This window comes from Condylostylus longicornis, unplaced genomic scaffold (genome assembly GCF_029603195.1).
Source record: "Condylostylus longicornis isolate FDR11 unplaced genomic scaffold, ASM2960319v2 ptg000044l, whole genome shotgun sequence".
In the NCBI taxonomy this organism is placed as follows: domain Eukaryota; kingdom Metazoa; phylum Arthropoda; class Insecta; order Diptera; family Dolichopodidae; genus Condylostylus; species Condylostylus longicornis.
Genome location: NW_026578013.1, coordinates 8,569,704 through 8,641,792, shown reverse-complemented (window position 1 = coordinate 8,641,792; position 72,089 = coordinate 8,569,704). Strand labels below are relative to the sequence as shown.

Sequence of the window (72,089 nt, the reverse complement as noted above, 5' to 3'; positions counted from 1 at the left end):
TTCTAAAAAATGATCTAAATTGTATATAAGAAGAGAAACAATCGGAAAATTTGATATTATTGACAGCTTAATTATGACATAATCTAATAATATTTGTAATAGAGTCATAAATTAGTTTGACACATCATTTTTTTTTAAAGTACACAAATAATTAATTAGATTTATAATGTACCTATCCATAGTATTATCAAAAAAATGTTATATTTTTATAAAATATTCTTTGTTTTAGGAACATGCATGTAATGATATAGATGAAGAGTTAAGAATAATAGCAAATTAATATAGAAATCATGAATTGTAATCAAATGGAATATTTTGAAAGGTTGAAGGTCTTTATGTTTTTGAAAATTACAATTTTAATTATTCTCATGTACAAAATTTTAATTAATAGTTAAATAATGCCTATATACTTGTTATATCGAATTGCACTTCACTTATTTGCAATTTTAATGATATTTTTTGATTTTGTATATATAAATATTGGTATATCTGCTAATCTATTACCAATTTGAATACAGTATAGATATTGTTACGTTAATTTCTGTAGTAAAATTACTATCAATCTGTTTTTATCTTAAAATTTTATTTCACATAAAATTAAGATATCAGGGCCGGTTATAGGTTATGATAAACGCTGTATTGTCTGGAGGAACAATTAACCTGTCAAACGATTTTAGAGAAAATATACTTTATATAAATAAATTGAAGTTTTTAATGAATCTCCGGAACACTATGTGGGTTAATATAGAAAGATAAATTTTGAAATGGGAGTTTTTATGACAGAAACGTAATATCTAAAATAAAAAGAGCCGCAGCACAGAAATATAATTTTTGGCTAAAATCTCAAACTCCTTTCATTTGTTCAACCTTTCAAATATAAGTGGTTTGTTATTTCTTTATTTCATTTCCGAAGAAGACAAAGGACTTCCACATCATTTCTCGATCGTATTCTATGCTTTGGGTCATTGTTTTGTTATAATTGTTCTCAACCAAGTTTGTCTGTCTCTAACTACTTTTTTCCTGCCTTGTATATAATCTTCCTGAGTACATTGGTGACTATACTTCCAATAATTGCAAAACTTATTGAGCTCGTTTTCATAATCTGCAATTTACTAAATGATTGATTTCTGCAGTATCTACAGTCATAATTCTCGTTTCTTACTAATTTTAACCTGAATATCAGGCATATTATTTTTAATCATTTATTTGTCAATATATAGCAAGTTTTAAGTCTAAATTATAAATGAAAATTATTTCTTTTTACGAAAAAGAAATCTTTTTGATTTTTAACATATATTAAAAGTGAATAAAAAAGAATTTTTAGAATTTGAACCCTTTGTATAAATTATTAAGGTTGGCAACAAAAATATCGAATTTTTTGCCTGTACCAACTAAATCACTTCGTCTTTTCAAATATGTATACATTATTTTTAACTTACAATTTTTCAGCTTTTAGCTACATTCAATACCGTTGGCAATAATTTACTCAAAATGTCAAATTTTTCTCACATTATTCTCATTAACTAATAAAAATTTATAATCCATTAAATATACATTTTATTGTCATATTTCATACAAAAAAATATTCAAAGATTCTTTTCTAAATCACACATAATATTAAAAATGTAACTTATATAGTCATAGATGACCTTTAATTAATAAGTAAATAAAAAGCAAAATACCCAAAAAAAATATTTATAACCTTCTTCATAGCTGAGAATTCACAATACTAGTTGTTATTAGGTATTATTCTTACTATAAATTTTATTTTTTTATTACCATATCGTAAGGTAACAGCAACCAATGTTTTCAAAATAGAACGAACAGAGCACAGCAGTAGCCATTTAATATTCTATACATACTAGAATTTCACAGATAATTTTGTTTTTTTCTTAGTTAATTTTAATATTTTTATTTATGAATTTTTTTAAAAAAGATTTTTGGTTATTTTGAAAAAATATGAAATTTTTCACAGAATTATTATATTACTAAAATATTATATTGTTATTATACTATTATTATCATATAATTAAGTATTTATTATATTACTCTAACACAATTTTGAATTAATTAGAAATCATTGAAACATCTGCAAAAATACTTAAATATTTTCATTATGGAAGGTCAGTATAATTATTATATTGCAAAATTAAGTATATTTATGTGCATGTATGTGTATGAAATTAAGTAAATTATTATAATTATTATATATTATTATATATATTTTTGTATTATATACAAAAATATATAAAAATACAGGAAGCGTTTAAATAAATTAAATTTTTCTTTTAGGTTAATTAATGTAATAATGAAAAATTTAAATTTTGAAAAGTACAATAATTACCTATTTTAAGTAATTAGAATTACTTTTTAATTTTATTTGACATCTGTCAAAAATTTATAATACATATTTCATTTTACTTTAATTCAAGTTCATTATCATAAAATTATAATGAAATTTGCGGTTTTATTAAAATAAAATTAATTTTAAAAAATTCGCTAAGAATTTTATTAGAAAGGCATATTTAAAATTTAAGGCAAAAAAAAAATCGCAATTAAAACTCGTTAACAAACAATTAAATTTCAATTAAGATATTATGTTCAACTTGTTTATTTTTTATTAAGAAGTAGGATATACAAGTAAGGGTATATATTGCCAAAAATTTTATACACATATGAACAATATCAAAATGTATTTGAATTAAAATGTCAAAATATCTTAATTTATTTATTTTTTTATATGTTATCAAATTTATTTGAAATTAGGTTAAAACATGTATATGTATATATATATATATATATATATGCTTTTAAATCGTAATTAAAATTTTGTTATAAAGAATGCGGAACTATAATATTCACTAAATTATTTTATATAAAAATTATTCTATGTATATAGAATACGAAATTAATCCAATTTTCTAATTATTATTCTTAAGGCTGATATTACATATAATGTATAATTAAAATTTTAGTTGTACTCATACATGATTTTGTGATAAATGAAAATAGATTAAAATACTATAATTAGAATTTAGAGGATTATATAACAGAAAATAAAGTTACTCATATATCTTGTATACTTAGATAATAAATAAGTACTTACATATACATTTTAAAATATAATCAAAATTTTAGATATACTTAATAATGATTTTGTCCTTTCATTTACGAATTAAAAAATAAACGTAAATTAAATAAACATAAGTGTCAGTTCCATCATAAAACAATATTGACAAAGGGTGCCAAATATTTGAGTAATTCAAGCAATTCATCAGTTGCCTAAATTAAGTTTGCTATTTAATAATAAACTGTTTTCTCTATCACAATAAAAGCAAGAAACCTACTTGACCAAACTAAAAGGATTTCCAACTATAATCCGTCCAAATATGAAGATGTATAAAGAAGAAATATGAAGTTCCGTATGTGTATAAGAAATTTTGAATGCTAATAATTGGATGGCTTTTTCGAAACAAGGAATATTTTCCAAAAAGTTCATCCAAAATTACCAAAGAAACAAAAAGGAAATGAGCGTGCATAAAATACAATTAATTTAAAGCAATTATGAATTCCGGCGTCTTATTTGTTTTAATTTTGAATATAAATATTAATTTTTATTATAAATTTACTTTAAACTTGTTTTTTTTTCTCTCATTCGAAAACAAGTGTTTTTTCGCGAATTTTTTGATTATTACAATATCCAAACAATATTTTGTGTTCCGTTAAAAGATTAAGTAAAAGTCGTATTGAAAAATATTAAGGAAAATATGAATATTACAGATGGTGATGTTATTGAATCTTTTATATCTTTTATTGCATATATAAATTCTGATAATTTCATCACCGGAAATAATATTGCCATGTAATTTAATACATTCACATATTATATGAAATGCATTATATTGAGTTGATAATATAATTGAATATTAAATGCATTAAATTAATTTATTAAAAATTATTAAAAAAAGCTAAACCTATAATGGCAATTTTCAGATATTCACTACAAAATATTAAATTTATATAACAGACAAATTTTAGTTAAACAAAGAATAACAAAAAGATAGGGTGTATATCTTTTAGATAGGGTGTATATTGTGCATCTCACTCGTAGAATACTATGAATTCCAATCTCAAATCGTAGACTTTTGAGTAATTATAAAACTCACTCGTAGAGATCTGCAATGGCAACATTATTTTTCAGAGTGTCAAAATTATCATTTCATTCCAGTTGTCAAGTGACAACATTTAGATTTTTCAAATTTCATAATACGAGTATAGATATTTCGAAAAATAATAGACATTTCAAATGAAACAAATAATGAAAATAAACAATCAAAAAAAGTTTAATTAAAATGAACTCGTTTGCCTTTAAGAAAATCTTCAAGAAAATTTTAATATAATATATGTATGTAAATAAATTCTACTAAAATTTAACAAATAAATAAAAACCTTAAAAAGATTAACCTACCACTTTTGAATTACTACCACTCATTAGTTGAATTTTGACATTTATTTTCATTACAAGTGTGATTCATAATTACTCTATAACGAATTTCGTAATGCATTGCCACTACTTCGGGATTCACAATATTAAATTTGTAATTTACCCGAATTTCACGACTACGAGTAAGATTTACAATGAAAGTGATAGGTTTTTTAATATTAATAAAATAAAAAATTTAATTATTTTTAAAATTATGTTCTCATTTGAAAATGATCCTTCTTTAGAAAATATATTTTAAAGTATTTTTCCTGAAATTTACCTATTAAGTAATAAAATTATAGTGCAATAGGAAAATGACCTTCGAATAACATCAAACTATTCCGAAAATGACAAACTGACTAATATAACAGAAAAAATTTACCCAAATTTTTTGAATTACGAATTTTGCAATTTAAAAATTCTTTAAAACATTAATAAATTTTTTAATTAAAAAATCCCCTAGTTAATTTCACAAATTTTGTCATTATTATTATTACTCATCGAAAAAATGAGTAAAATTCCCAATTTTTTACTTCATTGGTTCGCCGTTGCTATACTTTATATATTAACCAAGTTATTACACAATTACCTGTAATAAATATTTTTCATTTTATACGAATAATCCAAATGAAATTTAAAATAAATAAAAAACAAAAAACACCTCATTATTATTATACTTAACTATAAAATTCAATTATTTATTGGAAAAATTAACTTTTCTCTCCATTATTTCAAATTGATTTGTACATTAAATATTTCAACATATTGTTATTTACTTACCTTAAATATTTGTATGTATGTAATCACTATAAATAGAAAATAGTAAATTTTTTCACTAATAACAAGTATATATATATCTTAAATTTCTTCCTTATTACCAGCTCAATGTTTATACGTATGTATATGTATAAGTTCAATCCCAATTGATTCGTAATTTGTTAGACAAAATATAAAATTTGTTAAAATCTTATACGAATTATAAAATATAATTTAGATGTATGTAGATAAATGTTTTTATATAGTGTAAATTTCAAAAATATCCAAATTTGTTTACTGTTTGAGTAAATGTTATATAACACTATTCCTTTTATAATATTATTATAACAAGAGAAATCATTCCAAAAAAAAATTTTTTTTCCAATAACGTAACACTTTTAAAATTATGAAAAATTTTTCTTTCTTAATTTTTAATTCAATTACAAAAGCTTGCACTTTTTCCGAATTAAATTATACATTCATATACAAATTAAGTGAATTGTGTGTGCTACGAACATATAGGTACATACTTGTATACACAATATTATTTAGTACATAATTAAATTAAAATGAATTGAATTTTTTTTTCATAATTATAAATTTTCCAATATATTAAGATTAAAATTGAAATTAATTCATTTTATTTGATTATTCCTTTCACAAAACATTATACACAAGCAAACTGTAATACGTGCTTAACAATACGTGTAAGTACTTAATTGTAAAAAATAGTTTTTAATAAAAAATCATTTCTTTCATATTTCATTTTTTAATGAAATTTTCGTTACTTTATTTAAAATAACAACAACAACAAAAAAAGAAAAACTTAATACCGTTATATTTATATTTCGTTATAATTTTATCACACCTATAATGGTAAATTTTTTTTTTTAATTTTTTTTTTAATTTTTGTATAAGCGTGCACACTCCAATGAGGCTGTGCTAAAACTAACTGGATTTAATTTCATATATGTTAATAAGAAATTAAAATCAAAAAAAAAAAATAACAATAAAAACATTAAAATAACACAAATGAAAACGAAAACCCAAAACAGTTACCAAAAACTCAAAAACATACTGAAAAAAATACCTTAAGAAAAAAAAAGACAAAAAACATAACGAAAATATTAAACATACAAAACAAACCAGTAATCATCATGCAAGAAGCATTGTGTGTACACACAATCAAATAGTACAAAGTTTTGGAGCATTTTTATTTGCAAATATGCAAGCGACATCTAGTAGATCGCAATATACTTTAAAAGAGTTTATCTCAAATAAACAGAAAATGAAAATTATTGTACCCACATAAAATTTTGTTGTTGTTTTTGTTTTCATGTGATCAAAAATGTACACGATCATTGTGTATTATTCTCTTATATTTTATATTTACCAGTACTAAATGAGCATAAGAAAAAGTAAATTTGAGAAAATAGACAAAAAATAGTAAAATAACAACAAAAAAGCTTTTTGTTTATAATTTTTTTTTGTTTCTTGGTTTATCTCGAGCTTGTTGTGTATCATTTTGGAATATGCCGTTAGGTGTTTGATAAGAGTTTTGGTTATTTTGAAAAGGAGAAGAATAATCAAACAACTTAAAGAAAATGAGAGATTCCAAAAATTTTTGAAAGAGGGAAGTATTGTGACAATTCCTAAATGTTATAAGGAATGAGAATTATGAAAACAATTTCAGTTATTCAGTTACATCAGAAAGAGAGAAACCTTTCTTTTTTAGATATTTGAAATTTTTGAGTTCAACTGCAAATCGGTAATAAGCTGCGGGAATAAATCTTCAACTTTAATATACCGTACATGGTGTGTACTGATTTTATTTTCAATAAAAATCGTTTTAGATTAATCAACAATAAAAATCATATAATTAATTTATTAAAATATTGTTTCCAATAAAATTAACAAAAAATTTCAATTTTATTGGAAATTGGGCCTGTTTAGAAAGCTTTTACGCCTTTTAAGATAGAAGGCTGAAATTTTAATCAACAGATTTTTGGGAGAAAACCCATTCTGTTAAAAGAATTACTATACCACTCCTCTGTTAAAGTTGACCGCCTTAAAATTTTAAAAATTTATTTTTTTGCAAATTTGCACAGAAAACACAAACATTTTCAAAAAAAAACCCCTTAGTGGCGTACTGCTTCTATATAGCGAAAACCAACATCAATAGCAGAACCCAACATTACAATGACAAAATGGCTGTGGTTATTAAACGCTATCTTAAACTTATTTTTTACCTATCCAAATTATCGCCTCTTACAGATCGCAAAATTTCAATGTTCGGCTTCTTTTTCCGAAACTGTAATAAAATTTTTCTTCAAAAAATACAGATATCTTTTCATCAAAGAATTATAATTATTTTTGTCGTATAGAGCAAAGTATTTTCACTTCTGATAGACTTTCTGTTAGAATATTTTTACATCTTCAAGGAAAAAGTGGTACTCACTTCACAAAACAATTGGTTTGATACAAATTGGAATTCATATACAATAAATATAAAAAAGCAAAAAATCTCTTTTACATGAACGAAATTTTACTTAAACCATGAAAATATTAAGACGGATTAAATCACCCACAATTTTGATCTTTTTTTTTATTAAGGCAGTAGCAAAATAAAAGCTTTATTATTTAAATAAATATTGAAACGATAGGTTGCAATTAATTTTGAAAATACAAAAAAAAATTAATCTACTTAAAATTGGCTTACCTTGATTTTTACTTATATTTTTTTTTAATGAACATAATTGAGATATTTTAAAAAATCAGTTGGCAACAAGTAAAATTTTTCAACCAATGCAATCATTACTTAGAATATATCTGTATACCAGCTGTTATACATTCTTCTACCCTCTTCTTCCAATAATAAGAATATCATAAGCATTTTATTAAAATTTTTGAAAAAAATATTTAAAGCCTGTCAATATCATAAAAATATCTATGGGCGACTATTGAACAGGGTCTTGACAACTCCAGTAAATGTTCTTGGAGAATAAAGAATGGAGGTTTCATAAAAAAGATAATTGTAGTAATTATGTATCTAACGATTACATGTTCACAAAAAATTTACCGAACTCGAAATTTAAGGACTACGAAAGGAATAGGAATTAATTAAAAACAGTAAATTTAATATTTTATTTGAACTTACAATTATATTATAAGTATTATACCCATAATAATAATAGTAATAATCGTCAACTAAAAAATTTTGCATTTCCTCAAAAAATAGTTTAAGTGAAACTTTTAAATCTTGCCGCCCTTTTAATGAAAACAAATACGGAAAAAATAAAATTCATTCTTTTCCCCATTAATTTGATAACTTTGAATTGATTTCTCTGAAACATATTGATTGTATTACTAAATATGTGTTAAACTACGTACATTTACTATATACGATATACATCTGCAAATATCTATATATCGGATAATATTTACAAGCGAATCTTATTAAAAAGAAAAAAATTTTGCAAAATAAACACCTCTGAAAAAATTATCTAGAATTTTATTAATATACGGGCTTAAATATTTTTTCATAATATATTTTAAATATCAACTACATTACTTTGTATTTAAAAACAATTTTAATTAAAATGTTGTATTCTATATGCGGTTTACGATTAAATATCTAAATTACGATCTATAAGTAAATAAAAGCATTGTGTACTAGTGTACATAATATATTTTATTTTATATGACCTGAAATAAATACTAATATATTTTAAATAATTAAATTAATTAAAGAAAAAAAAAAGAACAATATATGAAAATAAATTTCATTATTTAATTGAATTCAATAAAAATAAGAATTAAAATACGGGTAAGGAAAATCATAAAACAATAAGAACAAGATTCTTCTTAATTCAATTATTGGTGGAAGAATCGCAAAGTATAAAGAATTTTTTAAAAAGCCTATAAAACACAATTAATATTTTTTTGCTATTTTTTTTATTGAAAAACTTGTTTATTTTCTGCCCATTATGAGATGAATGAACTATAGTCATTTTTTTTTAGCGTTGCATTGTTTATTTAAAAGTAACTAGATATAATAACATAGATACTATTTAAGTGAAACAAGATTCTAAAAATATTTTATAATATTCAGACGCCACAAAAATGAATGAAAGAGAAACTTTAATTAATTTTTATTTGTTAATTTTAAAATTAAAATTGCATTAAGATTAAATCAAATCAGTTCAATCGAAATTCTATAAAAGCTAAAAATTCTATATCTAGGTGCCTTAACTAAGTTCATTATAATACAGATTAGTTTTTGTACTAGCATAAGTTTTTAGAAAACTATGACTTTAAAGTTTCACCTAAATGTATGCAAACCTTCTGACAATATACATTATCACAATATACCCTTAATTAACACCTTTAAATTATCTCAACCTAAATTGTTAAACCCTTAATATCAAACCCTTCGCTCAATCCTAAAAGAAGCATAGTTCTGGGACATGGTTATTATAGATAGCCATGTCCCAGTTTCATTACGTCAAGGTTCATTGCGTCATAGATATTTTAACTAGGTAGGTACTAGCCTGCCACAGTTTTTTTCTTTATATTAAATATTTAAGGTTATTGATGTTTATTTTTCGAGTATTATGGATATTTGAAAATATTATTGTATATTAATTTTTAATATTTTATATATACTGTATATTAAGCTATAATAATATTGAATATAATTTTATAGTGACTGTACGGGGTTCAGCCCGAGACCCTTTAGTTATAGGACCGGTGCCATAACAAGTGCACCAATGGTCAAATTCGTTTAGTACAATAACTCGGTTAAATTCACAAAATTTTTGGTAAGAAAAATCTCCATATATACTTTTACACATATTCGAACTCACTTAATAGAAACTCTTTTAAAACCACGTAATTCTCGACATCGAAATGAAATCACAAATTCTTAGACAATTTTCTATATGATATTAAGCGTGTTCAACTGTATGTACACTTTTCTAACATAAACTTAAACTAAAGTAATTTCCATATGAACTTCTTTACATAATTTCTTAAATTAAAGGTCTTAAACATATTTGTTCCAGCCTATGTAGCTGTTAAAATGTTTTATATTTCAATTCATCATTTCTAATATTAATTCTAATTCTAAACGTAAAATTTTCACCCACTCTTAAATCTACTATGAATGGAATAAGTAGCTGTTTTAAAGAAGCACGTTTAATTTAAAATTTCTTAAAAACCCATAGGCTAAAGAATTAATATACGTAAGTATAAAAAATTTGATTGTAATATATTATAGTATTAAAAGACTACTTAAATGGTAGCTCATAAAAATTTTCAAACAAAGAACAATAATTTTCTTCTTTTTTATTTTTTGTTTTTTGCAAAAATTCCATTCACAATTAATAAAATTCAATCATAAATAATAAAATCGATTGGCGCATAACGATCACAATTATCTCTATTCATTTATGTATATACCTCTGGCTCTATAGGTATATATTGGTAGTATAGAGAGTAGAATTTATTAAAATATACGCACAAGAAACTTGTTACGATCATTTTTTGCTTTTAATTTTTTATTGTTTTTCTTTTTAATTTTAATATATTTTAACTGATATTTATTAATCTAATAAATTTTTGGTGCTTAAATTACATTCTAGCAAAACCAGCTATTTAACTTATACGCTCTTTATACTTTGTTTGGTATAATCATTCTTAAATATACATAAACATCTATACATATGTACATAAATAAATTCACATAGGATCATATTAAGTGACAGAAGTTATCTCACAACTGATAAATTTAATAAAACTATTATATTAAGCAATTTAAGAAGTAAATTCTTTTGGCGACAAACCTCTGACGTCGATGTTAATATTGCCTAGGCAATAAAGCAATAAATGAATTAGTTTATGCTACCATATAATTGAAGTTTTTCATAGTACAGTATACAAACTTAGTATACAAACAACATAAGCAAAAATGATAAAACAGTGCATCGAATTTTTACTGAATAATAAATAACGCATAAAGACAAAAAAAAACGTTTTACACGGTGTATAACTTGACCCCCAAAATATGAAGACAATAAAAAAAAAAAAACAAATTCATCGCGAATTACAATGTGGTTCGTCGTAGTTATTTGTTATTTTTTTTTTCTTTTTGTGTTTTACTACTGAGGTCATCAACTTTTGGGTGTTATAATGGTTATAATTTTCGCGACTCTGATGAATTCTTAAAATTTTTTTGATTTTGTTGCGAATACTTTTGTGTTTTGTTTTTTTTTTTTTTTTTTGTATTTTAAGATTAATGAGAACCCCAACTACGTATCGTATTTTACACATTCTGTAGTGAATTAACAATTAAAAATTATTATTATTTTTTTTCAATTTTAAGCTTCTGATTCTTTAATACATGGTTGGCGGTCAAAATATTTTGTGAATGGTTTAACATAAATTTCAAAATATAATTAAAGAAACTCTAAGCTCTTTTAATATGTGGATTAATAATATGTATTATTAATATACTGTAGAAATCGAACGTACAGATAAGATGAATTTTGTACACTTCAATATTTAATTTTTATAGAGAGTGCAATTAACAGACATGATTTACAATTAAAACACATAAAAATATGTGGCTACATTTTTTAGATAATGAGCTATGAAAAGACCGCCATATGATGCGGTAAGCTTTTAGGTAATTATGGCTATAACTATTATGCCAGTTCAGAGATTATCTCAAATCCATATTCAGCCTGAATAACGAGAATACTTGCATAATTCGTCTAATATACTTTCTCAGGAATTTCGGAACATCGATACACATGTAAATGAAGTCACTGGACAACAATTTATACGGAGCAGCAGATTTATTTAACTTATACGGAGCAGCAGATTTTAGATATAATCAATCAACTGCCAAAAGAGATTCGATTATGGGTGGAGGACACGTCTCGACTAATCACTCTATGGGAAAAATGCTTAATATATCTAGGTTCGAATTATTATAATTGAATTCTCAAAATCTTTAACTGTATCAAATGAAAACGTCATAAAATCATAATACCTTTAATTTTTATAGTACATACATAAATTTATAATTCTCCAAATACAATATTAAAGAAAAAACCAAAAACTATACAATCGTAGTTACTATACGCTCATACACAAGTATGTATCTTAAAATTACAAGAACAATTACGATTACTTATGCATGTCCAGTTAGAAATCGCGTAATTTTTCAAGGTTACTGTACAAAAATAATAATATTCAAATTATTATTATCATTAGTAGTTTTCGGTTTTGCTTTTGCTTTTACTACTATAACCTATTAACTTTATGTTGTATGCCGAATACCTCCATGTGTATTGATGTGTAGACGTTTATTATAATGAAAATCATGTTGTTGTCGACAACTTAAGAAATAGAAAAGACCTATAAATTTTTTTGTTTTTGTCGTGTACAAAAAACTTACATATTATTATTTAATAATGGTAATCATCCAAAAAAAAAAATAGAAAAATAAAAGAAACAAAAAGTGGAATGTCAAATTATGTGTGATAAATTTTTTTTATAGAAATGTATACAATAAAAATTTTCGATCATTTGATATGAAATAACCGCAATTCCTATAACGAAAACATCGTGTTATTAAACTTCACAATTATTAGGCAATAGATTTACCGGGTATAAATGTAATTTGAATGGAAAAATTTTGTTTTTTCTTTCACTCTCAAGGTCATTAATGGAAATATGAAAAAATTTTATATGTACATCTTCAGTAGAGCGCATTACCTTTGCTATAAATGCTTGTATGTAAAAACCTCTATAAGATATTCAAATATTTTATAAATTTGTCTGTTAGTTACAAAGATGTCGCTCAGAAAAGAAAATTTAGATCAAATATTGTTGTTAAAATTGTTTGTAATTCTATTATTACACAAATATACATATAGTACTATAATAAGTAAAACATAGTAGTAGCAAAAAAGAGAGCCCCGCTTGGCCGCTCACGCGAAGTCCATGCACTAAGCCAACAAGGAGGCCCATCAAATCAACACCCCGCACCCCACAGCTGCTTAGTAATAAGATCCGAAAAATCAACTATGTGAACCAATTAACCTCTTTTGTCTAATATCAAAAGTCGCAATAAAGATTCTCCGGACTATTATAACAGAAAGATGCGCTTCCTCTTCCACATCAAAGATGAACAGGCGTAAAGAGCATATTCTTAAATCCTCCACCTCCGTAATATCCATCATGACAGACATCTGTCGAAGTGACTCCAAGTCTCTTGACAACTTTCTCTAAGAGAAAGTTGACACCGTCCCCATAAGTATACTCTGGCCACAGTCTACCTCTCCTCTTAGGCTCCCTATATGTGATGCCAAGAAACTTTTCCAGCGGCAGACACACCGACCCATCTATAAGGTCAGCATCTTCGCACGTCCCAACCCTTAGGAGGCAACTAACCATCTCATTTCCCTATACCCCACTGTGACCGGGAACCCAGCAATAATAATTGTATAACAGACACCAATAACATATACGTTATATTGAATTTAAATTACAAAAGCTTTATTTTTAGATAATACTATAATTTTAAGAGTAGGCAAAATAGTATTATGAGTATATTCCTCTACAAGTTGTTGTCTCTAAATGTAGATTGTTGAGTTTACTGTATAAATATTACAGTATAAAATTATTGTTAATTTTTTTTTTAGCAATTAAGTCGCATTGTTGCATTTTTATATTGATCGCATAATATTCCAAAGAAAATTCTTTAATTTTGATTATCGAACTTTTATTTCAAATTTTTAATTCTAAAAGCCACATTACATTAAAATTCAAAGGTTGTTTTATTAACATTAGTAAAAGAATTTAAAAAATTTTATTTAACAAATTTTAAATACGACATAATTTGCAATTTGTATTACGCTTTCAATATTCCCTATATGCATTTTATTTTTATCTTTTAATATGTGTAAGTTATAAATTATTTTACTCAAGAAATAATTAAGATAGGTGGGTGGATGAATCAATATATAATATTTTGAGTATCTATATATACATATAAATGTAATATTATGGCGATATGAAAACTGAATAAAATGAATAATATTATTATCGAATGAATGATTATTATGTGTTTAATAGAGACACATAAATATATGCGTGCACACGTATATGTAGAGAGATTTCATTAGTATAAAAACATACATGCATACATTGGTGGTTAAAATAATATAATTTCGTGTAAGAAATTTAATAATAATAATAAATGAGTAAATAATGAAAATATGTAGACAAAAATATTTTTAACCAACATAGCTCATAATTATCATTATTACTTTACTCATGATGTACTGTACACTTTACCATATACATACATATATAATGTGAGTTGTGTCGTCATTCTTCAATTGAAATGACCGTGATCATTTTTTATGTATTTGTATGTATAATATGTCACAAATTAATGATAATAATTAAAATTAATAGAAAAATTTTTGTGAAATTTATTTGAATGTACCTATGATCATTAAAATATAATTTCATACAAGTTTATGTACGAGTATATAAGTTTATTTGACTGATTAATAACATTTTTGAAATTTTTTCAAATTTTTCTCAAAAAAAAATTGCTCAATCAAATTTATTAATTTTTCTCTTTTAGAAGCGATAAAAAATTAAAATTTGATTCCTTTAAAAAATTTCATCAAAAAATTATTTTAAAAAAAAATTTTTTTTTAATTTAAAAATTTGAGGTCAAGGTTCTATACGTGATCTGAGTTTACAACTCTAGACATTATACGTATTTAAAATGAATAATTAAATTTTAAAATTTTTGTTGAGGTCGGACATCAAAATTTTAATCGACAAAAATATGTCTAATATGAAAAATATTTAAATTTTTCTTAAACTACAATTTAGACAGAAGCAATAATCGTAACAATTTATTTCCGAGAACAATTCATAAAATTAATATAAAGAAAAAATATAAAATTATAACAGTTTTATATTTGACAAGCAACCAATTAATAAATTATTTATAACTTTGATATTTAAAATTGTTATTATTTAAATATATTCAAGTATTTTAATAAAAAAAAATATTCTGAACTTAATAAACAATAAGAAAAGATGTTAAACAAGTATATATAGAACAAATGAGAATAACAAAATGGTCATCTTCCAAAAATTTGAAATATTTTTATTAATTTTATTCTTATTTTTATTAAATTGTTTGTTTTTTTTTTTTATTATTACTTATAAGAATTTTTGAATCAAATTTTAGAATATTGAAATTTGAAACCGATTCTCTCTAATAATGATTTATTTTAGAATTAATTTTTTTTTAACTACCAATCCATCAAAATTTATAAATAAATTTATGTTGTATTTCCATTTTAGTTTGCTTTTGTGTTACATTTTTGTTATTTAATAAAAAACTAATTTGGTTTACTTTCTTAAGTAAGTTCTCTTTTAGTTTTATTGCTAAAACAAGAATAGATAGAGTTGCTTCTGTGATTACGAAAATGAACGAAAGATTATTAAAAAGTTACTTGAGAGCGGCCATATTATTATTTAATACAACTTCGGCAATTGAATAGTGTATATAATTGAAACGCGTTATGCCTATACAATATGTCAAATTTGACCACCATACTTTGGATATTTCCTGGCATTTGATCAAAATATGATTTTATATGACAGCTATTATACAGAAATACAAAAAAATTTCAACTATTTTTATACCCGAACTAACGAATACTAAATTTGCCTTACCGCTAAGAAATAATGGTCTGAGATATAGACTAGAGTATATGTTTTTGACCAGTGTCGAATTCTGAGTCGATTTAATCATGTCTGTCCGTCCGTCCGTCCCAACGATAACTGAAAAACTAATTGAGCCAAGTTCACCTAATTGTCACCGACCAATATCTAAGCTTAAAAGTATTCTTAAATAATACCAAAACAAGATATCTTCATGATAAATTATTTGTTACTGCTAAATTTTGTATCTTTAAAAGTCAATATCTCTAAAACAATAATTATACGACTTATCTAATTGTAGCATTAATCTCACGATATATAAATGGTATTTTAGCCTGAATAGTTATTGAGATATATGATAAAATTATTTTTGATACAATTTATTGAAATTCAATGGAGTAAGCTCAGTAACTTGTTGAGTTATCACTAAGGCAGCGAGATAGACAGATAATCGGCTCTATGTTGATCAACTCAGAATTTGATGTTTAAGATACCTATTTTTTAGCGTTACAAACGTATAGTGGTAAACTTATATACACTATAAATACAATTCGTATAGGGTGGTAAGTTGATTCACATTTTTCCTTTTTTTCATATTGGTTTTGTATTGTGTGCCGATACAATAATTAATATAAGAACATTTGCATATATATTAAAGTGCAATGAATTTTTTAAATTGATTCGAGAGGTTTAACTTGCAATAAAGACACGGATTAACTATATATATATTTTGATTTGTACACATATTTATGTTATTTTCTTATTAATTGTTACGAATTATTAATATTATTTTCTTTCAAATATTAATATGCACGGTAGAGTACTAATAAAATATATGGAGTATTGAAGCCCCTAACTATATTAATTAATTAACATTCACAATCCACTAAAAACTAAATGCTACTAGATAAGAAAATATTTCTTCGATTACTAATAAAATTAGAAAGTTAAAAGACCTTTAGAACGTTTTTCCTTTCATTTCTAATAAAACATATAATATTTTGGAAATACAAAAAAAAATCCATATCCAAAATAGCCAAAGTTCTATTATTCTAAAACAAATTATGACGTCAAAGAATAACCGGTTTTCAAACTATTATCTTTGTTATATAATAGAATACCGTGAAATATTATATTTTTATTATTATATAATTAAATAAATAATAAAACTTTTTGTTTTTTTTGGAATTTATCTATTTATAAGAACAAAGCTTTTATTAGACATCCGGCAGACAATTTTTTAATGTACAATTTTCAATTTTCTTATAATATTAAAGTTAAAAATATAAAAGTTAAAATGATTAATTTCAACAAAATATTTTCAATAATCTCTTTATAGCCATGTTTAGTTTATACAAAGAATAATTTTAATTAATAATAATTTTTAAAAAATAATATTTTTTAATTATGAATTCAATGAAAATCTATAAAAACGTAATTATTTTTAATATATTATATTGAATTTTCAATTTGGCAATTATTATAATCGCAAAAAACAAAAAAACGAATATTTCACACTATAGATTTTTTTTTTAGTTTTTTCATTTTTAATCAATGGTTTATTCACATTACTTATTAAAAATAAGAATCGCATATAATTTTTATATTTTTTTATATTTTTATTAGAAAATTAAATTTTCTAAATTAAATTAATTTTTATATGTCCGACTATTAATATGTAAGGTGTAACAATATTTAATGGGTTTACCGGTTTTGTTATACTTACTTAAACAATAATACTATAATTTAAAAGTCACATTATTTCATAGATTTACACTATTCACCGTGTTGAAAGCTTTTTAATTGAAAGCTAATATAAACCGGCAGGGTAATGTATTAATGGAGATTTTTGAATTTAATATACAGTAAGACACTCTTGGGTCGAATGGGCAAAATTAATTCGCCAGCTAAAGTTATTTTATCAGTTGCCTGTTTTATCGAATTTAGTTTGAAAATTGCTTAATAAATTACCCAAAAAATAATAGCAAACTTATATAACAATAATTATATTATTTTAATTTAAAAAATTTTAAATTTGCTTTGAACACAGTAATTAACATTTAAGAGCACATTCAGCCTAGTTTTGATGAAGATTAAATAACTGACATTAAAATGCTAGAATTCTTTGTTATAAGAAAATATTTTTTCACCTCCATCACCTCTGAAATTATCGTCTCTCGAATTTCGTAAAATTTGAAATTTTTGGCACTTTATATTTCCGAAATTGCAACGTTTTCTAAATTTCTATAAATGCAAAAAGCTAACGGTAAATACCATGCCATTAAAAAATATAATTATTTTTCTAAATTCACGCAATTAACCCTTAAATTCCAGCATTATGTTAATGCTTTTCTCAATTTTTTCATTTTACTTATCCTTAATGTATGCAATCTTTAAAATACTTGGGTGTTCGAACGAAAATAATTTTAATAATGTAGTACATAAGCTAAATTGTTTTTATAAGCAGTATTTTCATTAGTTGGAGGGAAAAATGCTTCTTGAAAAATTTTGTAATGACATACAGCTTTTAACTTATGACATTTATGAGTAAATTGAAATAGCAGTGTGGACCTATCTGAACGAATTTATACATTGTATATGAAGTTTATATAAGCATGTATGTTGTGTTATACATTATTTGTGTTAGTTGTTACTGTGCTGTAAATTGTAATTAAACATTTTTTTTTGCATCGAAAACTTAAACTATTAAAGTATAAGATTTAAAAAATATTCGTGCACTTAACGAATGAAATTCAATTAAACACGTGCCATTTATTATATTGCACATTATAGTTTTTAAGTACTTAGGTAGCATTTGGAAAAATATAAAATTAATTTAATTATTTTATAATATTTTAAACATAGTTTTAGAGATATCATGAATTTAACTAAACAAATAGCTTTCCTAAAAATATATATATAGGACCCATTTTTACAACAGTGTGTTAACCGGCGCTCATTTATGTTTGTTTATGTATAAATTTTAAATATAAACATAAAACATTGACCAACAAAAATTATATTTTCATGTTATGGCATACCCCAAAAAACCCAATATCTTTATTTTTTCTTCATAAAAACACAAATATCTGTCACAACCATTGAAATTCCAAAATTGTTTTTTATATCTTTTGGTTTTTTGTCTAACAAATTTTGATATAATATTTCAAAATTATTATAGTATTCTCTATATATAGCTATCATTTGTATTTTAATCTCAAAAATATTTTAAAATTTACCAAAAGATTTTAGTATTTTGTAAAAAAAAGCATCATAAATTTATTAACCAGTTTTTTTTCCATTTAACACTCATAGCTTAAACAAATTAAATACAATTTTTAAACTTTGATTTTGTTTACATAATAAAGAATAAAATTTATTAGCCACTTAGTTTCGTAGTACAATAAAAGTCAAATTTAAAATTGATTAATTATTTTATAATTCATAAAGAACAAAATAATTGGTATATGATATTTTTAGGAATAGCTGATTTTTAATAACTCTATTAAAAAATTCATTTATATTTTATAGAATTTATAAACGAAATTTGCAAGACGTACAATAATTCCCAGGTTGAAAAGAAAGAACTTTATATACGTAATAAGAGGGAAAAAATTTTTTTATCATTTAAGTTAAAAATTTCATTAATTTTGCTTCTATATCAGTTGTGAAGAAATCTATGGTGTTAGGAATGGTGTTATAAAAATATAAAATATTTTTTATAAAAATTTAGAACAAATTATGGATTAAATTTTATCAAATTTAAAAATTAAAAATTTTTGATACTATTTTAATGATTCGAGTAAAAACCTGTCTCCCACTATAACTATGTATACACTAATAATCTAAGTAATTCGCTCTGTTCATTTAAATAATAAAGTTTTATAGTATTTACTGACAAAACTATGAGAGATAGAGGAAAATGTTATATGGAATAAATTTTAGATCTCATTGTAACAGATCGAGAAAACCAACAAAAAAAATATTATAACAAAAAGTTTCAAGAAATTTTAGTTTTTTAAAAAAAATTCAAAAAACAAAAATTCTGACTTTGACGAGCTCTATCCCGAAAACTATGGCTCAGATCAAATTGATAGTAAGACCAGAAATAAAGAACAATTAATTTCTTGTAAAGCAATGTTCCCCGATGATAACTCTATGTCAAGTGGTTCCGAAGTTATACTCGTTTATTTATATGCAGGCAAAATTTGATATATTTTTTTTTTCAACAAGCTGTAACTCGAAAACGAGTAAATCTGCACCCTTCCTCCTCACCCATACCATTTCTTGCTGGATATTGCTCAAAGAATTATTCCTGAAATTTATATGCCACCTTATGCGAAACACCTGTTTAAGTAATATTTTAAAATTTCAATTTGTTTTGCACTTTTCAAATCTATTCTTTTAATATCGTACCACATTTTAATTTAATATAAAATCAAATTTTATAAAGAATAAATTTTCAAAAAGTTTTCCCTTACTTTTACATAATAATAGCAAATTATGAATTTCTTATGGAATCAACTTTAATTAATTTTTTTTTATAATTCATAAATAATTAATTTACTATACATAAATAATATTATCATAATGCAATATAATTTTAATTGATTAAGTAAATATTACCATTAATAATTAAGGTATTACGATAATAAATTTAAAATCCATGTGCCATTTAAGTAGCTAACAAATCTAAATCTATTGCATATACGTGTATAAAATATTTAAGTGTTCTAGTACTAACATGTATTACATAATGTATGCAATATAAAATTATTAAATCCATGTGCACCTGTTTATAATTAATTCAATAATAATTGTATTCTAATTATATTTGAATACTTTCCCACGTCCTCAAACTTTCATGTAAGCAAGTGTTACCATATAAATGGTAATATAAGAGAATATATGAGAGAAAAATCATACAATTTTTTTGCATACATACATGAAATTAATTATTCTCTTACATTATTATTTTATTGCATATGGTTGAGCCCACCACACTCATTAAATTGGGTAGTTTATAAGTCTTCCCTCTAAATTAACTCATATAAATCATACTTTTAATAGAGCAATTTAAATTATAAATCGAAACAAATATTTTAATTAAAATTTTGAATTAAATTACATACATTATTTGGCTTTTTTTTTAGTAAACTTGCATTTCAACATTTAACTTTTTATTACATATTTACAAGAGAGATAATTAAATATTATATTGTATAGTGTATACTTATATTCACCTATAATACAAAATGAATTAATGTTTTTGTAATTTGAATTAATTGATTACTTAATTCTCTAGGCAACATTGTTAGTAATTAAAGAAAGATTAGACTATCATTATTGAGAAGTGAAAAGACACCTGGTTGAAAAAATCATTATTAATTGTTATAAATTATATCAGAAAACTTTTATTTTCTAGTCTTAAATTAAATATCGGATTTAAAATATAAATTTAATATTAAATTCTAAGTATATATGTTAATTGATATATGTATAACATTAAGTGCTTGTAAATAAAAGTTCATTACAAATTAAAAATTATTAATAACTCTGTATATAAAATAAACTCAAAAATAAAGTTGTGTAAAAACTATAGTTTAGAAAGTAGCGTTTTCCCTTCAACAAGTGAAAACAGAGCTTCCAAAAACAATCTACGTATGTACTACATTATTTAAATTACTTTCATTCTAATACCCAAATATATTAAAGATTGCATAGATTTAGGATGAGAGAAAAAAAATTTAAAAAAGCATTAGCATAATACTAAAATTTAAGGGCTGATTGCATGGTTTAAGAAAAATAATTATATTTTTTGATGTTATTATTTTACTGTTAGCTTTCTGCATTTATTGAAATTTAGAAAAAGCTTGCAGTTTCGGAAACAAGGTTCCAAAAATTCAAATTTTACAAGTTTCGGGAGACGGCAACTTTATCATTTTCTTCCAACGAAATAAATGATGTATTAGTATCCAAAATTGCTAAAATTTCAAACTCGTACAACTTAAAAAGAAAAGCGACATCAAAAAGTCTGAAAGAAAAAGAATGTCAAAAATTTGAATAGAACGTATTTTAGATAGTGGTTAATCTTAGCCGCCATTTTTCCTCTTTAATACTTATTTGTACTGTGCCGCGGTAGAAGAACCCAGTCATTACTTTCCAACGCTTGCAAAATTTCAATAATATTCATGTTTTCTTTAAAATAAATAGTGAAAAAATTGTTTTTTTTTAGGATTTTGGGTGCAACTTTAGATGGGGGAGATAGGTAAAAGTTTTCTTCTACGGAAATGAGTTTTTAGTAAAGATCCAGAAATAAACGGGTACAAGAACGGACGGATAGACAGATTGAAACTAAAAAGCACCTTTTTTTTCAAAAATTGCTTGGAAAGTGCTAAAAAACGAAATGAAATGTAATTTAAAATTTTTTTAAAAGATATTTAAAAGAATAGTAATTTTTTTCTAATAAATAAAATCGAAATATGCAACAAAGATGACAAATCGTTCTATTTGTTATTATAATTATGATGACAGAGATTGTCACCAAGATCATTTAAGTATACGTGATTTATAATTTTATATAATATGTAAGATAGCTTGTTAGAACATTTAATTACTTGCACAAGCAAATAGAGAGGGCAGTGGCTCTAAAATATTTGAATTATTTCTTTCGTTTTCAATTTTTTTATATTAAATTTTTAAATATAGAAAAAAGTAACAACTTTTTCAGCTATCAAAGTACGTTTTTTTGATATTGACTTACATACATATGTCAAAATCAATATATTTTTGTCATTATATCGAACTTTACATTTAGCAGTGTACACACATGTAAGTATTAAATAATTGAATAGAATAGGGCTAAATAATTGAATATCCGGCTACTGAGTGAACACTTTTATTTGGGATGAAAAATATTATTTTAAATAGCTACATACATACATACGTTTATTTTTTTTTTAATTTTTGAATTACATACAAATGTGCAATGCTTACATGGTAAATTTTTTATCCTAATTTCGAAAACAATGCGTAGAATATAAAATTAACAATATGTGTTTGTAAGCTAAACTTCATAAGGTATTTGGACATAAATTATATTTTAGACTGCAATAACATACTTGAAATTTTAACAAAAATTTAGTGACTTAATGTGACAGTACAAAATGCAATTATTCTGTACTTAGGTATTTTAAAAGTTTGAGAATGATTGGTACAGAAACACAATATAATAATGAACATTTTGTTAAAAATACTTTAATATTTCACGATTCTTAAATTAAAATTAGTTCATAACAATAAGAAGATATTGTTATATGAATTTTAATGACAAAATTTGCCGTGATTATTTAATATAAAGGTGGATTATTAAACACTTTAATACGAGTAGTAAAAGAACATGTTAAAACATGTGATCTTTACAAAAAAAAAACAAACAATTATAAAATTCAAATTCATCAATAAAAGGTTTTAAATTAACACATTCCTTAATTAATATTTGTATTGATAGTGTTAATGCAAATTATTATCAAACACTATAAAGTTAATAACCACTTATGAAAATTATCTAATCAAAGATTTTAATATTATAGTCACCCCCACGCTCACGTACCGTGGGGTTGACATGAAAGAACTATAATACAAATCACCCAAAATTTAAACTGGCTTTTCAAAGAACACATTTACATAGACTACAATCATACAATATTAATGAACGCCCTATAACGTCTGCATAGTTTGAACACGTTTGTATAATTTATAGTTGCTTCAGTACTAGACTATTATTCAGTACCTTGGCTTGGGTGTAGTTTATTAAAAAAATGTACGTATGTTTTATAACATTTTTATTTTCATTAATTATTTAATTATGCATTTTGGTAAAGACAAGCTTTTATTATTTAATTACATAGTTTTTAATTATTACTTTTATAACTTCGGAAGGAATTTTAAGAATCTGTTCTTTTGATTTTCAGATATAAAACTTGTCGGAATGTATTGCAATATTATGTACTTATATATTATACATACATTAGTCAACCAAAGGAAATAAGAACAAGTATAACGTGGAGAAATTGGTGATTATTTACTAACATAAATTAAAAAATGTTATTTTTGCATTTCACAAGTAAATTTTTAAATTATTAAACATTCGGCAAGAACAATTTTCAATATAAGGTGTGTGACACCTTAGATTAGAACTTCTATATGTTGTAGGTACACACTCAATCAAAATCAATAAGTTTCAATTTGAATTGTAGCTTAGGTTTTATTTATGAAAAGAGCTCTTTTACTCCCCAAATTTTTACTACTAAACCAGGAAAGGCATTTTGGTTTAATTTACGCAAAATGTACTTAAAAATACAAAGTATTTAAATTTGATTTAATTTACAGAGTTTTATGGAGAAAGAAAGCAACACTATAAATTGGTTTTTGTTTAATAAAAATTCTAGTGCTCAATTGATCCTGAATAAGAAACTATAAAGAAAATTTTGACTTTTAGCAAGGCGGCGAGATTTTAGAAATGAAACATTAAACATTTCTGAAACATTTTTAGATAATTTCCATTGAATGCAATCGGATGTAAAATTCTCTTGTCAGAATCTACTAATTAGAACAGCATAATGAAAACAATTGTCTCTTGTCCTTTAATAATCTGTTAACTATCTCTATTGCTATATAAGTACACGCATGTTAATTTAGTATGAATATAGTTAATTTCTAATAATTTTTATTTAAAAAACGATACAACCGTTTTGAACTCAATATTTACTTTAAATATTTGCAAAAATACTAACTAATATAATAATCATATTGCTATTTGAATACTTCACAGTGTAGTTGTTTATTTTATAATTTTTTATCATGTTCATTTGATTTTTAATTCTGAATACTTTCGTTTGTCGAAAAGTGTTTGTTAATGACATTAACAGTTTTTGCAATAACAGTTACTTTATTATTTATTATCATTGTAATGAAATGTAAGGACGGTGTAAATTTTTTTGGCAAATTTTTTATGTTTGCACATTATTCACAAATGCTAACAAAACTGATTTTTTGAATTATGATGATGAAAATCAAAATTATTTTATCAATAAAACCAAAACAATTTCTATTTATTTTTGGTTTTCAAATAGCTAAATAAAATAAAGCGTGCCTTTTAACATGTCAACAATTTATAGTAGCTCAACTTCTCAAATGTCTATTATTATGTCATTATAACAGTAATTATTTTGATTAGGTACTGTTTAAACATTCGACAAAATTTTGGTGCTATTTAGGTATACGATAAAATCGAGAATTTAATCTGGGCTTAATGAAAGTCGTAAATGTCAACAATGTTCGACAAGACAACATACTCTGCCTGACGATAAATTAGATATACTCCTAGTGTCTGTAGAAGCCGTTAAATTTTGACGTTAAGTCTGCAGAGCTCTATTGTAGATTTCATCTTAGATTTTGTAAAAAATATCTAATTTCGAAATTTGATTTCAGATTATTCCGATTCTATTTTCTTCATCCAATTAAGTCAGATGGAAAAAATAAAAAACTAAGCAGTTTAATCACTTCTCATTACATGATTTTTGCTATAGTGTGAAAAGGGTTTTAGACAAAAGAGTAAAATACTATGTCAATTGAAAATATTATCAATAACAACAAATATTAAAAAGTTATAAGTCTAAATATTTTACTTTTAAAGTGTACTACATTAAAAATTATGTTTTATTCTGCAAATATTCAATTCGAAATGAGTAAATAAAAATTATGCTAATTTAATTTGATTTTATTTGTATTTTTTAGAGGTCATAAACCTGTATAAAAAATAATAAGATAATGTTTTGAGTTTTCTTTTTCAATTATCGTAATTCATAATTTATTTAATGCCCGCAAAATATGTGTCACCTACATTATAATATCGAACAAAATTTTTTAAATATTCAAAGCGCGTATATCTCGCAGTATTAAGGACAAATTAAATTTGAAGTTGAATGTACCTATAATAGAATTTAATACACCAATCAAAATAAAATATGCATTGATTTAAATTACCATTCAAAGTAATGACAATTTACTTTTTGTGCTTAATTAAACGCGGAATGTGTTAAAATTATATACATATTTACATTGCTATAAATACAAAGTACTTCTGTTGGTTGGTTGACGTGGTAAGTGCAGCAGGTCCATAGTACCTCAATTAACACAAATGTTTCGTTTTACTACCATAACCACGTGATCACCAGGGCATCATTGAGCATACGATTACAAATGGCCTACCTAAGTCACCCGATTCTCTTGAGGATCTAAAGTCCGAATAGTAATTTTCAATATCTCGTTCAGGCCTGCCACACAAGCTCTGCCGCACGTAATCAATTTGGCTCCGCACAGAGCCGGACACTCTCAGGGATAGTGAAAAATGGTCTCCTTCTTGTCCATTTCCCAGCAATTGCGACATGTATTGAAGGGCAATCCCAGCCTAGCTGGATACTCTCCCAACGGCCAGTGTCTCTTGTTGTTGTTCATGTTTAATTAATATCGTAAACTATTCCGTGAAAGAAATACATTTGATTTCTGACTTTAAACTTAGAACATTATTTTAATGTACATATTCTCTAAGCATATTTCGATCTCATATTTAATTACCATTCTAATATTATATGTATATATACATATATAAATTCGATTCGATTAATCAATGTACGATTATCACATATGTGAATCTTACAATGATTAATCTTGTAAATAATCTATTTTTTCTTTATTACTTTAAGGAAGTGATATTATATTTTTTTTTTAATTTCTTTTTATAGAATATCACGATATTCTTTAAAAATCCATTTTGGAACATAAGAAATAAACTTAAGAATATTACTCAGAGTACCTAGGTAACTACCCAAAATTATAATATTATGCCCGCACAAAACATTGGAAAACATGACAACATGTGAAAAAAAATACTAATTAAATTACTAATTACTATTAAGATTAAATGATCAAATATTTTTATAATGATTAAATTAAAATGCCAACATAAATGTGTACTCATAAAAAAAAAGCAAATAATAGTTAGAACATTACTAATTTTATGCTAATGTACAAAAAATTACTAAAAAATTTATAAATATATAGGAGATTCAAAATTTGATGAAAAGTTATACGAGTAGGTACTAATGGGGTCTAATTCTTTTAGATTCTCGTACTTTTATAATAATAGATAGAATTCTCGTACTTTTATAATAAGAGTAACTATAAATGTACCAAATATAATAATTTTTTATACATATTTCATATAGATGATTTTTCCACATCCGCTCAATTTTTATGGTTATACTTGTACTTCATAGTCATGATTCAACTATTTATATAAAAACGAAAATGATAAAACTTAAGAATTTAATATAAGAAGTTCCATATAAGTACATAAAGATGATGCAAGGTTATTAAATTGGGAAGTGATTTTGTAAAATTGATTTACAAAAACTACACACTTTTAATTTATGGTATTTCATATTTTCTGACACCTATATAATGACCGGAAATAATGCATTTAAAGTTTATAATTTAATTTTATTACATGTTAATAAGAATCTATTAATAAGAATTTAATTTATTAACATTAAGTAATTGATTTCCTATTTGGACGTTCCTCTTGAGTAGTTCTACGTTAATAGAACCAAAACATAAGAATCCCTTTAGAGTTCCTATATTAATACTGAATTACTATTAACTCGTTCCTTTGATTACGTCATGCACCAGTTCTGCAGTTTTATGAAGAAATTTCGATTGAGTTAATATTCCTATATTAAATAATTTCTCCAAATTTAAGAAATTTTACTGTGGAGTTAGAGTTCCATTTTAACTCCAATTCCAGCAATCAAAATTCAATTCTCATTCAAAATTATTAAGTACAAATCAGATTTTACTAAATTATGGAACAAAGCTTCATCTTGAAGTGATTTTAATTTTTTCTCTGTTTTTTTTAGTGGTTTTTGGATTAAACCAATTCTAAATTATGATTAATTTTGAAACTACTTGAAATTCAAACCGTCTGTATGGGAATTTACATCTTCTTGTTTATTCTGTACGTAATGTATGTATTTGGTATAGAATCATATAATATGTACATTCTAATTATTAATTCATATTGCTAATTACTTCGGCTCAAAATATGCAATATCAGAATGCAAAATCCCAAGGTTCAAGCAAAGTTTTTATTAAGAGAAAGAATTTGTCAGGCGATGATTGTATGATAATAATTAATGCGAAAACTTTATTGAGCGGATATCAAAATCAAATAATTTTTTTTTTAAATTTATTCCTATATTATTTATTTTATTACAAAAAAAAGGAATTTCAGTGACAAATTCAAGTATTTGACAATAAATGAACCATCTGTATTTTATTGACATCATAATAACTGTGATTTATTGACACAAAATCAAATGAATAACGGCATATTTTAAAATCATCTTGTATTTATACTATTGTTAAAGAAATCAATAAATAATAATTAATATGTTCATGTACATACATATATACATACATGCATCACATAATTATTGTGGAATTTTAAGTGAATATTTGAGAAAAATATTTGTTATCTAATAATATATGTACATAAATATGTACATATGTACATACTTATCTTATTTGAAAGTGTGTTTGCAGATCATATAATATTATTTTTGTATTGAAATTGATGATAGATGAAATGAAAATTATTCAATAATGTGCAATTTGCTACACTCTGTACATTCTCTTAAAATTATTATTGGTGTATGTATGTATACAGATCCGGGCTAAAATCAATTATATTTTGAATTGCTGGCATAAATTTATTTTATTTAATTTACTTTCTATATTAATTATCTAATGCATAATTGTAATTAATTGAATTTGTTTTAAATAACTCTATAGAATGAATTTTAATTGTGATTATAAAAATTATTATTAAAGGAAATACCACTTACATGACTAAGATATAGTTTTACAAATGAATTAATAAATTGTGAGATTATCACCCTTGCCACAGCAATCACATTTCCTCATTTATGAACAAAAGAATTTTTAAATTTTTTTTTATTCTAAGGAGTTTTTTTTATAAACATTTAACAAACACACATATATTAACATATTCGAACAATTATATTTGGTTTGTTCCTTAATTTTCATACAGTAAGAAGAAATTAAGTGAAATGAGTTTCATATATTTATACAGCATAATTCTAAAGTGAAATCAATGTTTTTCGTATTAAGTATTTCGCTTTTTATGCCCCTCCACCTTCGTGAAGGGTATATTAACTTTGGTTTATACCCACTTAAAGGAGTCGACTGCGGTATGATCTTGTATCCTGATATATCCCTACATAACGTAAACTTCAACGTTGGTTTAGACATGTCTGTCCCATCGTCCGTCCGTTCGTTCGTACGATAAATCGAAAACGAGTAACGCAAATACAACCAAATATTTACAAATTATTATTTTCTGCCAGGGACGGATCCTATTGTGACAGGTTTGGCTAGCTGCCATACAGCTCAAAACGATTTTTTAAATATTTCAAAAACTAAAGAAGATATTTACATGAAATCTTATAAACATGTGTCTAATTAAATTTTATATACAATCTGAAAATTTTAATAAAATGGCACTGGCTCGGATAGCTGCCACACAACTCAAAAAACTAATTTTAATTATTTGGAAAAATAATAAAGTTAAATTCATGAGTCTTGGCAGTCAGTTTGATTTATTTTGTATCTCACTATGTATGTGTCTAGAAATTTAAAAAAAAAAATCATTAAAGTAAAGATAAAGTAGATTATAAATGGTAGATTTTAAAGGAATCGAACAGAGAAAGAGGATATCTCCTCCGGTTCATTGTAACCTACACGCGCTCACGCCTATAATATCTCTGTAATCACCTATACTGTAATCCAAGTACAGATAAAGTAGTTCTACAAAGTAAAAAATGTTCATAGAAATTTGCCGAAATCGATACCGAAAAAACTTAAACCCAATATAATAGAAATTTGTGTTGTTTCAAAACCAGGTTCCATAAAAACACTCACTGTTCTCAAAACTATTATTTAAATTTTTTCAAATATGTATACGAGTATGTAAAGTATTTAGCTAAACTGAAAAATTAAAATTTAATTCAAACACAAATATAGAAAATTTAAATTATGTTGTAAGAAAAAGTAAAATTTTTATCGACTTACAAGTTAGTTTTCATTTTCGGTATCCATATTTTTTTCAAAAAGCGAAACAAATTCAAAACTTTGTATAATTTTCCATATAAATAAATTGTAAGCTCGTCCCTTTAATTTGGAAAAAATACTCATCTTTTTAATTATCTTCGCACGGCTTGTAAAGCACAGTGGGCAGGTTTTTTAGTTATGTGCGAAAATTTGTGATGGAGGAAATCGTGGTTAGGAGTCCAGTTAAATTCCACTAAAACTTCTTTTTTGATTTCCCTGCATTAATTCGATTTTCGAGCCGTCAAATGAGTTTTAAATTTAATGCTAACATCTTGTACTTGGATTTGATTATAAGTATACATAAATTTTACAATAAATCGCCCCTTAATGAAAAAATCAAGTTTATTCCTAAAAGAATTTTTTAATCCTTTCACATCTGTTCGCATTTCAGTTCCAGATTGGAAATTAATTTCTTCTATTAAAACAGCTTTTGAAACCAAAACAAAACATTTTATAATTCAAATTTCTTCCATAAAATAATGTTTTCTGTTAATTCACAAAATTTTTAATTTTTAAATATTTTTTCTTTTTAAAAATTTTGACAATATTTCAAATTCATAGCATGCTTTAATATTTTAAATTTTTTTGTTAAATTTGTATAAGTTTTGTTGTAATATGTATAGGTTAAGTTTAATGTTAAAATAAGTGTTAAGTTTTTACATAGGTAGATTAAGGGATAGAAGTAGAATATCTAAAAATTTCTTGAGTTTTTCGTTTGTGTTTCGGAAAGCTTTCGCAGGATTAATTACCATGTTTCTACTATAGCTGCTTTTATAAAATTTGCCTAAATTGTGTTAATTAAGCATGAATTATTATGGGAATAAATAATGAAAATTCCTTCATATAACTGCAGAAGAGGTGCAATATTCTCTTCTAAAATATTGCGAAATGATCGAAATGCGGATTTTTGTTTACAATATTGGATTGAAGTTGTCGGAAAGCACTTGAAAAGGAGCTTATTGCGAGCTTATAGCTTGTTTCAAGAAACAGAATCTTCGCGTTTGGGAAAACTAATATGATGGGTTAGAAGGTAGGTTCGAGAAGGATACCAGTAATTATTATAGATAGGTATACGGTTTCGACAAATAGTTATAATTTAACATGCAGTAACAAGAAAGGAATCCGTGGGCTAATGGACCTGAAACAAAACAATTTTGATAATTAAAACGTTCTGTAAATCAGTCAACCATGAATTCATGTGAATTTCTTTTAATATTTTATATATTTAATTGCATTTCAATTAAGTTTTCAAAGTTTTTGATCTAACCTTAAAAATAAATATTTTTATCTGGTTCGTTTTCACAAGTACTCTTTAAAAGTTCAACGTTATTATAAAATTAAAGTTCAAATTTCTTCACAAATTAAATTTATGCATTATTTGGATTGAATTCTTGTGTTTTCATTTAAAAAAAAAAAATTGACATTGTTTTTTAGATAAATTGATAAAAAAAAAGAAGTCGAAATTTTTTTATCATTGATTTGATCACAAACAATTTTTTTGTATTAGAAACTAATTCAGAAATTTGTAAGAAAAAAATATTGAAAGTGTAAACAATTATAATTTTTGAAAGTCAATTAAATTTTATATTCGCTCATGATTTTGTTATAATCCGCTCTACATATGTACATACATATACCTACATACAAATATTTTGTGTACTTCTTAAAAAGTTATTTGACAAAATGAACGAGTTCAAGGCTAACAAAAGATTGTCTCGAGGTCTCATATGGTTACATATATAAATGAACAAAAATGAACCGATAATATTACAAATTTTTAGATAGCCATATAAAGGTATATGTGTGTGTAGATATAGGTTACCATAATATGTAATAATATAATGTGCAAGTGTTTTGCTGTACACAGATTTTTGATTCAAATATCAAAGTCAATCAAAAATATTTTTACTGTCTCAATATTATTTTTCCATTTTAATTTAAGATCCTGTCCAAAGATTAAAATTCTAATACCGGATGTTATTAAATATGTATATAAATTTCATTATAATGAAAATTTGAAACGTAGAAGCGCTCTCTTTAATCCCAATTAATTATTGGTAATAAAAATATAATTTTTAATCACCTTTAATTTACACTTATTCGATTTATTGTGTTAATTGGTTCTATATAGAAAAAAAAAGCTAATCATAAAAAAATCATTTACGAAACAAATTAAATCTGTACATGTAGTCAAATTATTCGGAATTTACATACCTATACATAGTCATAACATTTGAACTTAAAAAAAATATTCATATTTTTTACAGGTTAAAGCCCTTTTTTTAAGAATTTCAATATGCGCAATAGATTTTTTATTTTGACTGTATTAAAACATCTTTCTTAGTTTTTACAGCAAATGCTAGAGAATTTTAATTCTTCAAAATTATGAAGAACCCAATTAAAATACACAGACATACCTATTTTTATTTTCTGCAAATTCTATACTGTTGTCCTACGTCCTTATCACAGATTTTCAAGCGATTCCGATCATATCAGAGAGTTAAGCCTTTCGACTCGGTTTTCGAATTGTTTAATGGTTTATTAGTACATATGCCTACCAACCGGGGCAAAAGGTTTAAGATGATATCTATGTCGATTTAAAATCAGTTCAGAATCAGAGGTTGAGAAATACTTGTCATATTACTTATATGTTGATATGGTAAACCAAATTTGATGATTTGAATCTCTGATTACTTGAAGAATTTACTTTAGAATTTACTGTAATTCTTTGTACATACTCTATTATATTATGTAAAATTAATTGAAGTTTTACAAAGAAATATGACGGGCAAAAATATTTGTCGCAAAAACATTTGCGTCATTAAATAAGTATTCTTCATCATATTCATGCATTGTATTCAGACATGTAAGTATTTAAATTTAAGATCATAGTAATTAAAATACTTAAAATGTTTAGAAGTAAAGATTAACAAGAAAATCTTTCGCTAAAATACGTGCCTAATAAATTAAATGAAATTCTTACTCAAGTATTTTAAGAACTATGTATATTATATGCTCTTCTAAGAAAAGAATTCATTTATACCTTTCTGTAATTTGATCATATCTAAAACTATTGCACTACCGTACATTGTATGTAACGTAAAGGTTTATTTGGATATTTAGAAAATTTCTGAAGAATTTTTTCTTCATCACTCAAATTTCAAGAATTTTTTGTAACTTAATTTATTTGACTTTGGGTAAGTGAAATAAAAAAAATTAATAATAAAGACGTAAAGATCTTAGATATAGAAACCTAAAGATCTCAGATATAAGAAGAATCAAAATTGTATATACGGTTAATACAGTCCAAAGATTTACAAAAAAAAGGGGTTTTACCATAGATAAATAATCATAATTTCACAAATTTCCAGTATTATGATTAATCACCTGCCATAATATTTGCATATGCAGGTACGTACAATGACCAAAACAAATTAAATATTTTCGAATTATTAAATTTTTAAATTTACAAGCAACGTTTATGAAGATTCCATTTTGTTTTACTAAACATTTTATATTTTGTTTGATTTGCAAAATTATATTTAACCGCAAGCGCTATAAGAAAATAATGCTAACAAGTAACAACCAAGTAAGTATGTTCAAAGGTCTCTTAACGGAATTTAAAGAAGTCTATTAAGGAGAGATCATCTGAAAAAATTAGGTCATAATAGAGAGGGAATTTGAGTTTCAAATTCATCGAAATCTCTTGTTGCTCAAGAGATTTCGATGCAAATTGTAAAGTATTGATCTACGTAAGAAAAAAATGTTTAACTTGCATTTGAAATCAAATGAAATGGGACTTTCATTCAGCTTGCATTCTTCATTAAACTACGGAAAGTACAATATTCTATAAATCTGAAACTATGCATATATTAACTGGCTTTTCTAAGGATGCGAGTTGCTTTCAAGTACAATAAACTGTGACGATTGTATCTGATCATCTTATATTTACTAACTCTTCTGCGGAACGAGAAGCTTATCAGAAATGAAGACAAATTTGGAAGAAAAGACAAAGAATTTTGAATCGGATATGAGTAGTCGTGTATAATGTTTTTTATTCGTGCCGATAAATTCTTAGTAAAGAAAAAATTCATGCTCACCAAATGATTCATATAACAGGAATACAGCGTTATGAAGATGCATAACAGACAAATTTATTGAGAGAATCAATTGAAATTTTTTAATACTGGAAAGAAAACAAGTGCTATTATCAAAGAAATTGAACCAATATACGTTATATATGTTCATATATTATTTTTAAAATGCCAAAATCATAAGGTATTAGAAAATTATATTTGAAAGTGTAATAAACAAGTGTTAAAAATTCTCCAGTTAAACATTTTTAACACAGTGATTTTTACAAAACCACCTACGATTTCAACTACATAAACATAAATTACTCAACTCATGGCAAAAAATATGAAAAAATTTAAATTAGTATGTGCACTATTTCATGATCGATTCATTTATTTATTTTTTTCTTTTATGAATTTATAGGCATTCATATGAACTATAATTACGATAAAATCATGCTATAAGAGCATAAAAGAGAAGACGTCGCCGCGTAAATCGACTATTATCGCTACACATTTTTATTATAAAACTTAAAAAGTTTATAATAAATTTTTTTTTTTGTTGTTGTTTTTCCAACTTATTGTCAATTGTATTTTTAATTCGTGCAATCAAGTATGTCACGTCTCATCTTTTGCATTGTTTTGTTTTTATACATTTTATTTAGAATTATTATATTATAGAATTAAAAATAATTTTATATTCGGCATACAATATTTTTATGTAACTTCTTCATAAGTGACAAAAATAAATAAACAAAAAAAAAATAAAGAAAATAAGTCAAGTTCATTCCACCAATTAAATTGTTGTGAATGTGACACTTTTAAAAATAGTTATTTTCGAAAAACAATAATAACAATTTTATAATAATTTTTATTTAAACGTTTAAACACAACTAGTATTACAAACTAACAAACCTTTCTGAACAAAATTGTATTTTGAACTTAATTCCTTGTAAATTTCTGATATTGAATCTAAGCTTTGGATTTATATGTATGTGAAATTTATTAGGTATATTGTTATTGTTATGTAATTTTATAATCAGAATTACCAAAATTAACTAAAATTTATATTCATAATACGTTTTGTGACGTACCTTTTTTAAATTTTTTTAATATTATTTGTTCCAGTTATCATGTGAAAGTCACGGAAACGTGAATGGTAAAAACAGAGTTAACATATTTGTCCAACAATATTGATGTTATTTTGGGTCTACAGCTATGTATATATATATTAAATGCAGAAAATTACAAGTGTCATATTCTTATAGCTTTGATTATGAGATTGTACAGAACGGAACTTAATTAAAAATTGTTAAATTTTTGACCTCTTCTTGCCAATTATTTTTTATACTCTTATAATAATTTACTTTCTACTATGCAAAGACAAAAATAATATTTTTTTTTAATTTGCCCTTTAAATTTTACATGTTCTTGTAAATTATGAATACGGTATATATTTACATACATACATATGTAATTATTAAAAATTCATCTTTAATCGAAATCAGAAAAAAAATTTTTTTTGGTTCACATCATAAAATAATTCGAATCGAAATTTAATTAATATTTAAAGAGAGCGATCTATTTAAAGGTCGTATAATAATTTATTTGACTTATTTATAATTATATATATTCGTAATTATTTAACAGCAAGACCTAGTAGGTAGGTACATATATTTTATAATTAATTTATTGTAATTGCAAAATTAAATAAAATGAAAAACAAGCAAGGGTATATAAAATTCGAATTCTTTATTTCGAATTTTAATTTTAAACAGATTCTTTAATTCTTTTATTGAAACTGTTAATGAAATTAACTCGATTTTACTTCATAATTACTTAATGTAATAATTTTTTTTTTTCGTTTTTGAAAGGTTTCGAATAAAAATTGTAATAATTAAGATGGAATGAAAAAAAATATATATATGTTTTTTTTAGTTTTGCTATATGACCTCTTTGTTAACGCATATTATACATACTTATAAAAAATACACAAAACACAAAAAATATAATTAATTCAATTCTGAGATGGTCATTAACCTTTTAAAATATAAGCAAATTATTTATTCAGGAAGGTTTAATTTTTTGTTATTTTTTGATATCTTAAATTATTTTTCATATAACACTTAATTCTTAAAGGTATAATGGTTATGAATTATTATTATATATTTTCAATTTTAATTTTTGAAAATGATTTATATTAATATTATTTAACTCTACTGTTATTTAAATATTTATTATGATTATTATTATTGTTACTGTTATTGTTATTATTACTTGATGAATTTATTTACTTTCGCACATAATCATGGTCTTAAATTACGTACAAGAGAGTAATGTGCGAGTAAATAAATCAAAAAAAAAATTATATAAAATTTATATTAAATGCTAAAAATGAAATCATTGACCTCAGTAAATGATTTTTTGTTCTTTTAATTTTAAATTTTCACGTGGAGGACATGCACATATTGGAATTTCTCAATTTGGAGTTTATTGCTTTTATAAGTGTATAGGCTCGTTGATGTCTTTAAGAATAATTGGTTTTTGCAAATTTCATTATAATATTTTATTGAAATGCAGTATGAAGGCATAGTGTAGTTCAATAAAATATTATAATGATAATATTATATAATATATTATGTAGTGAAGGTATGTCCGTTCTCTGTTAATGTTGAAATAATGAAGTAAGTGTTTCGAAAACACTTTATGTTAAATAGTTTTTTTCGTCTTAAAAATACAAACAATTATAGAATAATAACTGGTTCGAAATTCTAACTGATCTAAAACCGATTACTTTAAACAGACTTGAGTACATGCTTTTCAAATTACACATAAGTACATGAATTCGGACCAAATTTATGTTAAACAGTGTACATTTTTTTTTTTACAACCGAACAAATAAAATTCAAAACTTTCTCCTAAATAATGAATATTTTAAAACCCATTTTCTATTTAAATAATGAATAATTTATTCTTAATAACAAGAATTCTAATTGTCTTCTATTTACAACTACTCATTATCGCTGTATCCAATAGGCATTATCAAATTTTGTTTTGGTATATAAACAGTCTTATTGTAGCTATAAAGTTACGGGCTACTGTTTTGTTGTAATAAGTTAATATTTGACGAAAAACTTAATGGCAAATAAAGGATGAAAGATAAAATTAATTAAAATAAATATTTCTCATTAAAATATATCACAAAATATACCAAAATTATGTTATACACAAAAAATCATTGCATACTTTTAGGGTAAGAACCAAAAATAAAGAAACACTCGTAGGTGGCTCATAGGTGAGTTGAAACAAGTAAATTATTTTTTTTATTCAAAGCCGTTTACCGTTAGTTATTTGGTTTTAGAGAAAATTGGAAAAGTTTACAGTTACAGACACATAAGGAGCCGAAAATTTAAATTTTTCCAATTTGAGAAACATTAATTTGTAATGAGAAGGTAATAAAAGACAAAATTTGTTTGAACAAAGGGAGCATAACTTTTGTAGAGAGATGTAGAGCAAATAAGAGGAGGAAGATGTAGAGAAGTATTTCTGTATGAAATTTCATCTTTCAATTTTAAAGGATATATAGAAATTTCAGTAGCTCTAAAAAATTTCGTCAATTTCAGACATTTTTGCAATTTGCCGAAACTGTGGTAAACATGTCATATTAAATTATATAAGTGAAATCCTAAGAAAAATTTTGATTTTAATAAATTTTATTTAATCCCATTTATATTTCATTATAGAAGCTAAATTTAATAAAAATCGATAAGATCCTAATTAAGTTATTAGTTACTTAACAAATTCTTTATTTAACCTTGATTTCCTTAAATAAATTTAATTGTGATGACATTTTTGTTTCAAATCAGAATTAAATGTTAAAAAAGGAAATCTCTCTATTTTACTTTTCAGATCGGTGTTTCGTTTTACCTACACGCTTAATTAATAGAAATTAAATTTAATGTTATACAATATTCGAATAACTACCACGACATAATATTTTTAAATGATGTACTGGAATAGAATCCACCTATGCTCTTGAGTTCTATAATGTTATTTAATGTGATTTAATTTTGAAATACGGATTTAGTGTATTTTTTAGATTTGAATAAGAATGGTTGAAATCAAAAATATGAAAAAAATCGAGCCAAGGCGTCCTATACATAAAGTACAGAAAATTTCTTGGAGAACTTATATAGAAGCATTGAGAGAAACTTTTCATGAATACACACAATGGTATCATACACCTTATACATTTTAAAATATAAAACAAACTAATTTAATTTAAGGACTCAAGTTGTTGCTATATCCGGACTTTGTCCCAGTAGATCTCCTCTTGAAAGGTATAAATAAAATATATTTATTCTGACATGAATAACAGTCAAAATAATTTCAAATTGTTAATGAAATTAGCTAATAAAAATTCTATTTGAAGGACAATCAATCTTATTGGATTGATAATCTTATTCTTATTCAGTTTATATTTATCATTTCGACTTTGGATGCATTTCTTTTCGTCACCAACTATAACATCAGTTGGTTTTAGTATTCCAGTTAAAGAAGTTTCATTTCCAGCTGTAACAATTTGTAATACAAAACCATTTCTTCTTTCAAAGCTAGAAAATTTTACAAGATCAATGTAAGTCCCAACTTTGTGATTTTTTTCTCTTTAATTTTATATGTACAAGTTATATTGTTCCATATATAGTTTAAAACCACCTCAATATACTGCAGAACAATTTAAAAAAGGAATTGAATATATTGAAGCTTTTACATTTCGAAAATGGCAAGGTTCAGAAATTGATATAAGCTATAAAATAGTTGATGAAATTTTAGCATTGAATAATATGAATATTGCACAAGTTGCAAAATTGATTGGAGCGAGTTGTGAAGATTTTTTAGAGAAATGTTTGTGGGGAAGTAAACAATTTGATTGTTATAATAATAGTGAAGGTGTGACATTTTCATCAGTAATGACAACTAGTGGAATTTGTTGTGCATTCAATTATAAACCAAATAATAATTCATTTGTACCATTAAAAGCAAGAACTTATGGTATGAGAGGTGGCTTAACTATTATTGGTATTAAAGCTTGTGTGTTTTGAATAGAAATTTTCAGTGTAATAAAGATTTTATTTCAAGGTAAATCTTCATCTACCGGACTTTATGTATTTGTTCACCATCCACTTGATTATCCAACAGATGTTAATTCAAGAGTAACATTGAGAACAAAATCAGAAAATTTTGTTGAGGTTAGATCAATGGTTAGCACTGTAGTTTCAAGTGTTTTAAATTTATCACCGAAACAAAGAAATTGTTTGATTGATGATGATATTGATGTACAAGGATACAGAAGAGCATCTTGTATTTTAGAATGTAAAAATGAAATGATTTTTAAAATATGTGGTTGTTATCCTTATATTTTTATAAAGGATCATAAAACACAAAATGAATGCAAATTAAAAGACTCATTTTGTTTTAATAAAAATTTTGGTAAGCATCATTTTCATAAATAATCTTTGCATTATAAATTTTTTAATTGATAATATTGTAGCTCGATTTCGAAATGCCAGATGCCAGCATTGTTTACCACGATGTGATGACGTAACTTACGATATAGAAACTTATAGCATTGCTTTAATGGAACACAACTTTTCAGTCTACAATATTTAGTAAAATTTTATGAAATTTTATAAAATTTTAATTAAAATACAAAAAGTGTTCTTACTTATAGCTCAGAAAATCTAACAGACAGAAATTTCATTGCAAAAATTTATTTGAAAAAACAAACTGCTTTATTAAATAAAAAAATCACCGTCATGTCTTGGTTAAGTTTTATGGGTAAGTTTTGTCCATATTGCAATAATATTTCTATACGTTTAATAACGTATTTAAAAAAAAATATTTTTTTAGCTGATATTGGAGGCGTCTATGGGCTTTGTCTTGGTTTCAATGTGATTTCACTTCTTGAAGCTATATATATGCTTACGATCGTCCTGAGGAAAAATTATTATTTTCAAAAGACTATTATAAAAGTTTATCCAAAAACTAATTTAAACATTACAAAACCGATAATAAGGCAAAAAAAATTTTTGATCAAAATTTGGAAAGGTGAAAAATCGAATGCAAAAACACAAAACACCAAATTACGAATATTTAATAATAATATTTTCGCTTTATTCACTTCGATTATACTCAGGAAAAAGTAATGCAAATAATATGCAATCCTTATAATGTTCAAAATAAATAATTTTGGAATTTAGTTCAATTTTTGGCTATTAATAATTATTTTTTTTCAGTAGCATTCAAATCTACTCATATCTAAACATAAATTTTGTGATATGTCAGTTCTTAATTTAGGAAAACCCTAAGTGTAATTAGTACAAGAAGTCTTGGCGAAGGTTCTTTTGAAAATAAATTTATTTTGAGCAACGTAATTGAGGAGGTATCATTATTTGAATACCTGGGTACAACAATAACAAAAGAGGAAGGAACCAATAATGTCATAAAATGCAGAATTTCTAAGGCAAGGAGTGCTTTTAGTACATAACGGGTCACCTGAAAGTCAACGCACATAGGACGCGGAACCTAAATAAGAATATTCAATGCATACTGCTTTAGGACATAAAAACATGGTTGATGTCAGAGCTAACATACAAGAAATACAAGTATTCGTTAATAAATGTTTCAAAATTATATGCAAAATATTCTGGCCTCGAAAAATTATGAACCATGAGCTATGGATATAATGACGAGACAAGATGAAAAAATAAAGAGGCTGACACTAAGCAGAGAAAGTTAGAGAGGCTATATGTTGAAGCTCCATGTTTCCTGGCTTAGGGGAATAACAAGGAATGAAAAAAAATTAGTTTTAATGATAATATGAAAAATTCTAAAATACTTTCATTTTATTTCATAAAATCAAATACAGTTTCTATATTCTACCTGTATATGCAAGCTCCTGACAAAATCCATTAATTTTACTAAATTTGTGATCTAAAGTCCAAAAAATCAAAAACAATATAGAAAATCACTAATTTAATAAGTAAAAAATTATCAACCATTTTCAAAAATTTTCAGCCATTTTTTTTCAAGGTCCAAAAATTTAATTTTAATTTTAAATCAATAAAAAAATTTTTCTATAATCTCAGATTTTAAATATGAAAATGACTTCAACTTAATCTTTATCACATCGTTTTATTTACATATTAATTATTTATTAATTTCGATATGACACACAATTGAATTAAATTACCAATATTTCATCTCTGCATAACATGCATTTTAGGTCTTAACAATGAAACTAATAAAATTTTTGTTTTTGTTTTTTTTTAATTTGAATTTAAATACTTTATAATTTAAATTAATTTCAATTTGTATGTAGTAACAAATTATTGTTATTATTATTATAATAATAATTTGCATAATTTGGCACGAGCCGATTAAGTTATCAGTAGCAGATGGTTACAAAGTTTATTGAAAGTTTAAAAAATAATAAACAAAAAAATAGTTTTTTCTTGATTGTTTTTGTTTTATTGTCTATATTTTAATTTATTTTCTTCAATATTTTATTCACACCCATATTTACCAATATTTCATACCATATGATTTGTATATACACACATCCAAATGTATTATGCATGCTCGTTCACTTCTCTAATTATACATTTTAGTTTTCATCACACAATATACTTATGTGATCGCGAATTAATAGTACAACTATTTTACGATATGTTAATGACTAAAAGGTGTGATGAATTCTGTTTTCATTTTTTTTTCTTTAATTATTAATGACGATTATATAAAAGGCTAATTTTAAAATAAAGTTTGAACTAAATAGTGATGTTAGAGTTCAATAATTGGAAATTTATGGTATCAATACATAAGTTATAGTATACAATATAGTATATACGATTATGATTTTTAAACAAAATTTATGTATAGATACGTATATAGTTTAGATTTATGGATAAGATGTAAAAAATCAGTAACACTTATATGTATACAATGTGCGTCTCTAACACATGTTAAAATGATCAATTTTGATTTATTTCGATTGGACCACCACACTCAATTAAATTGTATAACAATGCGATTTCTGTATAAAATATAAATAAACAACACTGTTTGTACATTTTGCCAATTCATAAGGTATGACAAATTACGAGTATATATTCGCAATAACAATTTAATTACAAATAAACTAAAAAATTTAATTTATCCAAAATTTTAACTTACAGCACGTTATTATAATGGCGTAATTTTTTATTATGACTTCGATTTTTTTTGCAGAGAAAAGGTGTAGAGTATCACGCGTTTCTTGTGTCAGAACCATATTACGCTCACTTGAAAACTTGTGAACAATTTAACTTTCCTATTTTGTATTGAATATACACGAAAATCACACAATTTAACTAATTGTTCACATTACTAAGGCAACGCACGCAACATCGATAATTGAAGGAAGTATTTCAAAAAAAAATTTGAACTTTGATTTAAATGTTGTCATTTATGTATAGTCTCGACCCCGACAGTCGCAGAGATTTCGAAAATTGAATATTTATCATTACACGATTACAATTGAAAGGTGATAATGTCACTTTTAATTTAAAAATAAAAATTAAAAATGCAAAAAATTGAGAAGACTGTGAATGGGAAAAATATTTAGAAATTTTAAAAGGTTAATTGGAAGAGCTACATTGTCAATATTCTCTTTGTCACCAGAAGAGAGTATTTAGATTAAATTACTGTAGCTGTAGCATTCATAGGTAATGTGCAATGCCAATTGCACCAACGATATTTCTGCAATTCTCGTACAACTTTAGCTGTCGCAGCAATTCGTACAAAGCATGATGCATGTACTTTTTACTTTTTGAGGTTATATTTCCTTTCAACTGCTTAAAATACATTACAGAAAATTTATTTTTACTCCAAATCAAAAGAAAATTACTTTATCATCGAATGAAAATCTCACAACTCAAAAATTTATTGCAAATATATTTTTCTATAATTTTTTTTATCATTATAACACGAAGATGATGAGAAAAGTAAAATTGTTTAAAATAAAAAAGTGTAAATTATTTATTAGCAAATTAATTTTTAAAAATATTTATTTTGTTTTTTTTTCAATATTTGTAATTAGTAAGCATTTATTTAATTGTTTTTCTTTTAGCATTTAATGCTTTATAAAATTATGAATGATAATTGACCTGGTAAATGCACGATGGAATTCATATATGTTCTAACTTTAAAATTCATCGTATATAGTTAATAAATTTCACATATGCATACATGTGTGCTTATATAATTTTATTTTTTGTACATAGGTAATATTAAAAAATTAAAAAAAATAAATAAGAACTTAAAATTAATTACTAAAGAAGCATGGCTAAAATAACCTTAACTTATAAAGAAAAAACTAAAAAAAAAATTAAATAAATAATAAATTAAAATTATATTTGACCTAAAAAAACAATTATATTTATTTTGTTGTTATTTTTAATTTATCAATTAATAAATAATTTGTTTTTTTTTTTTGGTTTAAATGATTTTAGCATATAGGTACTTTACTAGTATAAAAGATATAAAAATAAGATTGAAGATTGTCTTGTAAATAATTTTATTGAGTTTTCATCAGAACAGTTCCATATAATAAAATAGAATTAAATATTTTATATAATTATTTCGATACTAAGAATTAAATAAAATAATTATTAAAATTCAAATTTCATAAAAAAAATTTTACGATAATGCTTAAAAAGTTTTATTACACTATAACTCATATTGTGTTAGTCGCATCACTTAAGATATTATTGAAAATATTTTGGTGTCTAGTAGAGGATTTCAAATTTAGAAATTAATTTTATTCAGAAAATTACAAGATTTTTTTTTAAATAACACCCTATCTCGTCAAGTAATGTGACTAACAAACTATGGGTGCATATGTTGTTTGCAACTGTACATCTCTTTTTAAAAATACACGTATGTATGTATGTGTGTAAAAGTATAAATGACAATATTGTATAAACAAAAAAATCAAATACTTTCAACATAACATTTCCTAAACAATAATTACAAAATAAGCCAATATTGTTAAGTTGTTTAAATTTTAAGATAATTAAGATTCTATTTGTTTCTATAACCCAATTAGTTCGCAAATTTACTACATTATCTCTAATTGAAAAACAAAACAAATACATCAAATTCCAAAAAAATTCCTTAATTCAAAATATTTAATAATTTGTTCTATAAACAAGGTCGAAATATAAAGTTTCAAGAAAATTTGTTATTGGAGAATTTGAAATTTGCGCTTCTTGAAAAACTCAGAATAAAACTATGAGCATATCTAAATGTCTAAGATCTATTATCAATTCGATTTATTTATATATTATAGTTAATTCAAGAGTATACGCTCTCCGTTTAATTTTAATTCAGACGGTAATGAGAAAATATATAATATAATGATAAAATAATCTCGAATTGCTTCTTTCAACCAAAGACTAAAATGCATCAAACATTGTCTCTTAGTTAAATTATAAAAATATGAAAGAGAAAAAACTTTTAAAGAGCTACAAAATTATATTTCATATCTCAATATAACCGCAATAGTTTATTAACAACTCATCCTTTATTTACATTGCGGATATGATGAATAATCTGTACAACCTCTACCTTTAGATCCATCAAGATATAAAAATGCTGGTCCTTCATTTTCCTTACAATTATACATTCTTAAAAAGCATTCATTTGAAAATTGACGAAAACAAATTCCATCCCAAGCACAAACTGGATCATATAATTCAAGACAAACATCCGGACATGGTGGAGGAGATGGATTTCCTGATAAAATTAATTGTACTGAAATTAAAAATATTTAATGTTTTTTAATTTTAATTTATATATTCATATATTATGTAAATATATTATTTAATTTAAAATAAAATTTGAAATATTTACCAAAACTTAAAAAAGTTAACAAAATTATTAAAAATTTCATCTTATTGTTGTCCTTTACACTAGGGAACTGAAATCATATGAAAGATTAATTGAAGTTTTTATAGGAAATTTTTAATTAAGAATATGGATAAAAAATTATTAATAAAATTAAGTAATTGCAAAAAGCAAATTTTAAATATATTTAAATAAAATTTTAGATCTGGAAGAAAAAAATAAATTTTTAAAACGGATGAGAATTTTTTAAAATTGCAAATCAGGATTTTCGTCTATTATTTTATTTTTACATATGTACGCATTTATGCAAGTTAATTAATATTTTTGCATAAATTTAGGAGAACGATACCAGTTTTAGTTCTCAGCAATAAAAAATCTTTATTAACCTTTTCACTTTTATAAGGTTAACAGACGTAATCAACTTGTAATTTAAAAATATTAAACTTAAATTTTTTTTATTTAAAATGGCTTACAAATAAGTCAGGCACATTCAGAAAATGCTTCAATTACATGTTATATTTGTTTGTTTTAGGCAGTCATCAAGTTGGATTCACCATTTCCGATTCATAATTTACATCATCTTCGTGTTCTTGGAAAACTTTATAAAATATAAATTTGATTTGAAATTTTTTTTCTAAAAATTATTTAGTAAAAAATTAACTGATGGAATAAGAGATAATTTTTTTTTGAGCATTACCTAAAGGTAATTTGCAATTGTTTTGGAAATCTATTGAATTATGAGTGTGAAATTTTGCCTATTATGAGTGTGAATAATGCCTATTGAAAACAGGCATTAAAATTTGCTTTTCCAATTTTCTTCACTCTGTCAAATCTTCTTCACTCTGTCATGTTTCAATAATCCGATGGACAAGCCAATTATAATTAATTTCATCTGAAAAATACGTTTAATTTAAATTTTCTTTAAATGTTCGCAAAAAAATTAATACTTAAATTATTTGAGAGGATACTTTGCACTTGTGTACCTTACTTTACATATAAAATTAAAATGTATTAATCAATACTGATAAACCCGCTAATTTTGCTTTTTTGTGGATGACCTACTTTTCTATAAATTCGCAAAAACTAAATAAATATAAATATTTTATAAATTTGTTCTTATAATTTGATAAGAATACAAATTTTTGTGTATGTTTGATAATGAATTGATGTAATATTTCTTTTATATAAAATTTTTTAAATCTCATACCTACTTAAAAAAAATAAAAAAAAACAAATATTTAAATATCTGCATGTAGAAAAATGCATAACACAAGAATTACAAATTAATTAAATTGACATACATATTTTATTAGTAAAAAGGAATTTTTTTATGGCACGCTTTATATAAAAGTGAAGATATTACATTTCTCCATCAGTATTAAACTTTCTTTATATCGTCCTGTACTATAACCAATTTCAATTATTATAAAAAAATGAAATTATTATTTTCTATAATTGCCATATTGGGTAAGAAAACAAAACTTCGAAATATTTTTTAAAGAGTTATTAAATTTAACGTTCCAAAATAAATCACGCACCTTCCGTACATTTCCAAAACTAGGATGCGGTATTGTAATATATGGGCAAGAAGATCGATCAGCAGGATGTTCCGGCACAATATTACAATATAAACCAATGCCTGTTGCGTGTCCACGAAAACCAGCAAATTGTCCAGAGTATTATTGTACCAAGGAGTGCGACCCACTATGTGTTTACAATAAACAAAAAAATCTTTTTGAAAGATATAGAAATAAATGCGAATTTTGTCAACATGAATCTTGTAACAAAAATGGAGGTAAGCGTATTCGTAAAGATTTTTGAAAAACACATAAAAAATTAATCACATTGTTAAATTTCACAGCTTTTCAAGTGCCATTAACATTTTGTAAAAAATAAGTCTGATCTGTTATAAAGTGCTGGATTATTCAATGCTATCTATTTGGATAATTTAATAAACAATAATATTATAAAACAAGACTTCAAATTTCTAAATAATTAGTTCTTCACTATGCCATTTAAGTTGAATATCATTTAAACTTACGATAAACTTGCATTTAACGATAAACAGAAAGATTGTTAATAACAAAAATATACAAATTTTATTCACTCTTGTTATTGATACAAATACAAATTATTTTTTTATTCTTTTAATAAAATTAGTTATCCAAAAATTGTTTTCAATATTTGGATTTCTGGCACATTTAAAAAAAATAAAATTCTTTTCTAAAATAATTTTTAAATTTAATCTACGTATGTATGTATGTATGTACATTAATAACATTTTTACTACTGATTTTTAAAGGCACATTCAAGAATAATTCAAGAAAAAATCTTTTTAATAAAAATAAAATTTATGTTGTGACTAAATTATGTTGTTTTAATTTTTATATTTTGGTGTTTCTAGTATTCTAATTAGTATACTACGCATTTCATTGTTTAGTAGTTTTTTAAGAATTTTAAAACTGCATTAATTTACAACTCTGAATGGTCTGGTTTCATAGACTTTGCTAAGTGATCTGCAAATACGTTATTATGTTCACCATTCTTGTGAGCATCTTCCATAACGTAATCATCTAAACTTACTAACGGTTTATCGCTTTTCAATTTTGCTTCAACATAGGTAGGCGAGTCTGCTGGTGGTGTTATTTGAGAATCTTCTGTATCAGAAATATAACCAACATCGCCAGTATAATGAGTTGGAAATAAAATTAGTGGCGCAGAACTAAACGCTACTAAATTTTTATTTTCAAAAGCTGAACTCCATGAGTCATTCGGATGTCTACCAAACATTATTGGTAAAAATTCGTCAACTGGAAGTAACTTTTCAAGAGGTTTAGAAGCCAAAAGCTTCTTTGCTCCTTCTAAGTTTATAACATAACCTAAAGTCCAATACGAGTATCCAACATGTACTAAATTTTTTGTTCCATCCACCCATGGCTCATCTTCTGATTCTAAGCGTTTTCTACCAAAGTAACTAAAAATACAAATGAAATTTATACAAAAAAAAGTAATAAATGAAATTTATTTAAAACACAGTGTAAGCATACATACATTAAGTTCCATTTTCCGTGCTTTCTAGCTTGATTTAATACGCTTATTGCTTTATCTTTAAAATATGGTTCAAAACGAATGTCATCCTCTAATATTAAAACTTCATTATGTTCCAGTTCTACCATTTTTTCCCAAATTCTATAATGACTTAAAAAACATCCTATTTCTCCCATAGTCATTTTTCGATGATGATACGGATCTTCATACTCAGATAAAAAATTAATTCCCATCTTTTTTACAATATCGACATTAAGTTTTCTAAAAAATAAATATGAATTACATATATGACATTAAAATTGTTTTTGCATTTACTTTCCGTCCATGGCTGGAAAATACTCTACATCTAATCCTAATTCTTTAAAAAGCAATTCCATTTTCGATCTTCTTTCTGGTCGTCTTTCTAAATTTATCATGTATATATGATCCAAAGATAATTTATGCCTAACAAATACATTACTTAATGTCAAAAATAAAATAAAATAAGAATTATATTTTACTTTTCTGGGTAGTGCACAAATTTTCTGAACTCATCATTCACAGTAATAGGATATCCCAAATCTGTTATGATATTCAATTTTATATTTTCTAATTGATAAAAATCCTGCAATATTTCATCTTCTTTTTCTAAAGGTTGTAAGATATAACCATAAGGATGAGCATTACTTATGTACATTGGAATTCCAGAACTATTTGCAGATATTGCAAAAATAATTATATCATCTAGAGGTCCATCATATATTTTCTCTATCAAATTCCTTTTTTGTTGCTCAATCAATTTCGATCGATCAAAAGTTAACTGATTTGAGTTTACATAATTCAAATTGACTAAAACAGAACTATGTATCATAGGAACTGGGTAATTTCCGTTTTTTTTATTTTCATAAATTTGTTTATATTCATCAGTACGCAAATAATAGTAATTTTCTGACATACCACACCAAAAATTCGAATATAAACCTTCAGAACTAAGCATCGGTGCTACAATTGGTAAATCAAATTTAATCAATTCTGTCAGTGTATTTGGATTTGTTAGAAAAACATCAGCATCTAAGAACTGAAATAAAAACAAATTAGAAATTAAAATAATTTTACGCGTAACGTTAGTATATTTGTTTATAATAAAAGATATAAATAGGTAATACATACATATTATGTATGGTTATTAAACTTACAAAAATGAAATCAGCCCAAAGTTTATTGGCCTCTTCAAAGCTATCTTCTTTAAGCTTTATTATATGAGAAAAACGATCCTTTGGCCAATCTGTTGGTGATGTTTCATTTTTATGTCGCTTTTGATTTTCTTCATATTCAAAATTAACATAATGATATAATTTACTAGTTTTATTAAGCCAAAGGTGTGTCAATTCAATAGAATTGTCTTCGTTATGATCTGATCGAAAACTTTAAAAAAACAAGCAAAAAATGTTTGTATTAGTACATGTGTTTTATTCTTTTAGAAATCATGTGTATATAAACTGTTACAATATCTATAAAAAATCTACACATTATATCAAATTTATATTTATTTTTTAAATATGTACCAATCTACCTACTGTACAACTGTATAGAAAATATCGGATCTTTTGTAGTAGTGTCTTGCATGAAGAACACGTATACGAAATTAATATCAATGTTGGATAAGTAATTGGGTACTATTAAGCATAATTTTAAGTATAATTTTCATTTTTCTTCAATTCGGGGATTAAAGCATAATGTACATAAATTGAAGCTTAGAACAAAGCGAATTTAATACAAATGGGTTTTTCTATACTAATTTCTGTTACAGCTCAATCGTACAAAAACTACATTCATGAAACTATCATAAAAATATATAATAAATTGTACATATATATGTACATATGTACAAACATATGCTGTCTAGTAGTAGGTGGAAATGAGAGATACTTGCATAATTGTCCAATTATTCTAAAAGGTTAAATTACAATTCTAGACTTTTCCAATTATAATTATTTTAAACTAAATAATTGAAATGATTAAAATGTATAAGAAATATAACACATTTTAGTTATTTTTGCAAAATTAAGCGCAATATGATTACATATGTATACACAGTATATAGTTAATTAACATAGAAATAGAACACCAAAATGATAACATAATTCCAATTTTACTCACCATAATGCTATTCTATCTTTTGGATAATTTAATTTTTCTAAATAAGTGAAAAAATATGGCAGGGTATGACCTTTATTTCGAATTAATGTTGAAATCAGCACTGTTGGTAATTTTCGTACAGCATCCTTATCAGAAGAAATTATAGCAACACAACTGATACTGATTAAAATTAACAATACAAATTCAATAAATTTCATGTTTTTATTAATAAAAATATGGCAAGTTATTTAAAGAACATGGCACTTTATGCACTTAATTTTAATTTAATTTTTATTTTATTTTTAATCTAAATATTAAAAATAAAAATCAATTTATGAAATCTACATTTAAAATTCTTTGGTTTTTATACTTTTTTACGTACAAACTACTGCATATTCTATCGTAAATTTTAAAGCAACACCAAAAAATAATAGATAAATGTCATAACAAATGGTCTGCAAACTGTTTTAAACATAAACAGAATCACTCTTCTGCGAAATGTTGCAGCACACAGTAAAATGGGCTGCCAGGTACTCTTAAAGCATAATAAATAAAAAAAATTTCTCTTCTACGTTAATTTTTACATTTCTTATGAAAATAAATAAAGTTTTATCATAATTTAAAAAAAAACAAATATATCAACAGCCTTCTATGTCTTTTCAGTCCGTTCTTCTTTTTAATTTTAATAATTTATTTAATTGGGTATGTTGAAACGGAGATTACATACTGAATTTTTCAATTATTCTGCTAACATTTTGACATTATATGTTAATATGTTATGTAATTGTTATTATATGATAAAATGTTATATAATTATTATGTGTGTATATAAAATTTAAAAAAATGTTTGTTGAATATCTCAAAGTTTAAAGATTGTTCACCATATTTCTGAAAATAAGTAATTTTGTCTGTGCTGGCATAATAAATATTTCAAATTTTCACTTATCAATCTTTTTGCCATTTTGGTAAACACATATTTGTGAAAAGTAGCCTACAAAATCCTTTAATTGCAGAATTAATTTGCATCACACTTTTCAGACAAACAACATCCCCAGTTAATATATATATAGATACATGTTCAAAAATATAATTAATTCTATTTTCCTCAAAATTTCAAAGTTACTTTAGGTTAATATAAAAATCTTGGAATGTTTACGTCACAGACCTTTGAAATTAAATACAAATCAAAATTTATTAGCTAAAAAATTATTATTAAGATAATGTGTCATATATAAAAATACTTAGAAAATTTCGAATTCCGATTGAAAATCACATTATAAAAACTATTTATAACTATTAAAAAAATTGTAATAGGCCACGAACAGCTCGTAAAAGACAAACGGCGATAAATCAAATTTTCTAAGTAGATTATGATGTTGCTTTTACTATTATACCAATTTATTGTGATAAATTACTTGATGACAAAAATTTCAAAATTCTAAACTCTTCCGTTGATAATTTTCATGAAAAATGAACGTCAAAAATCATGCAGAGAAACGTCACTCAAGTTTATCAAGAAGTTTTGAAGGGCTTACTTTTATTTCGAAAGTATTTCTTTCGGCAAAATTAAATTAATATATTTCATTCCTTAATTATTATAGAATAATCTACATTTTCAAAAATCAAATAGGGGTTGAAACAAAAAATGCAGTCCGGTATTAGAAATGTTATCAATTTTGCCATTAAAGTAAGTATAGCGTGAAGTGAGAATTATTATGCAACATTGCTCAAAATTAACTCTGTGCAAAAACTTAATTTGTATTTTATTGACAACTAATATTAAGAATAACAAAGTAAATTAAGGATATTTTCGCACATACATATCTTACTTTTTAAATTTAACTATGCGGGCTACTTTGCTAAACTTTAGGTCAAATATATTTAACCTACAGTCAGACGATGTACATGCGTCATATTGAAATATAAACCAATTTGAAAACTAAAAAGTCAATGAAATTTAATAATTGATAAGAATACTCATATTTTTCAGACTCCTTTAAAATCAAATGGCGCTATTTTGGGAGCAATAAATGGAAGATTTTACTCATCTTCCCATGAAGCCGACATAGTTGTTATTGGTTCTGGTCCTGGTGGATATGTAGCAGCAATTAAGGCAGCGCAAATGGGAATGAAAGTAAAAATAAATGTAAAATTATGAATTTGAAAATGACCTAAATTATTTTATAGACCGTTTGTATAGAAAAGAATCCAACATTGGGTGGAACTTGTTTAAATGTAGGTTGTATCCCATCCAAAGCCCTTCTAAATAATTCCCATTATTATCATATGGCGCATTCAGGAGATCTTGCAAATCGTGGTATTGTTGTAGGGGACGTTAGATTGGATCTTGATAAACTTATGCAGCAGAAATCCAATGCTGTCAAAGCTCTCACTGGTGGTATAGCCGGTTTATTTAAAAAAAATAAAGTCACACGCCTTGATGGACACGGCACAATTACTGGACCAAACGAAGTACAAGTAGCTAAAGGTGATGGATCAACAGAAACTGTAAAAACCAAATATATCATGATTGCAACAGGATCTGAAGTTACACCTTTCCCTGGAATCGAAGTAATTAATCTAAATTAATATCATTTTGGACTAAATGATTAATACCAAGGATTTTTTAGATTGATGAAGAAACTATTGTTTCAAGTACAGGGGCTCTATCTCTTAAAGAGGTTCCAAGAAAAATGGTTGTTATTGGGGCTGGTGTTATTGGTTTAGAATTGGGATCAGTATGGTCAAGATTAGGTGCAGAAGTTACTGCGATTGAATTTATGGAAACAATAGGAGGTGCGGGAATCGACGGTGAAGTTTCAAAAACCTTCCAAAAAATTCTTACAAAGCAAGGAATTAACTTCAAATTGGGAACGAAAGTAACGGGAGCTAGCAAAAGTGGCGGAAGTATTAGTGTGACAACAGAAGCAGCCAAAGGAGGAAATCCTGAAACATTAGATTGTGATGTTTTATTGGTTTCAGTAGGTCGTCGCCCATTCACAGAAAATTTAGGTCTAGAATCTGTTGGAATCGTAAAAGATGATAAAGGCCGAATTCCAGTTAATGGAAGCTTCCAAACAGTGGTACCAAGGTAAATACCTATATTAAAAAATTTCAAAGAATTTGCTTTAAATGTTGTCTTAGCATTTATGCTATTGGTGACGTTATTCATGGACCTATGTTAGCTCACAAAGCTGAAGATGAAGGAATCTTTTGTGTTGAAGGAATAAATGGAGGACACGTACATATTGATTATAATTGTGTACCAAGTGTTGTATACACACATCCTGAAGTAGCATGGGTAGGAAAGACTGAAGAAGATCTTCAACAAGAGGGTGTGGCATATAAAATTGGCAAATTCCCTTTCTTAGCAAATTCAAGAGCAAAAACAAATAACGAAACAGAAGGTTTTGTTAAAGTTTTGTCTGACCAACAAACTGATAGAATTTTAGGAACTCATATTATTGGACCAGTAAGTTATAATTAGAAATATATAAGACGACCTTGTTTTGTAAGTAAATTTTCAGGTTGCTGGTGAACTTATTAATGAAGCAGTTTTGGCTATGGAATATGGTGCTGCAGCAGAAGACGTTGCTCGCGTTTGTCACGCTCATCCGGTATATAAAATTAATTTACTTTTAATACTTTATAATTTTATTTTGATCTTTTTTAGACCTGCGCTGAAGCTCTTAGAGAGGCAAATACAGCAGCTTATATAGGAAAACCAATTAATTTCTAAGACTCTCCGTTGTTTATAAAATGCAATACATAAAAAATTGAATTTTTAAATCTTTTGTTACCTTGTAAATTATAAACATGATATATAATTTTAGTTTAAAGAAAAATTATTAAAAATAGGCATTTTTATTCTTTATTTAATTATCACGAACGAAATAGTATAACAGTATAGGGAATAAAAAACAAGATACGAATATGTACATTTGAAAATAAAATTTAAAAATGGTTTAACCATTTCAAGTTATGAAAAAAAATATTTTATTGTAATTACAAAGCAGAAAATGTCGAAGTTATAGAATGGACCATAAAGTTGAAAATCAGAAAAGGCCATAAAATTCAACAAATTTGCATATATATGTATGTACATATGTATGTGTGTCAGGTATTTTATTGAGTTGAAATTTAAATGGTAAAGTACGTTTCTAGTTTTAAATTAGTGTATAGTATTGGCTTTTTTTCATCATATAATATTATGGCAACTTAGCAAATCCTAGCAAAATGTCAAAAACTATTGTCAAAACTTTGATATTTATTATTTATGATTTGAGCCGCTCAAGAAATTTTTAAGAATTTTTTGTATTGTACAGTAAACGTAGAAAAACGTGACTCAAAAATTAACAAATTAATAAAAAAACCTTGCTTCACAAAAAAGTTCACGATTCCTAGTTATGGACACATATGTAATAAATTTTTTTGGAATTTCCAAAGATTTGTAGTACAGATTATTGGTTTTTATGGTGGTTTAATTTAATGGCCGAAATCAAAATTTTGAAATATTCAAAAAATTTTCGGTAAAAATATATCACAAAAAATTCATATAAAGTTACTGATATAAGAGAGGAGACAATCAAACTGCAATTTCGGGAACGAAGAATTAAGACGCTCCTATAAGAGACTGTTCAGAAAATGTCAGTTTAATAATTTTGAGCGTTGGAAATTTTTATTGAAATTTGTTTTTGTTTTTATTGACAGTTATTTTTTTTATACAAAACGTCAGTAAGATGACAAGTGACAACAAAAATGGCGGAGTAAGTTGTTTTCGTTGCATTTCACTGCGAAAGTTTTTTTTAAATAATTAAATTAGCATTGAGATTATTTAATTTAATAATAGTGGAAATATAAAATAAGTGAACAATTTAATCAAAAATATTTGAAAGTAAACATTAACTATAGAAATAGCAACTTTTAGACCTCGGGAAATATATTTACATTTTTTGCAATTTATAACGTCGTACTGTTTTATTAGATTTTACCTACTTTTTTATGTACCTGTATAATTTGCCAATTGTTGGTTAAAAAGTTCTATAAAAATTATTTATTTATATTCAAATAATAATGAATTACGGGAACATGATAATTGGCAATGATCAGTTTCGGAAAATGGATTATTCTCCGAAATCATCATCACCTAGAGGAGGTCGTTCACCTGTAGTTAGTCGACAAGATTCATCAGGGACACTAAAAACTACGATCTCACTAGGGAAAAATCCTTCAATATTACATAGTGGTCCTTTTTATCTTATGAAGGAACCACCAGGTAGTAAATTAAAGTGAAATTTAAAGCAAAAAATTAATTCTTTCCGTTTAAGGGGAAGGAGAATTAACAGGTGCTACTAATTTGATGGCATATTATGGACTGGAGCACTCTTATAGTAAATTTAGTGGTAAAAAAGTTAAAGAGCAATTATCATCATTTCTGCCGAATTTACCCGCTGTAGTTGATGGAATAGGAAATATGGTACTTGAATAATTTTTGAAAATTTTTTAACCCTATTTTAAATGGAAAACCAAGTTAAAAATTTTGATGTGAAATAAGCCACATTTTGTTTCAGTTTCATCATAACCAAAGTTTCAATAAAAATTAGTATTTGTGTTTTACTTTTTCAGGAAGGGGCTACGCTCAGAAGCGTAATTGAGAAGCCTCCAATTGGTGGAAAAGAACTACTTCCTTTATCAAGTGTACAATTAGCAGGCTTCCGTTTGCACCCCGGACCGGTATTTAACTTAAAATTTTTAGAGTTTAAGTATTTTTACATTTCAAACTTATTACAGCTTCCAGAACAATATCGTAGTCTTAATACTCCAGCTAGGAAACATAAAAACAAACATAAAAAACATAAGCACAAGGAGCCGTCAGGTGGCCCAGCTCCCCCACCTCCTCCTCCTCCTATACCACAAGAAACAGCGATTATAGGTCTGAAATAATGAAGAAATTTAAAAAAGACTTAATTTAAATAAATTACATTTTTTTAGATCCTGCCACTTTAGATATACATGAAAAGAAACATAAAAAACAAAAACGACATGAAGATGATAAAGAACGCAAAAAACGTAAAAAAGAAAAGAAACGGAAAAAACAAAGACACAGTCCAGAGCATCAAGGCTCTATGATAATGCAGATGCCTCAACAAAATCTAACGTTTTAAAGATTTTGAACTGATATTTAATTAAATATTTCTATTTTGTTTTGAGTAATATCCAAAAATTAATAGATATTAAGTATATATACATATTTATAGATATACATGTATGAAAGTACGCTAAGTCATGTAAATGATGAATATAATTCCCGATAAGAAAATATTATTTTAAGTTTATAAAGTATAATTTAATTTTATTTTTTTTTTTCAAACAAAATATAATTTTACTTACGTAATTGGTTTCTTTGTAAATAAGACCTTCACTGAAACTTTAGTTAATCTCAATTTTAATTTAATTTAAATAAATTCATCAGGAACAAAAAATATAAAATATATAAAAAAAGCGTTTATAAATTAAATATTATGTTGTTATGTAGATTTAAGGTTTCATTGTAAAATGATTTTCTATTATTAAAAAAATATTCTAATGTGAAAATTTTTATTTGTTTCGAAAACGCATATATGTAAAGTTTATTAAGAATTTTTTTATATTAAAAAAGAAAAGATGAAAAAAAACGTAATTTAAACCAAAAAAAAAGCTCTTTCCTAAATGTTTTATAATTTCTTTCACCATTTTATTAATTTTAGAAATTATATTTACATTGTTAGCTATTATGCAATTAAAATTTAATCATTTTGTTTCTGCATCTTACGAAATTTTATAGCATTTGATGAGTATTATAACTTTTATAATTCTTTGGACATAATGTATTCCTTCCATAGGATCTTATAGATTTATCGATTTTATCAAATATAAATTTGTTTTAACCATTTTTCAAAAATAACATATTTTTATAATGCACTTTGAATATATTCAAATTAGTAGTTCATAATTGATACACTGAATTGAATTGAATTTTTAATATTAAAGAGAGAGAGAGAGTTATTACATAGTCATTCAACATAGTATTTCGTTCAATTTCGTGTGAAACATAAATCTTGGGATAGATTTCTTTTGTACTTGTGCATATTGTCATATGAATGTACTTGTGCAGTATGTATGAATGTACTCGTACTTAAATCTTTACACATTATCTTATCTTCAACAATGAATTTACTTTGAAGTAGGGCTCTTTGATATTTATTTCCAATACTTGTGTAATTCGGAATTTCAAATTGAGAGAAAAGGTTTATGGAACGTACCTAATAAAAATTATACAATAAATAATCAATTAAACCGGCAATGTGTTGAGTATTGTACGATCTTTGTACTTACAACATCTTCAAACAATTAGAAGGCTGGGAGACTCTAGAAAAAAGGCTTATTCAATATAATTTATCCAATATAAATATGTGTCATTCGAAAAAGCACCCATTAAAAATATGAATTTAAAAAATTACAACTTGAAATCATTTCTTGCATTTTCAGAACATGCAATACAACTCTGGTTATAGTTATAGCATCTCATATAGTACATGTAGTAGCATATACAGCAGACTGAGACCAAAAACGATATATTTATAATGTATCGTTTTTGCGGAGACAAAGTGTTAATAGTTTCTGTTGCATATTTTTATTATATTGGTGTGTCTTACTTCTGAAAATATTGAAATTTGTTCAACATGCTAATTGGTACTTTTATTTGTTATTTTTTAGTAAGATATTTCAACATTGAGATTTTTTACCTAATTGTGTAGCATATAGTTAGGCGAATTTAATTTTACGATATATTTAGCCTAGTATTAAACCAAAAATTGTCTTTGATAAATTTCATTAGAAAAATTTTTAAATTTTGAAACTTAAAAGAAAATTTTGAAAATGAAATGTTTTCGGAAAAATAAAAAGCGTTATTCGGGAGAATATTTGAATTTAAATCATTGGCCACGATTCATTAAAAACCATGAAAAAGCATACCGGCGTGCGTATGAAGTATTTTTAACAAAGAATTTTTTTGTTTAAATGAATTTTCTATTCTAATTTACTCTAATAATGTGTCTTTTTAAATAACAACTGAAAATACATAATATACAATTACTGCTTCATACATAATGTACAATTACTGCTTCTACGAAAACATTGGTCCTCTACGACATGCTTAAAAAAGACAAAAACTTTATAGAGAATCACTAGAATGATGAAGATATAATGTATATTTTAGTTTTGGAAGAACAATAATTAAGAAAACCTTCAAAACAATAGAAATTTTTAAGCAACAAAAGTCTCAAAAAATTTTATTTTATTTCAATATTAAACTTATTATTGATTTTTTCAGAAATTCCTTTATTAGCACTTTTCCAAAAAGGTGCTTTTGTTTTTATCTCCTACAACCTTGAAAAGAGAAAGCCGACATTTTATATGTACATAGATTTTTACTAGAAACTTATTTTTATAGAAGAAAATTTTTAAATATCTCTCCCCCTCTAAAAGTTACAGCCCCCAAAATCCTAAAACTGCCATTTTTTAATTATTTATTGCAGCCAAATTTTTGGTACCGTTTTTCATCAGACCTCAGGTTGTAGGAGTTAGTAGTTTTTAGACGCTGATAGGTAGTTAATTTTTTTAGAAGAACATTTTTTTGTACATCCATCCTCTCTCAAGTTGTTGCCTATTGAAATTTGTAAAACAGCAAGCTTTTCAAAATTTCCATAAATGTATAAGCTTAATGGTAAATACAATGCCATTAAAAAATGCAATTATTTCTTTTAATGCAACCCTTGATTGCGCGCATTTTTATTTTTTTTTTGTTTTAATTAGGGTAAACAATATATGCAATCTTTGAAATATATTCGTATATGTATGAATGAGAGTACATAATAGCAATGTATGTATGTAATGTAAAATAGATTGCTTTTAAAAGCAGTATTTTCATTTGTTGAAAGGTAAAGTGCTACATTATAAACCATTGCTTTGATTCAACTTTATTTTTTGTATTAATTTTTGCTCTTTTTACGTTATTTCACTTTTTTTTTATTTAAAACCACTTTTTGAATATCAATTTCGGTCAGCCGTAAAGATATTGATTTAATTTACATGATGGGCAAAATACATGAATTAATTTTCTTTATTAGCAAAAATTTCAAATTCAAAAATTCTTTTCAATTTTTCTAGCAAAATTTCTTCTAAAATTTAATTCATTATTTTCCATATGACGTGTATCCAAGAATCGTTTCCAAATGAAAATCGTGACAATATGTGCATATACCATCAGATTTCATGACTTCTGTTCCTTTAAGTACGTGCGTATATGCTATTAGTATGTATATATATACGTTCTGTAAATAAAATTGGCGTACAGGTACATATCTAGAGTTTTCCAAAATATTAAGAAAAAAAAATTATTTTTCTGTTTCTTTAATTTAATTTGAAAGTTAATTTTACGGAAACGTAATAAACTTTTTATTAAAATATCAAAAATTAAATTTTTTTTTTATTCAAAAAATTTTTCATGTTCAAATCTATTATAATAGTATGTATACGATGTGTAGCTTGTGTCTATGGAAGAAAGTTTGTTGCATATGAACAGAAAATAAAAATTTTAAAAAAAGAAAATTAACATACATGTACACACATACGCCCATAAGTACTTTTGAAATTGATGTTTAAAAGGCATACCTTTATAGTCATATACCTTTAGTACACATCTTATAGATGGTACTTGTTAAGCCTTTGATTCAGCTATCTGAGACCCTGATTTTTACTTTGAAAGTTTTTTTTTTCAATTCTGTTTACAATTCTATCTCTTTATATAACTTCTCTTCCCCTTCTTTAATACATTAATTGATGACATCCTTAGTTGCTCTCTCAATACAGCGCAATTCATTCATTATATACCTTTTGATCGGCAAGTTAAAGCTGGAACGCCTTATTGCTATATATTCTTCGCTATCAAGGTTAATTTATTCTAGATGTCTAATAAATTATTTCCATGATTGTTCGCGAGTGTTGTACTGCTCCTTTTTAAATATCTGCGTTTAGCTTCAATTATAAATGTTGCATTCGAACTCTACATCAATTACAGTAGTTGCCACAGAAAATTTGAATTAATTTTTGTACCTGTTTCTCTCTTTAATTTAGAATATAGCGGTTTTTATTTTACATAACAATAACAGTGTCTTATAAGAAATGCTTTTGTCGCATGGTTAATGAGAAATCGGTATTAATTAATTTAATTTTTAAATATAATAAAAATTTCAAGCTTAAAACTTGAATTTAACTTTCATATAGGAAGAATAAAATATTTTCGACGATAATTAGAATAAACAACGAATGCCATATGTGAAAATTTTAAAATATTTTTTGTTAAGGAGAAAGGTGTATATTATAAAAAACACGTGTTTTATAATTTTCTTCTTTATTTTTTGAAGAAATAACAATGCAGATGAAAAATTTTTAATATTAAAATTAATAGTAAAGAATTTTAAAGCACGCATCTGCAAATTATTTAATAAAGAAAGAAATTCTAATGAAAATTTTTGTTAAATTTAAAATTTATTGTCAAAAACAAAGTTTTGAATATTATGGTTAATATTCAGAATTCACTTCAGCATTATAAGGGTAAAAGTATGTATAGGGGCATGAATACACCGGAAACTGACGCAAGGTCTTGGCGTACAGACGAATAAGTTGTTTTTTTACTTTACTTAAGTGCTTAATTTTTTAAAATAACGAGATTATCGAGATTCATCAAGAGCCAAAATTTAAATATTCTAAATTCTTACATTTTAATTTAGGGAAAGTATTCACTTTTGATTTCCTTTAAATTGTGTTTAAAGTATTGTCACCTTGATTTCAGGTTATAATCAAATTATTTTTTTAGAATTCCTTTAAAAAATATGTTCTAATTTCGAAATCAAATGAGTTTTTTGAATATTGAAATAAAAATTAACAGTTCAACTCTTAACTGAGAAAATTTGAGAGAATATAGAAATATACTTAATATTAGATTTTTCTTAATAAATCTTAATAAAATAAAAATATTTTTTTACAGTATACACTAACACAAGTCATTTTAGACCTTACAAATTATAATAATATTTTAATCAAAATTTCCACGTGTTTATTGTATAATAATAAATTATAATAATCTAAATTTGAATAATATGATTTCCATTTCTATAATTATGAATAAAAAAAAAATTTGTTAACACTCGTGTATTCACAATAATTGTTGTCTTCCCTAAAATTTTGATCAATATTTTCTAATAAAATAAAATTTAAATTATATAATTTAATCAGAATTTTATTTTTATTACAAACTTATATAGGTGCGTACAGAAATGAGAAAATAAATTACTTATGTTATTTTTATTACCAAATATTTATAAATAACAAATACAATGTTGTATATGTCAGGCATATGAAACCATTTGTATTAGTATGACTGCGAGCCGGAGAAAAAAGGAAGTTGCATGTGCTGATGTACTGGAGAAAAATCAAACATGCGTATGTTTAGTACTTAAGGAAAAGCAAGATGCTTCCAGCGTCAACAACTACCTTTATAAGGAAAGAAATCGTTCCACAATGCGGGTCTAAATCTAAACTGGCTTACGATTTAGGAGTTCCAAAATACAGTTTTTTTTTTGTTTTTTTGTGGGCTTATCATTACAATTGTTAAAAAAAAATGAAATCTTTAAGAAAATTTCCAAAAAAATATTTTAAACACTTGACTAAAGCTTTATAATATACGATATTATTTCATAAATTATAGAAATGACGGTATGAAATTAAATTAAAAATTTTATTCCAATAGCATTTGAATATACCAACACATTTCATCACCGGAAATAGAATAATTGTGTTAAAATTTTTATGGGCCCAAAAAATCGACAATGCCATACGTTGCACACCCCCAGTTTTTATACTGTCCTATTTAATTTTTTACATCAAAATTGTGATAATATTACTTAGTCATAAAATGAAATGCACATAATAGAATAGAAAAACCAATTTGAAACACATACACTTAACATACATTACAATTTACATTTTGTTTTTCTCAATTACTATTATTATATTACGTATCTCTCTCTCAGTTATATGAGAATTTTTTTACTATACCTACCTAATTTACTAATCATTGTAATCCGAGTGTCCTATCATAGGTGTTAAATTGAGTGTATAACTCTTTATTTTTATATACTAATATTGGAAAAATTTATAAAACAAAATTTCTTATAGATTGTACAATAATTGTAGCAAGAGAATATTGTCACTTTATTTAAAATATATTTTTAATAAGTATTCATAACACAGAGACTATAAAATTATAATTTTCATAATAATGTGCAGATAATCATAGTTTTAGTTAGGATAATTTTCATGATCCTACACATATTGTAGTTTATATTCTAAATTGGATTCAAAAATTTGCATATGGTACCTATATAAAACGTATATGATAAATATTATTTATAGGTATAGATAGTTAGTGTTGAAAATGTTGCAAAATTACTTGCCTATACTCTTACATTCTTGTATACAGAATATTTTGTCATAATTATAAGGATAATACAACAGTAATACTTTCAGGATACTATCATATAAATATTGATTTTTTTTATTAAACTAATAGAGTATTTTGTTATGTGCTTATTTAGTATTCAAAAAACGTCAGAAAAATTACTAGAACCCAATAACAAAAAAAGAAAAAATTAAAGAATAAAAATTTCATTTTTGAACAGTTCTTTAATTTTTCAGAATTCATCCTTTTGCGGAATTTTCACATATTTTACAAATGTGTACGCCACCACACGTACAAATACTAAAAAAAAAAGTATGCCTTTTTTTATTTTCTTTTCTTCTTATTTTAATGTAAAAACGGAAATATCTTAAATTCAGCAGGTATAATTTTAGTTGATTGTTTGCCTTTTATTTCATCATCAATATCATCACTATCATCAGAATCACTAATACTAACATGTCGTTTTTGATCACCTTCAATAGACGTGATACTGCCACTACTACCACCATTAACACGACTACTTATCATTTGTACTGGTTTTAAGAAAAAATCCTGTAATGACTGAAATGGTAAAATAAATTTTATTGGATCTTGTTGCTGTTGCTGATGCTGCTGCTGGTGTTGTTTTATTTGATTTCGTTGTTCTTGTGCTGTTGATGATACAGGAAATTTTGAATTTGACAATGTTATATTTTTACGTATTATTTGTAATTTTTTTTTATTATTATTACTATTATTATTATTGTTATTATTATCACATGGACAATTACATGTTGATTCTGGACAAATACCAGATATAACAATTGGAGGTGGACAACCAAAAAATCCAGAATAACCATTATTTGTATTTATACCACTTACACCATTATTATTATTCTTATTATTGTTATTATTGTTTTTATTTACTGATGTTTTACCAAATGTTAAAGTAATTGATGCTATTGGTGTTGCTTGAATATTTGATTGCTGTTGTTGATATTGTTGCTGCTGTTGTTGTTGTTGATTTGATATAATGTATGATAAGAAATTTAATGGCATAAAAGACCAAATTGATTGTGCTGTATTCCACATTGTATTCCATGGACGAAATGGTGATTGGTATTGTTGTTGCTGTTGTTGCGATTGCTCTTGTTCTGATTGTTGAAACGATTGTTGAGTTGATTGTGTCTCCGGATTTTGATGTTGTTGTTGTACTTGCTGTTCTTTCTCTTTTTCATATAGTTGCTGTGGTTTAATTGTAGTTTTTTTAATATCTTCTGTTGTTGTTTCAATTGTTTCTGTTGATGATATTGATGAACGTTCTGTAGTTGTTGATGATTGATTCAATGAAGATGTTGATGATAATAAATCCTCAGTAGGCATTAAATCAGATTGTATTTCTGTTGTTTCTATTATATCATTTAAATCATTTTGTTTACCTTGCCTTATTGATGTAGTATTAACGAATTTATTACTAATACATAGCAATAAAATGTTAATAACTAAAAATGTTCCTATATGTAATGAGAAATTGAATAATTTAATTAATTAATAATTTTATAAGAAAATTTGAAATTTTTATTCTTAAAATATCTTACTCAGTAAAAACAATGTTGATTCTACAGTCTGCATTTTATTCTATCTAATGAAATATTTTTAGAAGTTTTCAAAGCTTTTATACCTTTGGGCATTCAACATTTTATGGTTGAGTGTGTGCATTTGTGCAACGAAAAATTAAAAAATAAATTATTATCAATTCATTTGCATAAATTTTCTTATATACTTTGAGAATATTTTGGATTTGGAATAGAAGAGAACTTTTCTTTTATAATAATTAATTCAAAAAAATTTTTTTTTTCTCTGTGCACAAAGTTTTTTTTGCTTAATATTATGAATATTATAAAATTTTTAACGAAAATTAATGAAACTAACTGCAAGATCATCTTATAAAGTATCTTAAATGAGATATATGCACAGTTTTATCTAATATACAGGGTGTATAACAAATATCGCATGATATATGCGGTTAAATATGAGGGTATTTAAGTTGAAAGTGAATTATATGACTTGGAAGGCAACTTTCATAGATATTATGTACGCAAACCGTTGTGCTATATTTTATTACTGTGAAGTTTCGTGAATGTGACATAAATGACGTACATTTTTGATAGAGGCGTTTTAGTGTAAATTTAAAGCATTTTGCACTACCAATGCATTTCGTATATGAGTCATATTTTTGGGCCTCTTTTTATGCATCGTCATGAAACCATTAATGTAAAAAAGTATCAAAAATACCGAAAAATGCATTAAAATTTTTTTTTATATTAAATGTCAAATTAAATATTTGTTTTATTATAATTAATTTCAAAAAAGAAGAGAAATCAAGAAAATTCTTTTGTTTTTTTTTCATCTGTTTAAAGTGTCATAAGCAAATTTAAATTTTCTTAATGAAATCTTCTTAATGAAAACTTCATTAATAATATTAAAATAAATATGCTAATTATGTACATATTTATATAATTATGTACATATATAAATTCATAAAGTATCATGGAGAAATCTGTTCAGTATGATCACGTAGAAACTACTAATATGATACAAGTTGTATAAAATAATAAGTTTGTAAAATATTTAACCTTTTACTGCACATTATGGAATCATAATCAATAAAATTGTGTGGATTTGCAATAATTTTCTCGATTAAATCCATGATATTTGAGAAATAAAATATGCGAAAATTGATAATTTTTCCAGAAGCGAGATAGTTGAGGTTACATCGACGAACTAAATTCTTTTTGTTCTCTTGAGCGATTCGGTGTCATAATTGAATATCCTGCAAAGTATTTCTATTTTTCCATATAGGAAGTCGTTGTTCATAGAGGAAGTCGTCGTTATTTGGATACAATTAGTGTAACTATTTTTATTTTTTAAATTTTTAGTAAAACGTAGCGTTGTCAAATATAGCTGTTCATAAAAAGTCTGCGGTTTTATTTATATTGTTCATTTTAGTTTTCTTAATGAGTGTTCCACAAAAGGTTAAATTTAAATATTTAGAGAAACCCCCATATAAACACATAAATAGATATACAAATATTATTTAATTAATTTTCAGATTCAATTAATTAATGCTGAATTAAATTTTTGATAATATCTAATGAAATTTTTAGGTATTTCAGAAGTTTAATTTGGGAAAGCAGCATGTATTGTTTATTTAAATTTTACGTATGTCGATGTATTCGCATTTATAATTTGTATAATTAAAATGAGATTCTTATTCGGAAGGTTAAAAATATTTTCTTGAATTTTCTATATGTTATTAATTAAGATGATTAAATTAAGCCGAAATCTATTTTTACTTTAAATATGTACGGGTATGTAATTTCTTTCAGTTTACTTTAAGCACATAGAAATTTAATAAAACTTTACGGACATATACATACGTTATATGAGTATACGGGGTTATGTGAGCTCCGGGGCTGAAAGGTGGGACAATTTTATAAAAAAATCATTTCTGGAGTGAGTGGAGTGGCGCAAATAAATATTCAACCCCCAAAATCCCAGTTGAAAATTTTGGGTTTTGACACATTGTTGTATTGACTTAAATGGGTATAACTTCTATAGTTATTAACCGATTTAAAAAAATGAGGATGAAGTGTCCGTAGTTTCTCCGCTTCAAGATTGCAGGGACCGGCAGGGATCAAGTCAAATCCTTTATAATAATATAGAAAATAATATAGAAAATAAAACCATAATTATATTTTCGGATAATTCAAATTCGACAATCAGGGCTCTTAAGTCTTGCCGAAGTAGACAAAAGTGTAGTGTAGAGGCAACATTTTTCGGTGCTTTTGTGGTCTTTTAAGTTGTTTTCCGATTCAGATGTACAATTGGAGCGTGTGTCCAAATGAAAAATGATAAAAAATGATAATTGGCTTGTACTAGACTTCAGCTGTACAAGTTTTTCAATTTTCCGCCATCTAAGAGGACTAGGATGAGCTTTTGGGCTTTAACTGAAGTGATGTCTGTGCGGTAGTTCGTCTTCTTACTGGCCACTGCTGATTTTACTATTGGGGTTGTTGCTTAATACTCAAGTAAATTCTGTCATTAGAAACAGCGACGGAGGCTGCCTCTACATTTACGAGGATTTGATGCTCATTGATTCCCGCGCCTTAAATCTTATGATCTGTTGATTGCTCATTAATAATTGAATTTAAATTAAATGATTACATATAAATGAAGATATTAAAAAATATGAAATCTAATTGCTCATTCACTTAATATTGAAAACTACTTTAATTAATATAAAGTGTATATAGGTATTAAATGAATTAAATGATAATTACTTGACATGAATTATCAAGTTTTTCCTTATTTTTTTTTCCAAAAATATAAAAAATATTAATTTTTATTGATATCCAAATAAAATTCACAATATTTTAATAACAAAAATGTAATTGAATTTTATTTGTCCACTTTATTTACATTTGGTTTCCTCTATTTACATTTAGTTTAATCATAATGTCCTCTATTATTAACATCATCAGCAAATACCTACATACATAATAATACGATGTCCTGTTGAGAAAATAAAAATGTGTTTATAAACACTCGTTTTCTATAATTTTCTTTTATATGTGCATGTAAGTACATATACTCATTTTTTATTTCTCATAATTTGTTCCTGAAGTATCTATATAAAATGTACTCATTCTATGCTATTTAAAATAAGTAAAAGAATAGGAAAATAATAAAAATATTAAAATTATAATAAGATAAATATTTTTGGGGTCGAATATTTTGAGGTCATGAAATTTTTCAATGAAAATTGACGCAATTACACTTATAATATACTCTTAAACATATTTATATATAGTGCTTATTTTGAAGAAAAAAAAATTATATGGAAAACTTGAATAATATACTTAAATTACATACATACATATTATATACTTATGTGCATATAAAAAGAAAAGAAAACTAAATTATTGGATAATATCACATTTGTTTGAAATAAAAATTAGCCAAAAGCATTTCATAATTATGATGTTATCAATTTCAAGATAGAATTTATATTGTACATATATACATACATACATATTTATCCTCTAGATGTCATATGGGATTACATTAGCAAAAAAAAAAAAATAAATGATAAAAAATGTCTTGGAGCAGTTTTATTTTTTCGAGTATATTTTTCTTCACTTTCATACTCATTTACTACAAATGGTGCTGAATGGTGTTACCATATTCAATAAAGTATTAAGCAATTAAATTGATTTAAATGCCAAAATAAATTAATGAATAATATTGAATTTATTTTATTTAATAATTATTTAAAGTTGAATAAATTTTCTATCAAATTTTTTATAAATTATCATTATTTTAATTAAGATATTTATTAATGGAAAGTATGTATGAGTAAAACAATATGCTATTTGAATTTCAATCGACATTTGTCATGTCATAAAAATTTGTTGTTCCACATATTTTCATTTTCCGGTCTGTTAATTAAAATTTAGATAATCAACAATAAGATTTTAAAAGTACTCAAGAAAATATTAAGGAATAATATTGCAGAAATTAACAATTATCAGATTAAGATACCTAGTTATTCATAATTGAATTTCGGTATGGTATGAGAATGTTTTAAATAGAAGGGGGTATATATACGCAGATTATAATTTAAAACGTTAAGTTTAAAAATTAAAAATATTAATTTTAGTGTAAATATGAACGTAATTGTTTTAATTGTGATAGATTTTAAAAATTTATGAATTAATGAATAATGAATTTCGTAATTTATTGAATAAATTATAGGCATTTGCTTGATGTACAATTGTGATAATAAATCAAGTGTTTTTTTTTCAAAAAATTAGCCAAAAATTTACAATATTACTCGAAAATATTAGTATACGCCCGAATATAGATAATATAATTAAAATAATTATTTTCGTACTATGTATTGGAAAATTTCAATAACTTAATTATGTAGATAAAATATTATACAAATATCAATATAGAAAACAACAAAGTAAAACTTGTGAAAGCTGGAAATGTAAAAAAATCGAATTCTTTTTTCAGCTCAGTGCAAATTGAAAAATAAATAGACTTGCATTTTAGACACAGAACCGTTTTCATTATTGTACCTAAAATAGAATTATGATTAAAATTTTCATCATACAAAGCCATTTTAATTACGGCTACACGTGGTTCTTTATTAAATTGTACAAAACATAATAAGTAACAGCTGACAATATAATAAAGAAACAAACGATAAATAAAAAAAAATATGAACATACGTTGAATACTTCAATGACACTTGTGACAAAAGCTCAGTATTTTTCGGCTATGTATTTCAGGTTGGAAATATGTATATGAAAAATTCTAAAATTTACAAATATTTCCTCCAAGTATCGTGTTTGGCAAGTCTTTTTTATATAAAAACTTTTATATAAATGGACAGTAGAATTGGAATATTTCTGACAAATACAAATTTTTGTCTTTGATAGTGTCTTTCTGACAAGTTTTACTGTACTTATATAGATATAATATTATAATGATTTAGGAATTTGTAATAGATACATTGATCAAATTTTGACGGAATATATTATTAATAAAATTAGTATGAAATTCTTTATTCTTATTTAGAATATAAGCAGTTGTTATTTCTAGCCACAGAATAGTTCAATAAAGCTGCTTATATGCCAAAACAATCTTTTAATTTAATAAAAATTTTTCCAATTATCTTTACTTTCTATTATTAATATTATAAAATCTAGCTTAAAAATATTATTTTTTCAGTACATTCACTTTATATATGGTAATCTTATTACAGTCAGTCTGAGTAATTATATATAAACTCTAGTATCTTTATATCTCTCTATATAATTTCTATATGTACCTACAATATTAAAATAAAATAAAGAAAAATCTATCAAATATTTCAAAATTTTATATTACAAATTATAATAACAATTTAGATAGAAATCATAATTTTATATAACTTTTCTTTTTTTACTTTCACAAATAACATTTAACGAAAAAAATGTGAAAAACAAAAGAAAAATTGCTTGGTCTCTACTTATCTTTTGTCTAGAATCAATTTTAGACTTATTTTATTATTCTATATATATTACATTTATAGTTCTATAATATTTATAGAATTTTTTATAACAATGTCCATAATGTTGACTATATTTATTTAAAATAAATGGGAATTTTTTTGTTTAAAGAAGACAGAAAAATTGTTTTTTAAAAAGAAATTCAGAAAATTTAATATGACACTGCTGAATACTACTGAAATACTACTGATGATTGTGATATGCAATTTTTTATTACTTGCATTAAAATATCAATATAGACTACATACACATTTATATGTTTTCAAAAATTTTTTTATTATAAAATTCAAAGTAAAATATTTCGAAGACAAATGTAATTATATTATAGTACTACTAAAGTTAAAATAGAATCCTTGTTGGAGTGCATTGATTTACACAACTTATTTATTTGAAAAAAATTCAAATACCAATGAATTAATGTTAGTATTGTGTTAGTGTTTGAGCTCTAAAATTTTGAAATCTTAAGTTTTCAAATTTATGTTTTAATTGTAATCGCTTTTAAAAATTATGAAGCATAATTTAATATTAAGATAAAACAATTGAAATTGTTCTTTTAAATTGTCAGAAAACTTACTGTCTTGTTATATTCGTGTACATACTTTAAAAAAATCTGATGTGATCAGCACATTACCGACTGCAATGGTTTTTGTCTAGATTAGCGAAAGTATTACAAAAAACTAATAAAATGCGTTACAAACACTTCAAACGTTTTAGTTAACATCTCTGACAAAATAAAAATTTAGCTCTTAGTAGAGTTTCGCTTTATGTCATCCGAATTCCCTCAAAAGTTCCCTAGTTAGTTTTGGTTCGTATATTAGTTCCGTAGATATGATAAAATATGTAAAATCGGCTCCAAGTTCGGTTTTCAATAAATTTTACAAATTCATTGTTTTAATATCCAGAATCCATATATTACAGAAACGGGGTATTTGCTCGAATTCGTTGTGCACACAGAGACAGATAGACAGACAGACCGATATCTCTCTAAAAATAATTTATTTACCATTCCCTACTATAGAAAAGTGCGTTATAACCGAAAACTCGACATCTGAAATTTGATGCCATCACATCACCTCCCTTATCAGTAAATATTCATAACACATAACGATAAATCACATACAATTAACAACAGTTTTAATAGTTCAAACATTTAGGCAACCCATTGGCACAAGCTTAATTTCATTTGTTCTATTATTTTCTCCCTCTAGCACTAAAATCTATATAAAGAAATTTTTTATCACTTGCATACTATTTTTCTGCACATAAATACTTTTACACCTATGTCACAGTTTTAAATTACAGAGTGTCAAGAAGTAAATAATTTTTTATTGCTTTAAGCTCAGTGTCTTATTTCCCTCTTTTCTCCATGTATAGGTCTACTTTATTTCTTTACATTGCTGAAAATGTGTTCAACATTATTTGAAGAAATTTTGAAATCAAATTTGGCCTACTCTTGTACGACTTCTCATATTGTCGCCTAGACTAAGAAAGATTAAAAAGATCAGCTAAATTTAAATTTTATTACTTTTAAGTATATCTTTGTAATAGAAACTCATCTCTCTTTAATTATACTGAGAATAAATATTGCATTTTAAATTTTCATTTGGTACCCCAATGATTCTTACCATGAAAAGAAAATATGAGAATATTAAAGGTTTTCTTTAATTTTTGTAATAAAAATTTTAATTTCGAAAATTATTATTCAAATTGAAAGTTTTTTGTTTCAAATTTTAAAATTCATATAGTTTTTGAACTTGTTTAAAAAATATTGTTGAGAAATTGTTCAGATAATATGATGAGTAAAACATACTAGCATGGGTAGAATGTAGAAACATTCATATACATACGAGTACATAATTAATTATTATTCACTTGGAATTTATCATGTTGTATATGGCATATAAAAACACACAAACATGCACAATAAAGTTACAAATTCATTTACATAGAAATTTGTTAAAAAATAATTTCTAATTTGATTGTTCAAAAAT

At 24.8% G+C, this 72,089-nt stretch overlaps 4 protein-coding genes across 4 annotated transcripts; 3 read left to right on the top strand and 1 right to left on the bottom strand.

Moving 5' to 3' along the window:
* The first annotated feature begins 38,437 nt into the window (after positions 1 to 38,437).
* On the top strand, positions 38,438 to 43,901 carry LOC129610420 (uncharacterized). The gene is made up of 9 exons (XM_055522987.1): positions 38,438 to 38,559; positions 38,613 to 38,666; positions 38,759 to 38,910; positions 39,091 to 39,405; positions 39,466 to 39,587; positions 39,878 to 39,927; positions 40,058 to 40,164; positions 40,237 to 40,316; positions 43,878 to 43,901. Exons 1-9 carry the CDS (start codon positions 38,438 to 38,440, stop codon positions 43,899 to 43,901), a joined length of 1,026 nt encoding a protein of 341 aa, XP_055378962.1.
* Positions 43,902 to 47,471: 3,570 nt separating this feature from the next.
* LOC129610466 (glycosyltransferase 25 family member) lies at positions 47,472 to 50,840 on the bottom strand. Its single transcript, XM_055523068.1, has 6 exons — positions 50,461 to 50,840; positions 49,497 to 49,725; positions 48,822 to 49,378; positions 48,637 to 48,765; positions 48,325 to 48,582; positions 47,472 to 48,247 (listed from the first exon to the last, which is right to left on the bottom strand). The coding sequence occupies exons 1-6, from the start codon at positions 50,655 to 50,657 to the stop codon at positions 47,746 to 47,748; spliced, it is 1,872 nt and encodes a 623-aa protein (XP_055379043.1). The 5' UTR covers positions 50,658 to 50,840; the 3' UTR covers positions 47,472 to 47,745.
* A 1,088-nt stretch (positions 50,841 to 51,928) lies between these two features.
* Positions 51,929 to 54,296, top strand: LOC129610177 (dihydrolipoyl dehydrogenase, mitochondrial). Its single transcript, XM_055522598.1, has 8 exons — positions 51,929 to 51,987; positions 52,041 to 52,126; positions 52,430 to 52,573; positions 52,627 to 53,010; positions 53,070 to 53,530; positions 53,584 to 53,911; positions 53,967 to 54,056; positions 54,113 to 54,296. Exons 2-8 carry the CDS (start codon positions 52,085 to 52,087, stop codon positions 54,176 to 54,178), a joined length of 1,515 nt encoding a protein of 504 aa, XP_055378573.1. The 5' UTR covers positions 51,929 to 51,987; positions 52,041 to 52,084; the 3' UTR covers positions 54,179 to 54,296.
* An 899-nt stretch (positions 54,297 to 55,195) lies between these two features.
* Positions 55,196 to 56,705, top strand: LOC129610330 (mediator of RNA polymerase II transcription subunit 19). The gene is made up of 5 exons (XM_055522872.1): positions 55,196 to 55,714; positions 55,767 to 55,915; positions 56,065 to 56,172; positions 56,230 to 56,371; positions 56,431 to 56,705. Exons 1-5 carry the CDS (start codon positions 55,513 to 55,515, stop codon positions 56,601 to 56,603), a joined length of 774 nt encoding a protein of 257 aa, XP_055378847.1. The 5' UTR covers positions 55,196 to 55,512; the 3' UTR covers positions 56,604 to 56,705.
* The last annotated feature ends 15,384 nt before the right edge of the window (positions 56,706 to 72,089 follow it).

Bases quoted from the DNA above. Each gene is read 5' to 3' on its own strand.
- LOC129610420 (XM_055522987.1), top strand. From the start codon at position 38,438: ATGGTTGAAATCAAAAATATGAAAAAAATCGAGCCAAGGCGTCCTATA. The intron at 38,560-38,612 runs GTATCATACACC...ATTTAATTTAAG, and splicing joins TTTCATGAATACACACAATG to GACTCAAGTTGTTGCTATAT. The intron at 40,165-40,236 runs GTAAGTTTTGTC...ATATTTTTTTAG, and splicing joins GTCTTGGTTAAGTTTTATGG to CTGATATTGGAGGCGTCTAT.
- LOC129610466 (XM_055523068.1), bottom strand. From the start codon at position 50,657: ATGAAATTTATTGAATTTGTATTGTTAATTTTAATCAGTATCAGTTGT. The intron at 49,726-50,460 runs GTGAGTAAAATT...GTTTTTTTAAAG, and splicing joins AAAGATAGAATAGCATTATG to TTTTCGATCAGATCATAACG. The intron at 49,379-49,496 runs GTAAGTTTAATA...TTTTTATTTCAG, and splicing joins TTTGGGCTGATTTCATTTTT to TTCTTAGATGCTGATGTTTT.
- LOC129610177 (XM_055522598.1), top strand. From the start codon at position 52,085: ATGCAGTCCGGTATTAGAAATGTTATCAATTTTGCCATTAAA. The intron at 53,531-53,583 runs GTAAATACCTAT...ATGTTGTCTTAG, and splicing joins TTCCAAACAGTGGTACCAAG to CATTTATGCTATTGGTGACG. The intron at 53,912-53,966 runs GTAAGTTATAAT...GTAAATTTTCAG, and splicing joins GAACTCATATTATTGGACCA to GTTGCTGGTGAACTTATTAA.
- LOC129610330 (XM_055522872.1), top strand. From the start codon at position 55,513: ATGAATTACGGGAACATGATAATTGGCAATGATCAGTTTCGGAAAATG. The intron at 55,715-55,766 runs GTAGTAAATTAA...TTTCCGTTTAAG, and splicing joins TCTTATGAAGGAACCACCAG to GGGAAGGAGAATTAACAGGT. The intron at 56,372-56,430 runs GTCTGAAATAAT...ACATTTTTTTAG, and splicing joins ACAAGAAACAGCGATTATAG to ATCCTGCCACTTTAGATATA.